General features: G+C 37.6%; 2 non-coding genes across 2 annotated transcripts; both read right to left on the bottom strand.

Annotated features, from left to right (window-relative positions):
* Positions 1 to 34674: 34674 nt before the first annotated feature.
* TRNAV-AAC (transfer RNA valine (anticodon AAC)) lies at positions 34675 to 34747 on the bottom strand. The gene has a single exon. It is a non-coding gene; the product is annotated as a tRNA-Val (tRNA).
* A 320-nt stretch (positions 34748 to 35067) lies between these two features.
* Positions 35068 to 35140, bottom strand: TRNAF-GAA (transfer RNA phenylalanine (anticodon GAA)). The gene has a single exon. It is a non-coding gene; the product is annotated as a tRNA-Phe (tRNA).
* Between the last annotated feature and the right edge of the window lie 36949 nt (positions 35141 to 72089).

Here is a 72089-nt window from a genome sequence, read left to right on the forward strand (position 1 = left end):
CACTTAAAACTTTCCAGTTTAGTACTGCCGGTGCAACTGTTGTTGAGACCAATGAAATGTCGATGATTGAAGTGGCGTTGCCTCTCATAAAAGTAGGAGTATTACCTTTATTGAGTATAGCTAGCCCAAGTGATGCTATCATCTCTCTGACTGCTAAACCTCTTTTGTCAGTTATCCGTGAGTACCATTCGGACGATTTGCTGTTAAAATCTCCAGCAATTAAGACGGTGTATGCTGTAATTTTATGTGCCTTTCCAGTTCACAGATTTTTTTAAAAACTCTTGTAGCTCCATGTTTGGCGAATAATAACAACTATATATGCTCAATTCCTTTGTGTGTATGACAACGAAATTTTCATTGTTCTCCTCAACGCTTTGTATAATTATTCCTGAATTTCTGACATATATCGACGCCTTTGTACTGACGTCTTGGTACCACAGTTTACCTTCACATTTCTTGTATTGCTCGCTGATTAGAATGATATCAGCTTCCATTTCAGAGGCATTTTTTATCATTAGATCTTGAGCTTGCCGTCCTCTTCCTAAGTTAATTTGTAGGATTTTAAATCGCATATCTACAATATGAGCCTGTTCCCATATAGTGATGTGTATTCTCTTGTTTAGCCTCAAGGCATATAACACATCTCATCTGGTTTGGACATGAGTTTGACTTGTGGCCATCAATCCCACATTTTCTACACATCTTGCTACGGTCTTTACCTTGGCAGTTTCGAGCAATATGACTTGTTCTAGACATCTATAACAATGTTTGGCAAAAATTTTTTGCCGTATACGGCATTGGACCAGTCCCACTCTAATCTTTGTACTTTTTAAGAGTGTAGCAGCAATATTGGCTGGTATTTCTACTAATGCTTGCTTAGTTCCTCCATAAAAGTTCCGGATATTGCGCACTTGGATATTACTCCTAGCCTCTGTATCATTGACAGCTTCCACTATACTGCTAATGATTTCTTCTTCGTCGGTCGTTTCTTCCATATCCCTTATATCGATGAAAAATTTTTCAACTCGGGTTTGTATTCTGACCTCTTCGCCAAGTGATGACTTAATGATATTTCTAGCTTTTTGACATTTCCGTCTCTGTTTCCTACCACTATCTGGACGTCTCCTTCCTTGGTTTTACGGATTTTTTGGATTCCAAATCCAATTTCTTCAGGTTTTATCGAAGTTTTCATTTTCTTAACAATATCTGCATAGGTGGAATTGCCGCTATGAATTGTAATGGAATCTCCTTTTCGTCTAATACTGTTCCTTTCACTCTTTTTTTTAACTTTTGCCTTTCTGCGTTCTACCATTGACCATTGAGAGTTACTTTCATATTTATTTTCACTTATTTCTGATTCCTTTTCTTTTGTTTCTTTTCTTTCTGTTTCTCCAGTACGCACTTTTTTATTTATTTTACTTTTCTCGGGAGAGATGGACGCAGTCCTTTTTTGTTTGGCTTTTGGTATTACCTCTATCTCGGTTTGGACCTCTTTGTTTTCCGTTTGTATATCACTATATTTCTGTGAGTCACCTATAACATTGCTCAATGCTATCGCTTCTCGATTTTCTCTGAGCTGTTGGTACAAAGCGACTGCTTGCATCAGGTTGTCGCGAATAGTTTTGTGAATATTTTTCGCTTCACTAACTATGCTGTTCATTGTGCTCAATTTGCTTCCAAGTTTCACAAACGCTTGTTCTTCTGCTATTTTCAGACGCCCGATGTAACCCGCATCGTCATCTGCATTAATTGTAGAGCTAGAAGGTTTTCGCGTTGCCACAGCCGCTGTTTTTGGCGGGGTTCTCTTGACAGTCGCGCTAGGTTTAAATGGGTTAAAAAGCGCTACGTTCACTTCTGCTTCATCATTTATAATTATGTTGTTATTGTTGCTCATGGTTTGGTTAGTGGGTCCAAACTTGAAGTCGTTATCTCAGTTCGATGTGTAGTTACGTTATCTGGTCCCATGGTTGTCTTTGCAAGCAGGGAGGCCATGCAAGGGTTGACGCAAAGTCCTTATGGGAAATTGCGTTCAGAGCCGGACCCGTATAAATCAGGACAAAGTCAACTGAACCTACACCAACAACCTAATGATGACGAAACTGAGAGCGTACTTCAAGACTTCCCAAGTTTTAATAGGACGGAGGCAGGGGTAGCATTAGCCTAGAAGCCATTTCGGTAAGATGTCACTCTACGTACTGAGGTTCCAGAATACAACCACTGTCAGGCCAGGGTATAATTAGTTCGAATAATGTGTTCCAGTATGCCATAATTAAGATCTTACTGGTCTCGATCTTAATGCCAACAATGACGGATAATTTAAGTTACTGCCGCTCCTCCTGGAGTCAGACGCAGACCAGCGAGCCGCCCACTATGGGTCAGACGCTGCTGGATTTTTTGTTGCAGAATCTGGCTGCAAGCCAAACTGGGGTCCGCGGGGTCGTTACGCCCGTTTTCTCTTTCGAGAATACCCTTGCGGGTAGCAGCTCCTCTATAGAGACTCCCTGGCCCAGCAGCTCGTCTATAGAGACTCCCTGGCCCAGCAGCTCGTCTATAGAGACTCCCTGGCCCAGCAGCTCGTCTATAGAGACTCCCTGGCCCAGCAGCTCGTCTATAGAGACTCCCTGGCCCAGCAGCTCGTCTATAGAGACTCCCTGGCCCAGCAGCTCGTCTATAGAGACTCCCTGGCCCAGCAGCTCGTCTATAGAGACTCCCTGGCCCAGCAGCTTGTCTATAGAGACTCCCTGGCCCAGCAGCTCGTCTATAGAGATTCCCTGGCCCATCAGCTCGTCTATAGAGACTCCCTGGCCCATCCGCTCGTCTATAGAGACTTCCTGGCCCATCAGCTCGTCAATAGCGACTCCTTGGCCCATCAGCTCGTCTATAGAGACTCCCTGACCGTCACGTCAGCTCGTCTATGGAGACTCACTGACCGTCATGTCAGCTCGTCTATGGAGACTCACTGACCGTCACGTCAGCTCGTATTAATACTCCCTAACCTTCAGCTCGCATATTGAGACTTCCTGCCTCTTCAGCTCGTCTATTGAGACTCCCTGCCTCTTTAGCTCGTCTATTGAGACTCCCTGCCGCTTCAGCTCGTCTATTCAGACTCCCTGCCGCTTCAGCTCGTCTATTGAGACTCCCTGCCGCTTCAGCTCGTCTATTGAGACTGCCTGACCTTCAGCTCATATATAAGGACTCCTTGACCTTCAGTTTGTCTATAAAGACTACCTGACCTTCAGCATTCAGATCGTCTATGAAGACTAGCTGTGCTTCTATGAAGACTCCTAGGGCTTCAGCTCGTCTATTGGTACTCCCTGACCTTCTGCTCTCTCAGCTCGCCTATGGAGACTCCCTGGCCATCAGGTCGTCTTTTGACACTTTCTGACCTTCAGTTCTCAGCAGGCATAATTTTGTAAAAATTAAAGAATGATTTCTCCTCTTCTTTTAAAAATTTCCTCACACTTATCCCATTTGAGAGGTACTTGGTTTTAGCTGTAAATACCAAAAAGTTTTCAAGTTTTGTTTTTTGTTCCCCCATTTGTAGCTTTCAAGTGTTTAAATGTACAGCGTTTTGTAACTTGGCCCATTTATATTTGCGAAACAATTTGAGATGATTGTTCTTTTGTTCGGCTCTACCAGGAAGATGTCAATGAAGGAAACAAGTTTTTAAAGCATTACAAATTGCGTAATTTTGTAGAAACAAAAGAATTTCTTGTTCTGCGAAATGTAAAATTTTGGGGTACTGCTGCTGTCTATCGTGGTGTGAGTCGTGGCAATGAGTTCCGTTTGTTATTATGGCAGCAAGGACGAATTTTATGGTACGACATACAAGTGATAATTACGATAAATGAAAAGTACAAATCCGTATTAATTATAAAAGTTTTAAACCATTTAAAGGTCGCGAGAATTGTTTTTGAAATATTGACTCAAACAAGGATGAGTCACACAAATAATATCTGTGATATTCTGCTCATTCATAAGAATATTACTAGTATTCATGTTGGGCGCCACTTTAATAATTATTTTAACTAACAAAAATATTTAAATCCTCTTTTTAATTTTTATACTGATTTCATTTTATAAATTGAAAATTTATCCTACTACGAAAAAAAAGAGCATGTCTCCAATATATTCAATGTATTTTCCTCCATAATCTTCAACTTATTAACTTCGATGATAATATTAATATTTCATTAATAATTAACAAGCGTTTTGCCGTCACATTCTATTAAAGCGAACTTAAACTTTTTAATTACATTTAAATATAAATTATTATATCTATACTTCTTAACGCTATTACGTTTCTACAGAGCTTAAGTTTCAAATTATGCGTACCACAACGCTGCATTGAAACCTCCGGCGAAAAGAGAATTTCAAAGAAAATTGCATGCTAAATGGATGCGCATAGGATGCATAGGATTACATTCACTTGGGCGAGGAACTACCCAAAATTGAGAGGAAGCTATAGCGAACAGCTATAGAGGAGCAGAGGCGATTTGAAATGTTGGATTTAATAACGAGCTTGAATGAAGTCTTTAGATGATCTTAAAAGAAGTTTTCAGAGCGACGTGAACATTCCAATCTTTGAGAAACAGGGAAGGGAAAAGCAACTGTAAAAATGTTTTTTTCTTGGTGTACGGAAATAGAAAAATATGTTCAAAAAATAGTTATAGACAAGAAGGTCCGGAAAAGGCTAAAAAAATATCTCCAGGCGTGCTGAAGCATATGGAGGAGATGAATACTAAGCAACATGGAGTTATTATAGAGAAGAGAAAGAAAGCCATTTTATACCAGCGGGAAACTGGGAAAACTGGTCAAGCTAAAGCCCAGGAAGTTTAAAAATCCGACTAAAAGCAAGGAAAACTATATGCACAAAATGAAGGTTTGGAAGCCCTTATGATGAAGTTCATCGACGATTTGAAGACCAGGAATTCTGTACAGATCTCTCTCTATAAGAGACCCAGAAACATTCTACAGATGAACTGAATAGCCAAGGAGTCTCTTCAGACAAGCTAGAGGTCAAGGATTGTCCATAGACGAGTTGAAGTTCTGGGAGTCCCTATTGAAGAGCTGATGGTCAGGGAGTCCCTATAGAAGAACTGAATTGCCAGTGAGAAGTCAGCGAACCTTTATAGACGAGTTGAATGCCAGGGAGCTCTTATAGATCAGTTGGAGGCCAGGGTCTCAATAGACGAGCTGAAGTTCAGGGATTCTTTAAAGACGAGCTGGAGTGCAGGGAGTCCTTAGAGTCCAGAGAATCTTCATTGACTAGCTGAAGTCTTTACAGACGTGATGGAGTCCAGAGAGTCTTTATAGATGAGTTGGAGATCAGCGAGTCTTTGTAAACTAGTTGAAGTGCAAAAAGACTTTATAGACGAGCTGGGGTTCAGAAAGTCTTTATAGGTCAGCTGGAGTCCAAGTAGTCTTTATAGACGAACTGGAGTCCAGAGAGTGTATGGAGGAGCTGGAGTCTAGAGAATCTTTATAGACAAGTTGTTGTATAGAGAATCCTTAAACATAATGTGTAGTCAAGGAAGTCCTTATAGACGAGAGGGAGTCAAGAGAGTCTTCAGAAAGAAGGTCTCAATAGACGAGCTGGTGGGTCAGGGAGTCTCAATAGACGAGCTTGAGAATATATAAAGACCAACGAAATGCCAAAAGCCTTTATAGATGACCTGAAATCCCGGTAATCTTCAAAGCCCAAGTGAATGCCAGGAAATCTTTATAGATAATTTGATGGCAATAGAGGGGTGGAATCCAGGGAGTTTTCATGGAAAAAGAGAGGGTCCCTTCTCTGGCAACGAGCCAAAGTGAAGTATCAATATATGACCGAATGGTTATCTCTAGAGAATGATAGTCATCAATTATTATTTTAAAACTTACTGTCTTAAAAATCCATGCTTATTGCCCCGAATGACCTTCCCAAAACGGTCCTACATATCCTCACCATTTCCTCTGGTATTCCTTCAGAATATTTCCCAAAAAATGTATGTCTATTGTTCTACTATTCCTTAGGAATCAGTTCAACAGGACATAACACCGGGTAATCTGACGGTCTTTAGAAACACTCATTTCTAAAAAATCCACGTTTTCTACTCTGATTGACCTGCCAAAACTATTCTTGAAGAATAGAAAAGAAGAAAACTCACGTTTATTGCTCTGAGAGGATTTCCGAAAATATTCTTTAAGACTCCTTGCTTTTGGCTCCTTTCTAAAATATTAATAAAAACCTACACATCGGATAGTCCTGCTAAAACTATTCTTAAAAAATCCAAAATACTCGTAAAATCCATGCCTTTTTCTTCGACAGTCCTTCCAAAATATTCTTTAAAAAATTCACGCTTATTACTCTCAGAGGACTTCCATAATTATTATTAAAAAATTCATCCTCGATTATTTTTTTGTGAGGGCTTCCAAAAATATTTTCAAAAAATACAAACTTATTACTCTAAGAGGATTTCCAAAAATATTCGTAGAGGATCAATGTTTAGTAGTCTGAGAGGACTTCCATGAATATTCTTAAAAAAATCCACGCTTTTTACTCTGAGAGAATTTCCAAAAATATTCTTAAGAAATAGACAATAATTACTCTGAGAGCACTTCCAAAAATTCTCTTAAAAAATCTACACCGATTTACTTTGTCAGGACTTTTAAAAATATTCTTAAAAATTCATGGTTTATATGTACTCTGAGAGGACTTCAGTACATATTTTTAGAAATTTCACGCTTCTTACTCAGAGGACTTCCGTAAATATTATTACTCTGATAGACCTTCCAAAAATATTCATAAAATATCCACGCTTATTACTCTGATAGATCTTCCAAAAATATTCATAAAATATCCACGCTTATTACTCTGATAGATCTTCCAAAAATATTCTTAAAATATCCACGCTTACTACTTGAGAGGACTTCCAAAAATATTAATAAAATTCCACGTTTTTTCTTTAAAAGGATTTAAAAAAAAATATTTTTAAAGCCTATGCTTATTACTTTCTATAATCTTCAAAAATTCACGCTTTTTACTGTGAGAGGTCTTCCATAAATATTATTAAAAATCCACGCTTATTTCTTTAAAAAGATTTAAAAAATATTTTTTTAAGCCTTTGCTTAGTACTTTCTATATTCTTAAAAAAAATCACGTTTTTTACTCTGAGAGGTCTTCCATAAATATTCTTAAAAAAATCCACGTTTTTTACTCTGAGAGGTCTTCCATAAATATTCTTAAAAAATCCACGCTTGCAGCTCTAATAGTCCTTTGAAAAATATTCTTAAACATCCATGGTTATTGCTCTGAAAGTACTTTAAAAATTATTCCAAAAAATCTTTTCTAAAATTGTCTTAAAATACATTTCTATTCCACAGATTGTCCTTTCAAAAATATTCTAAAAAATTAAGGTCCTTCCAAAAAATTCTCGAAAAATCCAAGTTTAGTGCTTTCTATGTTCTTCAAAAAATGTCTTTAAGAAGTCAACACTTATAACGCTCATGATTTCCAATAATATAAGTAAAACAAAACCATGAACTATAATACTAATAGTCCTTCTAATAATATTCGTAAAACCTACGCTTATTGCTCTGATAGTCCTTCCAAAAATCTTTTTAAAAATCCTTCCACATTGTTCTGATAATGCTTTCAAAAATAATCTAAAGATACAGGCTTATTGCTCTAAAATCCTTTTCAATATATTCTTGTTCAGATAGTCCTTCCAAGATGTTTTAGAAACTTTGTTTATTGCTCAGATATCCCTCTCAAAATTTGGTAGTCCTTCTAGAAATATTTAAAAAAGTGGGTCCTTCCAAAAACATTCATGACTAAAGAACATTTTGAATGTCCCCAGTCTTTAATTGTCCATTTTACAAGTATTCTTCTTAGTAACCCGCATCCAATTGTCACTTTCTTTGCAATCGGTTAATCTGTGTGTGTGTGTGCAAATGTGCGTACGAGTGTGAAAGTTTGTCTTGTTTAATTCGAATTTATTTTAATTCTTAATTAAATGCACACATACAATTGCACGCTTATTTGAAGCTGGTTTAATAGCTAGCTGGCTGGATTGTATGACCTGCAGTCTGATATCTTTATTGGTTGGCAGGGAGGGGAGAACATTGGATTAAAATGTTATTCATAATCATTATAATCAGTGGCAATTTTTGTTCCGTTCTGTACTTGTTCGTTTCGTGTTAATGCTCTCATATTGTCAGAGGCCTGTCGTGTTTAAGGAGGAGGAGCAGAGGTGCCGCTGCCAATCGCCCTGTCTTTAACAACATTAACATTTATAATTTATACATTTTTAATAGGTGACTTTAATAGTGCATTTACACACATATTTCTTAATCAAATAGTCATATTTATGTTTATTCACTCGCCGGACGTGAAAGCAAATACGAATGTCGATGCGGTCGGCTGGTTGGTTGGGGATATATTTTAAATATTTATCGTTCTTTGTAAAGCGTATGGCGTATTGTCACAAAATGCATTGTGACGACGCGTGCACAATGTATGCAAATTTTCAATTTATTTAGTTTTATTTTTTTTTAATTGAAAGAGGGAATGCTTAACTTATGCCAGTATTTAATTTCTATTATTTGCAGGATTAAAACAGCAAAAACAACAACATTTCATCAGATAAGCAAACGTGAGTGCCGACAACAAGTCTTGCGGTGAATGGTGAAAATTAAGTGGTAAGCTATTGTCTTTTAGTAGTTTACAAATATTAATTACAATACCCTACTCAATTTGGAGAGGTGGCTGGAGGCTTGGTCATATGAGTTGTAATTACAATTAGGGGAGTATTTATCAGGACCAAGGTATATGGTCTTGGTACTTCATCGTATACACAAATTCAAAACATTCACGGCAATAAGGATGAATTTTTAAAGAGTCTTTTTGGATTGACTATCAGTGCAATAGGAGTGGATTTTAAGAATATTTTCGGAAGGACTCTCCAGGTGATAGAAAGGACTATCAGAGTATTAAGAAAAAATTTTAAAGAATATTTTTAAAGGACTATTAGAGTAATAAACGTAGATTTTAAAGAATAGTTTTGGCAGGACTATACGACCAAAGGGAGAGGGGGTTTTTGAATTCGTGGATTTTTTTATAATATTTTTGGAAGTCCTGTCAGAACAATAAAGTTTGAGTTTTAAGAAGACTTTTGACATGACTATCTGTGAATAAGGTGAGGGTTTTTTATGAACATTTTTAAGGACTACTGGAGCAATATGTGAAGATTCTTTAGGAATATATTTTAAAGGACTATTAGAGCAATCACCTATAATTCATCAATACTATTTTTGAAAGGACTATCGTTGCCCTGATAAGAGAGGTAATTTATAAAATTTTTGAAATGACTATCAGAGCAATCATCGAGGATTTTGTGGGAATATTTTTTCGAAAGGACTCTCAAGGATATACTTTAAGGACTTTCAGAGAAATGAGCGTAGATTTTTAAAGAATAGTTTCGGCAGGACAATCCAAACAAAAGGAAAAAAGTTTTTTTTATGAATATTTTTGAAAGAATTATCAAATCAATAAGTGAGGATTCTTTAAGAATATAATTGGAAATCCTGTCAGGGTAATAAATAGGGATTTTTTTAGAATAGTTTTGGCAGGACTATGAGGTAATGACTATTAGAGCAAATATTGTGTTTTCTTAAAAGGTCTATCGGGGGAATTTGCGTGGGTTTTGCGAGAATATTTTTGGAAGGACTATCAGAGTAGAAATCGTGGATGTTTTAAGTATGTAGGGGTGATTTTTTAAGTATATACTTAGAGCAATAATCGTAGACTTTTAAATAATAGTTTCGGCAGAACTTTCCAAACAAAAGGAAGTGGTTTTTGAAAGGATTATCAGAGTAATAAACGGATTTTTGAAGAATATTTTTGGATATCCTGTCAGAATAATAAACTTGGATTTTTTAAGAAGAGTACTGGCAGGACTACTCTATTAAAAGATGTTGACTTTTTATTAATATTTTTTCGAAAGGCCTACTAGAGCAATAAGTGAGGATTCTTTATGAATATTTTTAGAAAGACTATTAGAGCAATTAGGAAAAATTCTTCAATAATATTTTTGGAAGGACTATTTGAAATTATCGTGGATTGGAAGGGCTATCAAAGTAGAAAGCGTGGAAAATTTAAGAATATTTTGGAACTACTCTCGGGGTAATAGGCGTGGATTATAGGAATATTTTGTAAGGACTACCATTGCAATAAGCGTTGACTTTTTTGTCAAGTCATAAACTTGGATTTTTTGAAGAGTTTTGGCAGGACTTTCCGAGTAAAAGGTGCTGACTTTTTAATAACATTGTTTGGAAGAACTACTGGAGCTATAAGTGAGGGCTCTTTATTGCTACTTTTGAAAGGGCTATCAGGGTAATACGAGTGATTTTTATGAATAAATATTTGAAATGACTATCAGAGCAGTCATCGTCGATTTTTAAAAGGTCTATCAGAGTAAAGAGCGTGGATTTTGTCAAAGTATTTTTGGAAGGACTATCAGAGTAATTAACCTGGCATTTTTGGGTTTGGACTATTTAAGAAAGGTGTATTTCAGATGACAATGGATGTATTTGGTAAAAGTAGCAGAGCAGTAGCTAGCAGAGGACTAGCAGAGCAATAGCTGGATTTTGGAAATATCTTAAAGGACCATTTTGGGAAGGTCTTTCGGGGCTGTAAGCATGGATTTTTAAGACTGTAAGTTTGAAAAGAATAATTGTGAAAATATTTATTTTCCCTGACCTCAGAGACCACCACCATCCGATCCTCTATTGCGAATACTTAACAGCCGGCTCAACTATAGCACGAACCACTAGTCTTCAGCTTGCCTATAAAGACCCCCTGGCCTTCAGGTCATCTATATTACGACCTGGCTTTCAGTTCGGCTTTAAAGATTGCATGGCCTTTACATCATCATGCATTCAATGTTTCTATCACGACTTCCTGACCCTAAGCTCATCTGTGATGAACTTCTGGTGTTCCTTTTCTTAAGCTCGTTTATAGAGGCTCGTCCGTAGAGACTCGCTAGCCCATCAGCTCGTCCGTAGAGTTTTTCTGCCCCATCAGCTCGTCCGTTGAGACTCACTAGCCCATCAGCTCGTCCGTTGAGACTCACTAACCCATCAGCTCGTCTATAGAGACTCTCTGCCCCTTCAGCTCGTCTATAGAGACTCTCTGCCCCTTCAGCTCGTCTATAGAGACTCTCTGCCCCATCAGCTCGTCTATAGAGACTCTCTGCCCCATCAGCTCGTCTATAGAGACTCTCTGCCCCATCAGCTCGTCTATAGAGACTCTCTGCCCCATCAGCTCGTCTATAGAGACTCTCTGCCCCATCAGCTCGTCTATAGAGACTCTCTGCCCCATCAGCTCGTCTATAGAGACTCTCTGCCCCATCGGCTCGTCTATAGAAACTCTCTGGCCCATCAGCTCGTCTATAGAGACTCTCTGGCCCATCAGCTCGTCTATAGAGACTCTCTGGCCCATCAGCTCGTCTATAGAGACTCTCTGGCCCATCAGCTCGTCTTTAGAGACTCTCTGGCCCATCAGCTCGTCTTTAGAGACTCCCTGGCCCATCCGCTCGCCTATAGAGACTCTCTGCCCCATCAGCTCGTCTATAGAGACTCTCTGCCCCATCAGCTCGTCTATAGAGACTCTCTGCCCCATCAGCTCGTCTATAGAGACTCTGTGCCCCATCAGCTTGTCTATAGAAACTCTCTGCCCCATCAGCTCGTCTATAGAGACTATCTGCCCCATCAGCTCGTCTATAGAGACTCTCTGCACCATCAGCTCGTCTATAGAGACTCTCTGCCCCATCAGCTCGTCTATAGAGACTCTCTGCCCCATCAGCTCGTCTTTAGAGACTCTCTGGCCCATCAGCTCGTCTTTAGAGACTCCCTGGCCCATCCGCTCGCCTATAGAGACTCTCTGCCCCATCAGCTCGTCTATAGAGACTCTCTGCCCCATCAGCTCGTCTATAGAGACTCTCTGCCCCATCAGCTCGTCTATAGAGACTCTCTGGCCCATCAGCTCGTCTATAGAGACTCCCTGTCGCACCCGCTCGTCTATAGAGACTCCCTGTCGCATCAGCTCGTCTATAGAGACTCCCTGTCGCATCAGCTCGTCTATAGAGACTCGCTGGCCCATCAGTTCGTCTATAAAGACTTCCTAGCTTCTATAAAGACTCCCTGGACTCCTGCCCGCTTATAACGGCTCCCTGACCTTCAGCCCGTTCCTTCCTTATGATTAGCTTTACGTAGGGTATTGTATTATCTCAACTACAGCCTTTGTTTCTTTTGTTAAAAATTGTTAATTATTTTTTCTTCCTATTTGAATATCATTTGACAATTTTCATTTGTTCAGGCTTTTTGTTTTAATCAGCTGCAAAGATTTTTCTAAGCGATAAGACAGATTGAAGCTGACATTTAATAGTCGCTGGCGTGTCAAATGCTAACGTCGTGGTCGTGGAGAGATAATACTTCAGTGGAATGCCGATTTGCCTACTACACCCAAGTGTTGAGAAAGGGCGTGCAATGTTGGGTGTTTACACCCATTATTAAGATCGATTGATTTTTCAGGTGTGTAGCTGGTTTAAGTTATCAAATTACGCCCATTGCTCGACGAGTGCTAGAGTTTTAAAAACAACCAATTACAAAAGGATTTTAGAAAAAGTTCATTTAGATAAAGCGTTAAGTTGCTTACATAAATTATTAATCTGATCAGAATTGTCTCTATTAGTTTCATCTAATTAATAATTTTTCTACCAACAATCTGAAGGAACAACGCCCATTGTGGGATATTGGAATATGAAATATTCTCAAATTACCAGAAATTGTTTTTTTTTTTCGTTTATCCAATAGAAAACGTCCATCTTAAGTGTCAACACGCTGGCCATTGTTTTTCCAAATTCTCAAACTACAGTTGTTTTTGTCTTGGCAAAATGTAAGGTATGTTACCTTGACCGCACGTACCATTGGAGCTGTGTGCCATCATTTCTTTGTCATTTGTTTGAATAAATTTTCTCTCATCACCCTGGCATTTTGGGGTAGAAAGAAATGCCTGATGATATTGGGAAATAAGTGAATGACACGACATGCCGCTGCAGTTCCATCATCTTCAGCCCGTCCCCTTCATCTGCATTGGCCGCAAAACTAGACATTTATTTCGAACTGGCTGAAATGTTACGTGTCGTCGTTGCCACCAGTATGACCAAAAACAAACAACAATAACAACAACTGTTTGACAGCCGCTTTCCGTACTGGTGGAAGGATTATTTCAAAATTTCATAAGACTCCGCTGCAGCGACATGGCCATAGAGAGTGTGTGTGATGTATAATAACATACATGGAGTTTCCGACATACGACATCATGAGTAGCTACATGGCAGGCTGGTTGCCTGATTTGCTGGCTATTGATGCATGTACCAAAATAGTTGTTGTTGCTGCTGTAGCTGTTATTTGCTATAATGTCGAGATAAATTGCCTAATGTTGGCTGACAGTATGTCGTATTTTTTGTTGTTTTTGTTTCTTTTTCGTTTCACTTATTCCATAGTTGGTCTTGTGTTGTCATGACGTTGCATTGGCATGGGATTTGGTGGACCAGAAATACCATCCAATCCAATGAAATCAACTTGAAAAATGCAACTAAGGCATGTTGCCTTAGCCAACCAGCCAGCTAGCAAGGCACATATACGGCTGGACCCTAAACTGAGTCTATTTGCTTTCGCAAAAGTTTTGAATTGACTTCAAATGTGAAATGTGGTAGTGCTGCCGTCGCTGTTGCCAAATGCCAAGATGTCGAGATGCAACACAGCCATTTATGCACAAATTATCCAAAATGCCAAAATGACAAATAATCGTAGTTTTGTCAGTTTGTCAGGAGGGCAAACAAATGGTGTATGTCGAACACATAAACGGTCGCTACTGCGATACTGTTGTGACTCAGCGAATGCGATTTGTGGTAGCGTCGTGTATTAGGCGGAGTCCATCCATGCGGTCTGAGGGATACAGGGAGTCCCCCTAGAAGGGACCAAGTGAGTTCATATAGAAGAGCGTAAGGCAGTTTCTATAGACGACTGCAAGGAAGTGCCGAGCTTAAGAAAAATTTGGCTCTCTAACTCAAAGAACATCTATTGATACGCCCTGACATTCAGCCCGTTTAGTCTAGACTCAGTGATCTTCAGCCCGACTATGTAGACTCGGTGATCTTCAGATCGTCCTATGGCGACTCGGTGAACTTCACCTCGTCTGGGGAGGCTATGGAGACTCCCTGCCGCATCAGCTCGTCTATGGAGATCCCCTGGCCTAGAGTCTATAGAGACTCCAAGGCCCATCAGCTCGGATATAGAGACTTCATGGCCCTCAGCTTGTCTATAGAGACTCCATAGCCCATCTCTTGTCCATAGAGATTCTCTGATCATCAGCTCGTCTATGGAGAAACCCTGACCTTTCAGCTCGTGGATAGAGACTCCCAGCCCACAAGCTCGTTAAAAAAGAGATCCCATGACCCACCAGCTCATCTATAGAGACTGCCTGGCCCTTCGGCTCGTCTATAGAGATTCCCTGGCCCATCGGCTCGACTGTAGAGATTCCCTGGCCCTTCAGCTCGTCTATATAGACTCACTGGGCCCCAGATCATCTATAGAGACTCACTGGGCCCACAGATATATATAGAGACTCACTGGGCCACCAGATCACTATAAAGACTCCTCTGCCCACCATCCAGTCTTTAAAGACTCTCTGGCCCCTAGCTCTTCTATAAGGACTCACTGGCCCACCAGCCATCCTTTAAAGACTCACTGGCCCACCGCCAGTCTTTAAAGACTCACTGCCACCACCAGTCTTTAAAGACTCACTGGCCCACCAGCCAGTACTTTAAAGACTCTCTGGCCCACCAGCCAGTCTTTAAAGACACTCTGGCCCACCAGCCAGTCTTTAAAGACTCTCTGGCCCACCAGCCAGTCTTTAAAGACTCTCTGGCCCACCAGCCAGTCTTTAAAAACTCTCTGGCCCACCAGCCAGTCTTTAAAGACTCTCTGGCCCACCAGCCAGTCTTTAAAGACTCTCTGGCCCACCAGCCAGTCTTTAAAGACTCTCTGGCCCACCAGCCAGTCTTTAAAGACTCTCTGGCCCACCAGCCAGTCTTTAAAGACTCTCTGGCCCATCAGCCAGTCTTTAAAGACTCTCTGGCCCACCAGCCAGTCTTTAAAGACTCTCTGGCCCACCAGCTCGTCTATAAAGACTCTCTGGCCCACCAGCTCGTCTATAAAGACCCTCTGGCCCACCAGCTCGTCTATAAAGACTCTCTGGCCCACCAGCTCGTCTATAAAGACTCTCTGGCCCACCAGCTCGTCTATAAAGACTCTCTGGCCCACCAGCTCGTCTATAAAGACTCTCTGGCCCACCAGCTCGTCTATAAAGACTCTCTGGCCCACCAGCTCGTCCATAAAGACTCTCTGGCCCACCAGCTCGTCTATAAAGACTCTCTGGCCCACCAGCTCGTCTATAAAGACTCTCTGGCCCACCAGCTCGTCTATAAAGACTCTCTGGCCCACCAGCTCGTCTATAAAGACTCTCTGGCCCACCAGCTCGTCTATAAAGACTCTCTGGCCCACCAGCTCGTCTATAAAGACTCTCTGGCCCACCAGCTCGTCTATAAAGACTCTCTGGCCCACCAGCTCGTCTATAAAGACTCTCTGGCCCACCAGCTCGTCTATAAAGACTCTCTGGCCCACCAGCTCGTCTATAAAGACTCTCTGGCCCACCAGCTCGTCTATAAAGACTCTCTGGCCCACCAGCTCGTCTATAAAGACTCTCTGGCCCACCAGCTCGTCTATAAAGACTCTCTGGCCCACCAGCTCGTCTATAAAGACTCTCTGGCCCACCAGCTCGTCTATAAAGACTCTCTGGCCCACCAGCTCGTCTATAAAGACTCTCTGGCCCACCAGCTCGTCTATAAAGACTCTCTGGCCCACCAGCTCGTCTATAAAGACTCTCTGGCCCACCAGCTCGTCTATAAAGACTCTCTGGCCCACCAGCTCGTCTATAAAGACTCTCTGGCCCACCAGCTCGTCTATAAAGACTCTCTGGCCCACCAGCTCGTCTATAAAGACTCTCTGGCCCACCAGCTCGTCTATAAAGACTCTCTGGCCCACCAGCTCGTCTATAAAGACTCTCTGGCCCACCAGCTCGTCTATAAAGACTCTCTGGCCCACCAGCTCGTCTATAAAGACTCTCTGGCCCACCAGCTCGTCTATAAAGACTCTCTGGCCCACCAGCTCGTCTATAAAGACTCTCTGGCCCACCAGCTCGTCTATAAAGACTCTCTGGCCCACCAGCTCGTCTATAAAGACTCTCTGGCCCACCAGCTCGTCTATAAAGACTCTCTGGCCCACCAGTCTCATGGCCCATCAGCTCGTCTATAAAGACTCTTGGCCACCAGCTCGTCTATAAAGACTTTCTGGCCCACCAGCTCGTCTATAAGACTCTTTGGCCCACCAGCTCGTCTATAAATACTTTCTGGCCCACCAGCTCGTCTATAAAGCTCTCTGGCCCACCAGCTCGTCTATAAAGACTCTCTGGCCCACCAGCTCGTCTATAAAGATTCTCTGGTCCACCAGCTCGCCTATAAAGGTTCTCTGGCCCACCAGCTTGTCTATAAAGACTCCCTGGCCCACCAGCTTGTCTATAAAGACTCCCTGGCCCACCAGCTTGTCTATAAAGACTCCCTGGCCCACCAGCTCGTCTATAAAGGCTCTCTGGCCCACCAGCTCGTCTATAAAGCTCTCTGGCCCACCAGCTTGTCTATAAAGACTCTCTGGCCCACCAGCTCGTCTATAAAGACTCTCTGGCCCACCAGCTCATCTATAAAGACTCTGCTGGCCCACCAGCTCATCTATAGAAGGACTCTCTCTGGCCACAGCTCGTCATAAGACTCTCTTGGCCCACCAGCTCGTCTATAAGACTCTCTGGCCCACCAGCTCGTCTATAAAGACGCTCTGGCCCACCAGCTCGTCTATAAGACTCTCTGGCCCACCAGCTCGTCTATAAGACTCTCTGGCCCACCACTCGTCTATAAAGACTCTCTGGCCCACCAGCTCGTCTATAAAGACTCTCTGGCCCACCAGCTCGTCTATAAAGACTCTCTGGGCCCACCAGCTCGTCTATAAAGACTCTCTGGCCCACCAGCTCGTCTATAAGACTCTCTGGCCCATAGCTCGCTATGAAGACTCTCTGGCCCACCAGCTCGGTCTACGAAGACTCTCTGGCCCACCAGCTCGTCTATAAAGACTCTCATGGCCCACCATGCCGTCTATAAAGACTCTCTGGCCCCCACTCCGTGCTATAAGACTCTCTGGCCCACCAGCTCGTCTATAAAGACTCTGGCCCACCCTTACTCTGCCCCTCGTCTATAAAGATCCTCTGGCCACCAGCTCGTCTATAAAGACTCTCTGGCCAACCAGCTCGTCTATGAAGACTCTCTGGCCAACCAGCTCTTCTCTAAAGACTCTCTGGCCCATCAGCTCGCCTATGAGACTGTGGAGACTCCCTAACCTTCAGCTTGCGTATAGAGACTTCCTAACCCTCAACATGTCACTGGTAACGCCCTGGTCTACAACTCGCCTATGGAGACTCTGCCTAGCTCTTCAGCTCACCTATGGAGACTTCCTAACCTAACCTTCAGCTCGTCTATGGATACTTCCTGGTCTTCCACCCTCATATAGAGGCACCCTGGCCATCAGCTCGCCCATGGAGACTCGCTGGCCCTTCTGCTTGTTATACAGACTCCCAGGACTACCTGTCACTTGAGCTCGTCTGTAGAGACTCTTTGGCCCTTCAGATCTCCTGTAGAGACTCCTTGATCTTTAGCTCATCTATTAAGACTCCCTGACCTTCAGTTCGTCTCTGGAGACTCCCTGGCTCTCAAGTCACATTTGAGACTCCCCGGCCTTCAGCAAGCCTGTGGAGGCTCCCTGACCTTCAGCTGATCTATGAAAACCCCTTGACATTTAGCTCGACTCCCAGATCTTCAACTCGTCCTCCCTGACTCTCAACTAGTTTAAAGAGACCCCCTGGCCCATCAGATCATCTATTGAGACTCCCTGATCCAATAGCCATATTATACCTCTACCGCAAATAAATTAAACTCGTCTTTCTTGGTGAACATTTTTTCTGCACAGCTATCAAGGCAGTCGAACAATGTTAAGTGATTTCGGACAGTCTATTAATACTCTTAGGAGGTCTATAAAGGCTCCCAATAAGCGGGTCGTAAATCTACTCTTAAAAGTATTCCTTTCTCTCTTCTATAGAGACACACATCAGCTCCCTCCCGAGCTCATCTAAAAGGCCCTTCTTTCTCTTACTTGTTATTTGGATCTCATTCTTCTCAGAAAAAAACTTTCTCTACACATCATCGGTGAGTGAAATCTGTTGAAAAACTTATTGTATGGGAGGTCTCTAAACTAATTTCATTTCTAGTAAAAAAAAAGGAGAAAATGATCATTATCCTTTTGCAGAATTACATTGAAATCCTTGAATTTAAAATTAGAATACCTCGAATACCTCTTAATCCATGTTGGCCATCACACACTTCAGATGACCCACCCCAACCGAGCCACCATAAACTGTGTCATGCGACACTTAACTGTTCGGCATTTTCTTTATGATTTAATTTGAGACGTCGAAATAACAGAAGAATATCATTAGGCAACACATGGTTTAATGACTTTCTAACACTTCAGTACACCACATGACAGAGCCCTTTTGGTGTTCACCCAAAAGCAAATGTCTCATCACAACATGAAATTTCTCCTAGTACTGTTTGGCCGCAACAATAACAACAACAAAATGGCAGCAGCAACATTACATGGTTAATGTGTTTCATGACTCTATGTTCGGAGTTCATTACTTCAAGAGGTTGTTGTACTTATCCGCAATTGAATGGTTGTTGTTTTTAATTTTTGTTGTTTTGTTTTTGGTGGCACAATCTCTTAAATGTTGAGACACCATCCACATGAATGCCATACAATGCGATCTCCGACCATTTTGCCTTTAACACATCTAATCCATTCAATTAATGGTTGGATGAAGTGTGTCTGTTGCCACATACATGCACTTTTTAATACATTTTCTGTTTGAATCGACTGCTGCACCACTTTGACACTTGTCCAAATAAATTTGTCTCTTTTGGGGGAATGAAAAGCACAACTGAAGTGGAGAGCTGTAAATACTTTAATATTCGATTTTGCAATTTGACAATGTCATGATGTTGCAATTACATTTGAATTGATATGAATATAAGAAAGGGGTTGGTAACTTATCCCAAAAAAATTGAGAAATATACAATGTGTCATAAGAAATCTGTTAATGCAATAATATTGTTAAAATAAGGAAACTAAAAGTCGAGAATTATATTACCACCAAGATTTCCAAAATCTTCAATAACATTTTGGACTTATTTTCAAAGTTAACATTTTGATTAAAATACCCGTAACAAATATACGTTTATATGGGAACTCATGATAAGTAATCATACGATTCTTGGTGGATGGCACGGATCCCCGGATATTGACTCGAAAGTCCGAGCCCAAGTCACGTTTTAGACCCGGATCTACAAAACCGATGCGGAAAATATAGATACCATTTGAAGTGAAGTTATGTGAAACGGTACGGGAGTTATAGCAATATTAAGGATTTTTTGAACCTGGATTTAAAAAAATCCAAATGTCGAAAAAATGCCAAGAAATATACAGGGTGAAATATAAAACACGCAACAAAGTCAAACAGCATAATTTTTATATATATTTTTAATTTTATTCAATTAAAGCAAAAAATGTCGGAATAGCATCAAATTTTGAATAAGTTTAGATTTGTTCGAATTGGTCACCTTAGGCACGAATTATGGCCTTCAAACGGCCAATGAAACCGTCACACTTTGTCATTCCGTTGTAGCTCATCTAAATATTCATAATAGACCCTACAAAGTATATATATTCTAGATCAGCCTAATTTCTAAGACGATCTAGCGATGTCCGCCTGTCTGTGTGTGCCTCTGTCTGTCTGTTGTAATCCCGCTATCTTTCGAACGAATTGAGATAGAAGGCCAAAATTTTGCATACATGCATAGTTTACCCGTAGGTAGTTTAAGTTCGTAAGTGGGCCATGTCGGTCCACGTTTTCGTATAGCTCCAATATAGCGGTACCATCCCGATATTCTCAATTTTCATGATTTTAGCGACATTATTTACCGGAATTATTTCGTAAATTTTGTATTTAAACTTCATTTTGGATACTACAGCCTATGACAGAGATTGTCTGTGCAGGTTCGCGTCATCGTATAGCCCCATGTCTCGAAATTCTGTCTTTTGATAATTTTAGCGACATTATCCACCGGAATTGTTTCAAAGTTGGTATTGATGTTCGTAATGGATACTGCAGCCTAAGACAGAAAATTGTCTGTGCGGGTCCACGTCTTCGTATTGCCCCCATATAATTGTACCTCCCGATATTTGGCATTTTAATGATTTTACATTACTACCGATTTTTTTTTAAGTTTTCGCATTGGAATATAGTAATGGCTTATGACAAATGTTACCTAGGAAGGTCCATGTTGTCGTATAAATAATAAAAGCTACATTCGGTATATTTAAGATTTTAACAAAAATTTTAATGGATTTTATTGTTTTTGAGAATTGCCAAATTCGTTCCAAATGGTGGACGGCATTCAAAGTTCGTCCGGCCGAACTTACAGCTTTTTTACTTGTTTTAAATTTTATTGAATAAAAGCAAAAAAAATTTCGGAAAAAGCATCAAATATTAGAATAAGTTTAGATTTGTTCGAATTGGTCACCTTTGGCACGAATTATGGCCTTCAAACGGCCAATGAAACCGTCACAACGATGCCCAAATGTTGCTCTGCGGTATTTGGCCCCTTTCCCGGCGAAGCGCTTGCTTGAGGTGATCGACACTTTGGTATTTTTTAGTGCCAACCTTGCGTTCCAAAATATTCCAGACACAATAGTCCAGCGGATTGGTATCCTGAGATTTTGGTGGCATTGTGCGCTGGAAATGAAGCGAGGAACCTCATTTTGTTGCCATTCTTGTGTGGCACGTGCTGAGTGCGATGGCGCTGAGTCCTGTTGGACTGTCCACGGTCTGCAGCTACTCTCCAGATTATTTTCGCGATAATAATTGGCATTTATTCTGATGCCACGGCCGACTAATACGAGCGGAGAGCGACCATCGGCTGTTAAGACGGCCCACACCATTCCAATGGCCGGCGCTGGTGGCCAACCGAAGGTGCACATTTTCAGCTGACCTCTTTGGCAAGTAAATAAGATCATTTTGTTTGTTTACAAACTGCTGGACAACGAATGTTCCTCACCACTTTCGGCCAAGTGAAGCAACTCTTTAGCTCTATTTAGTCTATTTTCTTTCTATTGCGGTGTAAGTCCTTGCACTTTTTGAAATTTCAATGGCTTTACCCCGTGCTCATTTTTCAATATTGCCGAATGGAATATTGCGATATGTTCAGCTCACGAGTCATTTTTCGAACCATTTCTGCTGATGTTGCTGTTTTCTTCCCTCCACTTCCTTAACATCGGGCTACGCTACCAGTATCACGATATCGAGCTATGGTACGAGAGACAAAAGATTTATTTACATTTAAATGCTGGAGTGCTCTAACGATAGCCACTTGTGGTTTTCCAGCCAAATATAAAGAAATCACGCTTGAATTCCATCACGAATAACTTTTTTTCTGGAAAAGTCTCACCAAAATGCTTTTGTACGCTTGTAAACAATATTATGAGCTGTCACTTAAATAATTTTAACAGCTATCGGATGATTGGCCTAGAAATGACAGCAGTCTGAATTAGGTTGCAGTTTTTTCTTCTCACCCTGTAAATATTTGAAAGTAGAACGATGTATGATGTTTTGATTTAAAACATTTGTTAAACTGAACAAATTGTGCTAATTTAATAATTAAAAGGCCTAACATGAACTGTTGGAACGAATCTAAAATTTTAAGGTGGACTTGTCGCTGTCGATGTAGCGGACACATGTCAGTCACCTTGTCAATATTCAATGAATATCCAATCTGATTTTAAATCAATTTTTCAATTTGGTGGTTATACCGGGGACCTACAAAGTCAAACTACATTAAATGTTGTGTTCTCACTTCCTCCCCCTCCATTTCCTTACACTCAATTCAGAACAAGACGAACCTTTAAACAACGCCAACGGCAACAACATAAATTACAGCATAATTATGTTGGCTTTAATTAAATGCTCGTAAACGGAATGCATTTACACTTGAAACGAAAATTATGCGTTTTTTCGCCAGCTAGGTCGCTTTTGTTTTGGACAGAATTTTGTAGACAGGCATTAAAAAACAAAAAAAAAACGAAAAAAAACGCCGGCCCCATAAACGATCCATAAAAGATGTTGCGATGGAGGTGGGGATGGGGGTGGTATTAACACATTGCACTCATTATATGCTCAACTAATGGCCATCAACTACTACTGCTAACAGCCAGATCACAGACAAAGAGCGGAACGTTTGCTTCTATTTTTGGGGCCACGAATGAACGAACGTCTGACTGGATGATGGGATGCACAAATGGATTCTGGAGTTCAACTCTTTTCACTGGGATTGTCATAAATATTCCGAAAATTCAAATTTATGATTTCTTTTCATTTTATGATACTTCTACTTCTTGAAGCCAACAGCGAGTACATGAATGAATGAAATCCTAAATTATGCATCAACAGCTGGTTTTTAATGCAAAATAATGGACGATTTTGTGGAGAATAATAATGAGGGGTGGCTATTTTCAGTTATAGCTAAAATAATAATTAAAACATTTTTAATTTGTTCTTAAGTTTGACATTTAATTCATGGAGGACATTTAAGATGTGTGTGGTAAGGATGTTTAGGCAACATAAATTGCGTGAATTGGCTGAATGCTCTTAGCTTAGCACACAGTTGAAGTTTTTTATGAAAATTGGCTTGGAAGACCTTTTTCTGATTGATAGAAGACCTTTAAGGTGCTCTATAGATAGTTCAGATTTTCTATAAATTAAATACCATCAATTTTATTTAAAAAAGGCAGTTTGGGATCTTCTTTAGATCGTTACCCCTTAGAAGCTTCATGTTCACAGAAGATACTTTAATGCCTTCTTTAAATTGAAGTCCCAAAAATATATATTTTTCAACAAAAAAAAAAAAAAGAGGCACCTTTGAGGTCTTCTGAAAAAAGAAGGCCCCATTAGAAGACTTTTACATATAATAAAAGTCACATTTTTCCATAGAAGACCAAGAGTTTTATTATACTCTCCAACATAGTATGGAGGGTATATTAAATTTACGCTTCATACCAAACGAGACCTCAATATCAAATTTCTGGATTCCAATCCTATTCCTTCACCCAATATCATATTTAGTAGTTTTTGTATAATTATAGTACATATTTCCCAAAACTCCTCCATATGTCCTGGGTACACATGAACAGCGACTTAATACCATATTTCAGATTTGCAAGCACTATATCTTCACCGAATACAAAATTGTTCCAAAAATAGTACTATTTAGTACTTTTCGTTTTCAAAGCCACCTCTTAATACAATACAAAATTTCAAAATTTCATCTTCGTTCAATTGACCCGAATCTATGTCTTGCCAATTCATCTGCTGATCTATTGCCAGATAGGTTACAGGCTGGAACCAAAAAAAAAAAACCATTGAAAAATACTGCTGAACCAGAAAATACGGGATATAGACAGTTCCGTCATATTGGAGCCTATACGAAGGCGCGGTCCTGCATATGCAGTTTTTGATACCCGAATCCATGTCTTGCCAATTCATCTGCTGATCTATTGCCAGAAAAAAAAAACATTGAAAAACTGCTGAATCAGAAAATACCGAATTTAAGGAGTTCCATCAAGTTGGAGCCTTTAAGGAGTCGTGGTCCTGCTTATGCAGTTTTTGATACTCAGTACGAAACACAAAATACTGAATATAAGGAGGTGGAGTTATATTTTGGGCTATACAGACACGTGGACCGGTTTGAGCAATTGGATGTAGTACCCATTTGGATCTTCAAATTCCTAATTAGAAATATTTCCCGTGAAAAGTGTGACAAATCATCCAAATGCCGAATATATGGAGGTACAGTTATATGGGGACTATACCAAAACCTATATATTGACAGTTCTATGCAAGGATGTTTCTAACATAATGGGAATATATGATGCCAATTTATAGCAAATTCGGGTTAAAATTGTGACTAAAACATCCCATAAAAAACCTTAAATATGTCGGTACAATTATATGGCGGCTAACAAAATATGACCCTATATGGAATTTTAATACAAAAAATCCTACATACCACATCGGAGTGGAATTTCATCAACCTTACTTTATTTATTTCGTGCGGAAGCTATAGCGATTTCCACAGACGGACTGACATCGCTAAATCGACATAGAATTTTATGCTAATCATATGTGGTCTCATATTTATATTTCGAGGTGTTATAAACGGAATGTCAAACTTAATATATCCTCCATACCGTGGAGGGCATAAAAATATTCAAAATGAGATTTACCCGTGTATGGATGCCATAATAAAAAGTAAGCCATTTCCAAATTTTATGCTCTACCTTTTTGAAGGATTTCTTCCAATTAAATTATGTAATTGAGATATAAACATTATTTGTTTTAATTTAATTTCAGATTTTTATCCGTTGCACTGAAAAGGTAAGTTTTAGAATATATTTCCTAAGAGTGTTATAGAAAAATTAAAAACAAAAAACATGCTACAAATATCAGTCGATTTTGCCGACAGATGTGTACCCTCAGGCAGCGTTCGATTATTTTAATATATTTTGACTTTTGTTATGATAATTCAAACCTCTTCCGAAAGGTTCCGAAGGAATAAGCCAATATTGCCTATTTCATATTGGGCCTAAATAAATATGATATAAATCTTCCGTCTTGCCAGGTTATGACTATATAGACTACTTCCTTCACTTTATATGACATCTGTGATCATTTTTGAAAAATATTAAAATGTGAGTGGGGTACTAGAAAAACCCACCTAATTTTTTTCATACTTCCTCTAATGCAGATAAAAATATTGGTATTGACAAAATTGGAAGAAAATCGTACATTTATATCAAATTTTATGCGAAATCATAAGTTCTATTTTCAAATCAGGTTTCTGGTTGAGATAAATATTTAGATATAGCAAATTGTAAAGAATCACTCTCTTATTTCGCAAGTTATGACCGATAAAAGTATTGAAAATTGTGACTCTTCGCAGATATATATCTTTTTACAAAAGATTTTGGGTTAACAAAAACGTTTGTATGTGTGAAATTCGAAGGGAGTTGGATGCTTATTTTGCTTTCTTTGAGCGTTTCAAAATCTTGAACCCTATGTGGGGGAGGCAGCAGAAGAATCTTTATAACAAATTTTGTGCTGATGGGAATATCGAGATGTACCATGTCTGAATGAAATCGGGTATTAATTTCGCGTTTTATGAGCTTCATGGATATTCAAAATGTTGACCCTGTGTGTGGGAAGTACTTGACGGAGTCAATCGATATTGACCTGACTTAGCACTAATACAAATATTAGGATTTGCAAAGTAAGAGCGAAATCGGATTATTCTTTCTCTTTCTGTGCAGAGAAATATATATTTATAATTTCGACCTATGTGGGGGAGGTACTAGAAGGAGTGGGTCGATATATCTTCACAGCAGATCTTGTATAAGCAGAAATAACGGGATGTGTGTAATATAAAGAAAAATGAATGCTTATTTCGGATTTTATAATCATTTTGGTTATTAAAACCACCCCCTCTGTAGGGGAGGTACAAGAAGAAATGGTTCGATCTTTACCATCTTTATAAAATATTTTGCACTGATAGAAATATTGAGATGTGCCAAGTCTGAATGGAATTGGGTGTTAATTCCGCGTTTTATAAGCTTAATGGATATTGAAAATTTTGACCCTGTTTTGGGGGAGGTACCAGAAAGAGTGGACCGATATATTCCATCTGAATACTAGATCTATTAGGATTTGCAAAATTGGTTCAAAAATATTTTTTTTTTTTTTTTGAAAAATTTACACTTTTTTGGGGGAGGTACCAGGAGGAGTGGATCGATATTGCCCATCTCCGAACTCGATCTAAGATTGACAATAATTTTACAGAGTACCAAGCTTGAGCCAAATGGGATACTCCCTTCCAGAGTTATCGTATTAACCACAAATATCCTGAAACGGATTTGGTCCAAAGAGACTTAGGGTCTAAGTCAGTCTGGCTGGGAAACCGTTATTTCGATGAGACATGTTTTGGTAGTATCAAATATGTAGCCATGTGGCTGAGGGTATAAAAACCGAAAAATCTTCAGTGCATTGTAGTTGCTTTCAAAGGCAGCTGTGCGAAACTTTTATGTAATCTAAAACTAAATTAACAATATTACGCCCATTGAAAATCGATTCTATTTGAGGCGATATTCCATTTATAAGCACAATGAACATGAAATCGGAAGAAGACATATATAGGAGTTATATCCAAATCTGACCCAATGTCGATAAAATTTGGCAAAAACATTACTGAGCTGTATTGATATATTTCACCGAATATCATTGTTGTGGAGTGCATATTATAGCTATGGACGACAAAAATAATAAATCGGATGTATAATGGAGCTACAGCTATATCTGAACCAATTTCCACCAAATTCGTCATACTTATTTCTAGATCCAATTTGGTCGTATATGGCCAAATTTCATCCAATTTCGACTAATATTTCACATTTGGTGCACAATAAAAGGCAAATCGGACGAAGATATATATGGGAGCTATATCTAAATGTTGACCGATAATCTCCAATTTCAATAGGGTTCGTCCTTATGCCAAACAAATGATTTGTGCAAATTTTCCCATACTATACTTATATACTTTTTTGCAAAAATACATGGACAGACGAACGGACGTACAGACGGACGGATCATCAAAAGGAACTATGGGTCTAACTCGTATCCTTCTCTACGTTACAAACAAATGCAGAAAGACATAATACCCTGACCACAGTGTGGTGTAGCGTATAAACATTTCACGATGTCTAAAAAATGAATTTAATTTTAAATGTCAGTAAAAAAAGGCTATGAATTTGTTACCAATATTTCAATTTTAAAAAAAAAAAATTTCTAACACCATGTTCCATTTTTTATAACACCCCTCTTACACACTGCTCTCCCGGTTATAAAAATCATTATTCAACAAAAATCCTAACACATTTTCTTTTTATTTCAAACGATGGCTATCTTCTTCCTTTGATCATCGTCGACATAATTTCGGTTTAGGTCTTCAGTTTACATATGTTCTGGTCCGTTGTGTTCTGTTCTGTTTTTTGAGATTTATTTTATTGTTTTTGATTTTTTTTATTTTCTCTCAAGTTTTTTTCTTCATAAATTTTCCCGAGTTTTTCTGATTCCAACAGTGTAGTTGTTTTTGTTTTATGTGGTGTGAATGAAGCGTTTCATCGTTTTATGTTTGCCTTTGTGGCGTTGGATGAGTTTATGAATTTCCCTCAATTTTTTTTTTGGTTTTCTTCTACTCGGCTGACATGTAAGGTATCAGATTGTTGTTGTTGTTTATTTTTAAAACAAACAAGTTTTTATTTCAGTTTTTTATTATTGGATTATGTGAATTTTTCTTTTACTTCTCGTTTTGTTGTAAAATGCATTTCTGTTTGAAAATCTCGGATGTCAAATCGATTTGTTATTTATTTAAAATTTTAATCACGTTATCACCGTGATTGTTTGTCATGTTGTTCTTTATGAAGGTACGTGTTGTAAAGTTCAGAGGTTGATAGCTGCCGTTAATTTTTGTTTTTGTTGTAAAGCAGAAGTGGAGGGGATTTTAAATGAGAGGGAGAATAGATTTCATTGTGTGGTCCACTCAATGGCCGTGAGATTTGAATGAACAAAATTGTCTTGTCAAAATCTGGAGCTGTTATTTGATTGGAAATGTTGTTTTCGATTTCATTTACATTTTTAATCTACATATTTTTAAGCTGAAAGAAATGTACAATGGCCATAAATGCTAAGGGAAGCTAAAAAAATATTTACGAAACCTAATGCTAGGAACTCTGACTGCAGAGGTAGTTTTTTTATACCCTGAATTATAGTATGGAGGGTATATTATCATTCCGTATCATTCCGTTTGTAATGCCTTGAAAAATATTCTTTAAAAAATTCACGTTTAATTGGTCCTTGAAAAAATATTTTTAAAAATTCACGTTTGATTGGTCCTTGAAAAAATATTTTTAAAAAAATCCCCGTTTAGTTGGTCCTTGAAAAAATCTTTTTAAAAAAATCCCCGCTTAGTTGGTCCTTGAAAAAATCTTTTTAAAAAAATCCCCGTTTAGTTGGTTCTTGAAAAAAATCTTTTTAAAAAAATCCCCGTTTAGTTGGTCCTTGAAAAATTATTCTTTAAAAAATCCACGTTTGATTGGCCCTTAAAAAATTATTTTTTAAAAATCCTTCTTTAATTAGTCTTTGAAAAATTATTCTTTAAAAAATCCTCGTTTAATAAGTCTTTGAAAAATTATTCTTAAAAAATCCACGTTTAATTACTCTTTGAAAAATTATTCTTAAAAAATCCACGTTTAATTAGTCTTTGAAAAATTATTCTTTAAAAAATTCACGTTTGATTGGCCCTTAAAAATTATTCCTTAAAAAATCCTCGTTTAATTAGTCTTTGAAAAATTATTCTTTAAAAAATCCACGATTGATTGGTCCTTAAAAAATTATTCTTTAAAAAATCCACGTTTGATTGGTCCTTAAAATTATTCTTTAAAAATCCTCATTTAATTAGTCTTTGAAAAATTATTCTTTAAAAAATCCTCGTTTAATTAGTCTTTGAAAATTATTCTTTAAAAAATCCTCGTTTAATTAGTCTTTGAAAAATTATACTTAAAAAATCCACGTTAATTAGTGTTTGAAAAATTATTCTTTAAAAAATCCACGTTTAATTAGTCTTTAAAAAATCCATGTTTAGCTAGTTTTTAAAAAATATATATATTCTTTCAAAAATCCACGTTTTGTTAGTTCTTGAAAAATATTCTTTAAAAATCCACTTTTGATTGTTCAAGTAGGTCCACGTTTTAGTATTACCGTATTAACTGTACCGCCAGATTTAAGGTGTTTTGATTGTTATAGTCACAGCTTTAGTCTGAATTCGCAGTAAATTGGCAATATGTGTTCCCATTCTATAAGAAACATCCTTCCATGGAACTGTCAATATGGGTCTGAATTTTGTTGTATTCCCATATAGCTGTAGCTCAAGATATTCTATATTTTAATGATTTTTGTTACAATTTTAACCGTAAATACTTCAAATTTGGAATTTGAACTTCCAAATGGGTACTGCATCCTATGGCAGAAAATTGCTCACGCAGGTCGAAGTCTTCGTATAGGTTCCTGTACCTTCTTATATTCGGTATTTTGACAATTTTATCGCCATTATTAACCGGACTTGTTTCAAATTTGGAATTTAACATTTGTAATGGGTACTACATTCTATTAGCTGTATATTTTTACGCTCAGCCTCAGGCTACCGAGGGAATACAGGGTAAGATAAAAAAACTGCAACTAAGTCAAGCGCCACAATTTTTACATTTTTTTTAATTTCATCGACTGAAAGCAAAAAATGTGGTAAATAGCATCAAATTTTAGTATAAGTTTAGATTTGTTCGAATTGGCCACCTTTGGCACGAATTATGGCCTTCAAACGGCCAATGAAACCGTCACATGCTGCCCGAATTTTGCTCTGCGGTATTTTTGCCCATTCCAGGCGACACAATAGTCCAACGGATTGGTATCCGGAGATTTTGGTGGCCATTATGGGCTGGAAATGAAGCGAGGAACCTCATTTTGTAACAATTCTTGGGTGGCGCGTGCTAAGAGCGATGGATGTCCAAGGTCTGCGGCCAACATGTTTGCGTGCCCAAGGCTATAATACACCCTACAGAATATTTTCGCCATAATATTCGACATTTATTCCGATGCCACGTTCGATTAATACGAGAGGATAGCGACCATGGGCTGTTATGGCGGTGCACACCATCAACATGGCCGGTGCTTGAGTTCTGGTGTCCAACCGAAGGTGCACATTTTCAGCTAGCCTCCTTGGCATGTAAACACGATCATTTTGTTTGTTTACAAACTGCTGGACAACGAATTTTTCTCACCCGAGAAAACCGACCGATGGACCGATATAGCCCATCTTCGAACTTGACATGCCTGTGCAAAATTTTAGCTTCCCATCTTAATTCATTTTGACTCTAGTGTTATTACAGCAGACGGACGGGCGAACGGGGACTCTGATCAAGAGTACATATACTTTGTTGGGTCTAAAATTATGTTTTCGATGAGTTACAAACGGATTGATGAACTTAATATAACCTCCATACGCTATATGTTGGAGGGTATAAAAAGTGACTTAGGCTGGGGGCATCTGTCGGCAAAACCGAGTGGTACTTTGAAACCTGTTTTTATTTAATTTTTTAATCATTTATTTATTAGTTATTTATTTATTATTATTATTATTTTTTTTATTTATTTTTTTTTTTTTTTTTTGTGAGGCGTATGTGTCTCTGAAACAAAATTTATTTGAGTTCACAGGTATTCCATGGATATAATAAATTTTGAAGGCGTTCTATAGTTAGACTATACTCGCAGTTCTTATATACATATGTTTAGAAGACAAGTACACAACTATCGATTATCTCTGATAGCAATTAATTGGGATTTTTTTCGGGGGCTGAGCATTCTTAAATTCAAAAATTATATCGAACCTCCTTCATTAGTATGAAAACAAATCTAGAAGTCGACTCCGACTAAGATTTATACTCTTCTAACATTTTTACTGCCTATACCATATTTATTTATTGACAACTTCTTCGATTATTTTTATTTCATAATTTCCTCACACCAAACATCATAAAATCCCAAGCATATCTTCAATAACCTATAACTAATTCATTAAATATAGCGACTCCCTGGCGAGTGTTTTTGACATGTGATGTTTTTCACTCATGCCACCGCGTGCCACCGTGAGCGAGAATGTGTGTGTGTATCGTTAGCATATGTAATTCAATTTCCATTATGCCAGCGTGTTAATTAAGTTTATCTTAATTTTCTTCTGATCTACACATTCCGCTGTCATTTACTACACCAAACTTGTTAATTTATGGCCAGTTTTCCGGGTGCTTTTGTTTCATGTCGAGAGAGAGAGAAAGAGAGCGAGAAAAAGTCTCATTAATTAATGCTGCTGGATTTTGTTTTCGAAAAAAAGACACTTCAACAAAAGCAATCGAATGCATATTAAATCCATTATAAACTGTCATAAACTGGTGCGTTTGTGTCATGGTCTTTCCTACAAATGGTGGCCAATCGGCCTTTAATGTAAATGTTGACCAAATGTTGGTCATAATGTATATATATGTCCAGATAACGGTGCATTTTGTAAATGATCTGTGATTGAGATTTTTGAATTTCCACTGTTTGTTCATTAAAGTATTTATGAATATTTATATAAATTATAATTTTTCTTAATTTATTACAGAAGGAGTATGTATAATTAACGATAATAATTAACTTATCTGAAGTAGGTTATTTATTAGGTCTTGTTGGTGAAAGTGAATTAACCAATAAAATCGACCACCAGAAAGTCTTTTAATTATAACAGGTAAAATGGGCATGAAATTTGAAGCTTTTGATATCCTCAACCATAAGGAATTAAAAACATTGGAAAATATGTCAGAATGAACCATAAGAAGAGTTATAGGAGGGCTATACCAAAACATGAACAGATAGTGATCTATTTTACGCATGATAACCCCTCATATCACAGGGAAAAAAGGGTCAATCTTTTCGAAATGCCTAATATCGGCAAATATTGATGTTCTTAATGAGAACCCCAAATATAATATTATTCCAGGGGAAAATGTGCTCAAATCCTTTAAAACAACAGATCCAATTATATCTTCGTAGAATTATAGCAAACTTTGTCGAAAAATATTCAAAATGAATGAAGTCGTGCCGATCAATTATATGGGGTAATACAAAAACTTTAAACTATTTCGACATTTTCTTTAAAGAGTTGTCGTACCCAGCAGATTTGCCGAAAGTGAGTTGGGCGGATTTTGCTAATTTGTTTACTGTTTGCGGCATACTGACTTTTGTTTGCGGAGCCACATATATTCGTGCGAACATTTCTGACCTTTTGGGGAGAGTTTCGAGGAATGGAGGGCCATATTTTCCATGTTTTTTTTTGCTCAAAGGTTTAACGCTTTGTGAGAGAGGTATTAGAAAGAGTGTTCCGATAAGTCCCATATTCACACTAGGCCTTTAGTCGGAATATATTGAGATGAACCATGTTTGAACAAATCTTTGTAATATTTTGAATTTTGTTAGAGTTAATATTAATCAATATTTTGTGGGGAAATTGGTAGAATTAGTGGTTTCCAATATCACATCAGATTTTGTGTTGGTAGAAATAGTCGCCTCATGTTTATTCAAAACTTTTACCAGGTCAAGAGTTGTCAGAAATATTGAGATATGCTAATTTTGAAGAAAATTATACTCTTATTTAACTTTTATAAGAGGTATTACAATTTGAAATGTTCTCCATATATGTGAGAGGTACACGAATTTTCCAATTTCCCATCTAGCCTAAGGATTATGAAAATGAAACGATATGTCAAGTTTGAGCAAAATCGGATACTCTCTTCGCTCTCTGTGAGATATCCAATTCTGAACATTTATAGGGCTACCAGAGGGGAAGTTCCTCACTTTTAATAACATATGTATTTTTTTAAATTTTTTTGAGCATTTATTTAGTACTTTTCGTACAATTTAGAACTTTTCGTACAATTATGGTACACTTTTTCAAAACAATCCCCATATCTCGATTTTAGATACCAACAGACAGCTTAATATCAAATTTGAGGATTCCAGCCCTATACTTTCACACTATACAAAATTTAGTACCATTTAGTACTTTTCATACAATTATAGCACACATTTCCAAAATCAACTCCAGATACCAACAGAGACCTCAATATCAAATTCAAGGATTCCAGCCCTATCCCATCATCTAATATCAAATTTAGTACTTTTCGTACAATTATAGTACACATTTCCGAAACCACCTCCATATGTCCAGGAACAGCGACCCTAATACCAATTTTTAGATTGCAAGCAATACCAATTTGTAGGAAATATAATACTATTTAGTACTTTTCGTACACTTACAGGACACACTTCCAAAACCACCTCTTTATCACAAACCACCAACAGGGACCCCACATCAAAATTTCAAAATTCCAGCTTCATGTGTTCACCCTTAACCAAATTTAGTACTATTTAGTACAGTTCTTAGCACACATTTCCAAAACTACCTTCACATATCAAACTTACTTTTCAACTTTGATTCTCATACCAAATTTCAAGTTTTAGCTCCATCCGTTCACAAAATACCAAATAGTACCATTTTAAAAGTTTCGTATAATTTCGGAACTTTTCGAAAACTTAAAGTTCGACTTTCCAAAACCTCTTTGGTGTATCTATCCTGCATTCCCTTAGTGACTCTCATTCCAAATTTCAGAATTCTAGCTCATTCCGTTTATTACTCAATTTTTATTACATTTTTGTACCTTTTTTGTGCGAATTTAAAAAGTTCACTCTGTAGAGGCCCCTCACTGCTTTGATAAAAGAAATACTCAAGGAACTTTTAAAATTAGCTTTAAAAGTTACCATTTTGATTATTAGAAGATGGTGGTGTTTGATCAGCTAATACGGATTAATATTGAAGTAAGAGTTAGGATCTGGGACCATATGCCAGAGTTGTGATCTACGATCACATGCCATCAAGAGACAATAGTTTTATAGAGAAAGGGATCTAACGAAAAGAAATTTCACCTTTTAAAAAAAAGTTTTGACAAAAACTTCATCTAGATATATCGGCAGATTTGCGGTCAAAATTGAGATATTTTAAATTATGGGTGATTTGAAGGTCAATTGGAAAATTTTACAGCTTTTGCCATATGAGTGCGACATTTAAATTAAATTCTTCAACACGACGATGGTCAAGACTATCGTAAAATAATTGCATTGTTTTCGGCAGACATAACCGTACCTACTTGGGAATTTTGAATAACCTCGACTTTTTGTTTTGCAAAATCCAAATCTAAATACCAAAATCGCCTTTTCTACCTGATTTTCAATTTTGAGATCTTAAGTCTTTTTTATTTAGTTTTTTTTACTTTTGCTTACGAACGAAATAATATAAAGCAATTCTTATTTTATCAATAATATTAGAAGAATAATAATAAAAATTATGTACAATAATTAACTTTGCAGATAATAATTTTTTAGAGAATAAAACTCAAAAACGAATCAGCTAAAAAAATCAAAATCCTTAAAAAAAACATTTTAAAATAAAATTAAGTTAAAATTAAACAAATAATAATATAAACTACAATAAAATATAAACAAATAATCTTAGTTAAAAAAAATAAACTAAAAATGTATCTCCAATTTAAAAATAAATTAAAAATTAAATATCAAAATAAAAAGATAATATAAAATATAAAAAAAAAATTAATTGTTTCCGCCCGGGATCGAACCGGGGGCCTTCCGCGTGTTAGGCGGATGTGATAACCACTACACCACGGAAACATATAGTCATAGCAACCAAAGCAACTAACAGTAAGCACAAAAGCTTCCCTACACACTATACAAAAGCTTTGCCATTACTTTTCACATGAACCTAAATATAGCACAGCCACTGCAGACACACAGTCGACAACAGGGCAACCACACATCCAAACACACAAGTTATACGCCATGAACATGCGCCAGACAAGTGAAAGTTCGAAATGAAAAACAAAACAACAACAAATCAAAAAAGGAGCAATGCCATGCCATGCCTTTTTAAAAGTGAAAACAAAAGCAAACAAACAAACGCCGGTTACAAAAAGTTTCGATTAGGATGGTTATGCCGAAACCCGGGATTGAACCGGGGACCTTTAGATCTTCAGTCTAACGCTCTCCCAACTGAGCTATTTCGGCTTATGGGGGTTCCTTTTGAAATTTGTTAAATCAATAAGCGTTTTTTAAAGGCTTTAGATTATTAAATTAAGGTTTATATCTAAAAGTTTGCGTAAACGAATGACGTCTTGGTTGTACTAAGTATTCTTCTCTTTTAACAAATATGAGAAAGTTTAGCAATTTCATCATAATTATCAACAATTTTTAATTAAACCAGTAATTAAAAGTCAAAAGTCGGGTGGCACCGATTATATGATACCCTACACCACTATTCCTACTTAGTAGATCTCCCGTAACAAAAGCATTTATTTGAAGTAGATCATACCACCTATCAACATTTGGGTTTAGAGCAGTTATAATTTGGTCTCAGGGGAACTTATATATGGGAGGCATAACCAATTCTTAATCGATTTTCACTAAATTTGACGGAGACATTTTAATCTTTTATGCCAAATAACAATGCTATAGAGTGCCTGATATCACTTCGAGAAGGATTATATTAAAAAAATATATATCGGGGCGGAGTTCTACCAACTAGAAACCTACGTCCCGAAATTCGCTCCATTTGGGCTGATATTAGCCGTTATTTGCATAATAAATCTGAAATCGGATTAGGGATATATGGGAGCTACATCCAAATCTGAGCCGATCTCGATAAAATCTGACAAAGGTATTCTCGAGCTCTATAAGATAGCTGGTAACAAATATCATTGTTGTCGAATGCATATTATGAATATGAGGGACTTAAAGACCAAATCGGATGAAACATATACAGGGTGAGATGAAAAAACTGCAACCAACTTTAGACTGCTGTCATATGTAAGCCACTCGTCCGACAGCTGTTAAAATTACTCCAGTGACATGTTTACAAGCGTACAAAAGGATTTTGGTGAGAATTTTTCAGAAAAAAATTATTCGTGATTGTGATTCAAGCGTGATAATGTGATTTCTTTATATTTGACTAAAAAACCACAAGTGGCTATCGTTAGAGCTCTCCAGCATTTAAATGTGAATAAATCTTTTGTGTCTCGTACCATCGCTCGTTATCGTCATACTGGTAGCGTAGCCCGACGTTAAGGAAGTGGACGGAAGAAAAGAGCCACATCAGCAGAAATGGTTGGAACAGTAAAGAAGCGACTTAATCGAAACCCACGTACCAGTGACCGAAAAATGGCTCGTAAGCAGAACATGTCGCCATATTCCATTCGCAAATATTGAAAAATGAGCTCGGGGTAAAAAATGGAAGAACTTACACCGCTACAGAAAGAAAATAGACTCAAAAGAGCTAAAGTGTTGCTTCGCTTGGCCGAAAGTTGTGAACTGCCGCATTTGGTTTTCTCCGATGAGAAAACATTCTTTGTTCAGCAGTTTGTAAACAACCAAAATTATCGTGTTGACTTGCCAAAGAGGTCAGCTGAAAATGAGCACCTTCGGTTGGCCACCAGAACTCAAGCGCCAGCCATGGTGATGGTGTGGGCCGCCATTACAGCCGATGGTCGCTTTACGCTCATGTTAATCGACCGTGGCATCAGAATAAATGCCGAATTTATCGCGAAAATATGCTGGAGGGTGTATTAAGGCCTTGGGCACACAAACAGCCCTTAGACATTTCAACAGGACTCAGCACCATCGCACTCAGCACGCGACACCCAAGAGTGGTTACAAAATCAGGTTCCTAGCTTCATTTCCAGCGTACAATGGCCACCAAAATCTCCGGATACCAATCCGTTGGACTATTGTGTCTGGAATATTTTGGAAAGCAAGGTTGGCACTAAAAAATAAAAAAAGTGTCGATCACCTCAAGTAAGTGCTTCGCCGGGAATGGGCCAAAATACCGCAAAGCAACATTCGGGCAGAGTGTGACGGTTTCATTGGCCGTTTAAAGACCATAATTCGTGCCAATGGTGACCAATTCGAACAAATCTAAACTTATTCTAAAATTTGATGCTATTTCCGACATTTTTTGCTTGCATTCTATAAAATTTAAAAAACAAAATGTAAAACTTATGGCGTTTGACTTTGTTGCAGTTTTTTATATCACCCTTTAATTCTTATCGAAGTTATATAATACACTATGCAGCAATGTTTTTTGACACAAGAGGTACAAAGGTCTCCGTCAAATTACTTGAAAATCGATTCAGAGTTGGATATAGTTCCCAAATTGTGACCACTCTAAAGCCATGATACGCATTCATTCAAAGTAGATCATATCAACTATGAACCTTTGTTGGTATGATTTACTTCACATTAATTCCTAATATAAACTTTTCTGTTACGGGAACTCTTCTTAATACGCATAGGGTATCATATAGTCGGCTTTTGATCTTTCCTTACTGTGTTTTTTTTTTTTTTTTTTTTGTTTTTTGAAATACCATATATAACCCAGTGTTAAATAACACAATCTGGGCGTCTAAAACATGAATCGTAAAACAAAAGCATATTTCGACTCCTGTAATATTCCCTACTCGACTCTGGCTTTGGTATAAGAATACTGCGAAACTCGTATATTATTTCGTTAGTAACACCTCAAAATATTTATCAGTGTATGTATGTATTGACCGACGTCTAGAGTCTATAGCAAGAAGTAGAAACAAGTAACCTCTTAAACATTATTCGACATTATTGGTGAAAAAATTTTACAATATTGTGGTAAAACACTCTTGTCATCCCATCGAGAGTTCAATTCAAATTGATTTTTCAAGTCCGGCCTCCAAAGGATTAACACCTGCCCTGTTGAAAATTTTCAATATTGATAAACTGAATTGTTATACATTTGGTATTTTGATTAATTTTAATTCAATTTTTTCCAACGAACATTTTTCGACATGTTTTTAAATTTTAAAGTTTTAATGGGAGAACACATCCCACTTAAAATTAACAAATTTTGTGTGGCGCGAATTTCCATTTACTATCTCTTATGTTCTGTTAATCTGAATTTTAGCATTTTCCTTTTAAATACATTCCACAAATATTTCCGTTTATCGTTACATTTGTATATCATGACCTTTAACACTTACAGCACTCTATGATTTGTTCAACAATTCCTAAACATTTAATTCAATTTTAATTTTTTAATTTTTAGGTTTTTAACATATTGTCAAACGTGTTTTGTGTGGAGATTTGTCATCTATGTACCACGCACATATATACGAACATGTATACGTATATAAGGGAAAGGCAGTAGTTTTTTGCCCTTGTAAAGTTTTCATGAAAATTATTTTAATTTAATTTTCATTGCATTCCACATAAGGACGATGTGTCTCTCTCTTGCATTGTTTAACAAACAATACGGATGTCACACACAACCGCCCACCCATTCGTACACTGACAGTACTTCAAGTAAATATTTGTATTTAACAAAAAAAAATATAAAAATAAATAAAAAAGGAATGAGAAACTGTGAACATATACCTTGCAAATAATGTTGAATCCTTTGAAAAAAAAAAAAAACAACACAAACATGAAAAGGATGCAATGCAAAGTATGTGGGTGTGTGTGTTTTACGTGTGCTGTATATTTTGTTCACAACAAAACCTTGAGGTCATGTAGATTTTACTTTTTTTATTTGATAAAAAAAAGTGTTGATTTGTTAGAGGTTTTATTGTGGATACCATAACATGACGGGTTAAGAAAGAAAGACATATACAAAGGTATTTAACGATTTATATGGAAATTTATTGCATTTGCAATTTATTGCAGTGACCCGAGTCGGTGGATGTAAATTGAGAATTTGGGGTACTACCCACCAATAACCCAAATTCCAAAATAATACATTATTAATTAAAGGGCATGCCAATCGAAAAAGGATATAATTATATTAGAAGTAGTTCATTTTAAGGCCACTAAAAGGGAAAATTCAGGGTACAAAGCAAAAAAAAAAAAATCATTACAAATACGATTATTGACTCTTGCTCTTTGTAAAGCTATTTCGATCTTGGGCTGTTCGTTCGTCCGTCGGTCTGTCTGACTGACTGGTGAGCAGAGTTATAGAAGGAAGTATCCAATTTAATCGAAACTAGCCCCATACTAATATCAAACTTAAATCGAGTTCGGAGATGGGAACATCGATCCTTTCTTTCTGGTACCTCCCTTACAAAAGATCAAAATTTTCGTATTAAATAATTTGCAATATAGAACAAGAAAGGATTATCTAATTTTACAAATCCCAATATCTGTATTAGTGCTATGAGTGGTGCGAAAATTGACATCATTTACCTCCCCCACAAAGGGTCAAAATTTTTAATAATTATAAATCTCATAAAATGCGAAATAAGCATCCGATTCTCAACAAATTTCACACATTCCAATATTTCTACTAATACAAGATCTGTTATGAAGGTGGTAGACATCGGCCTACCCGTTCTGGTAACTCCACCATAAGGTTCACTATTTTCAATATTTATATCTAATAACCTGCGAAACAAGTCAGCGATTCTATCCAAAGTTGGTATATCTACATATACTCTCAATCAGAGATCTGGTTTTACTTTTATGGATTTTATCGGCTCACTCCTTCTCGTAGCACCCTCATAAAGGGGTCAAAACTTTGAATAACTCTGAAGCTCAAATACGGGACAAGATCAACTCGGCACATCCCAAAAATTCTGTCAACACAAGACCTTTTGGCCCATTCCCGGCGAAGCGCTGGCTTGAGGTGATCGAAACTTTGATATTTTTTAGTGCTAACCATGCTTTCCAAAATACTCCAGACACAATAGTCCAATGGATTGGTATCCGGAGATTTTAGTGGCCATTGTGAGCTAGAAATGAAGCGAGGAACCTCATTTTATAACCATTCTTGGGTGGCGCGTGCTGAGTGCGATGGTGCTGAGTCCTGTTGGAATGTCCAAGGTCTGCGGCAAAATGCTTGCGTGCCCAAGGCATTCATACACCCTCCAGAATATTTTCGTGACAATATTCGACATTTATTTGGATGCCACGGTCGATTAATACGAGCAGAGAGCGACCATCGGCTATTATGGCTGTCCACACCATCACCATGGCCGGCGCTTGCGTTCTGGTGGCCAACCGAAGGTGCACATTTTCAGCTGACCTCTTTCGCAATTAAACACGATCATTTTGTTTGTTTACAAACTGCTGGACAACGAATGTTTTCTCATCGGAGAAAACCAAATTCGGCAGTTCACCACTTTCCGCCAAGCAAAGCAATTTTTTACCTTTTTTGAGTCTATTTTCCTTCAGTTGCGGTGTAAATTCTTGCACTTTTTTGAAATTTCAATGGTTTTACGCCGAGCTCATTTTTCAATATTTGCCGAATGGAATATTGCGATATGTTCAGCTCACGAGCCATTTTTCGGTCACTGCGGCGCGGGTTTCGATTAAGTCGCTTCTTTACTTTCTGAACCATTTCTGCTGATGTTGCTGTTTTCTTTCGTCCACTTCCTTGAGGTCGGGCTACGCTACCAGTATCACGATAACGAGCGGTGGTACGAGACACAAATGATTTATACATATTTAAATGCTGGAGTGCTCTATCGATAGCCAGTTGTGTTTTTCCAGTCAAATATAAATAAATCACACTATGACGCTTGAATTCCATCACGAATAACTTTTTTTCTGGAAAGTTCTCACCAAAATGCTTTTGAACGCTCGTAAACAATGAGCTGCCATTAGAATAATTTTAACAGCTGTCGGACAAGTTTTTTCATCTCGCCCTGTACAGGGTTGTCCATATTCGACGGACCCATCTGGCAACGCCATAACTTTTGACAGAGATTTCACATCGCTTAATGACATACCGCGTGTGAAGCGTCAGTCCAAGCAGATTTTTACCATGAGCCAATACACGCCACGCGAGCGCTCTGAAATAGTTGAAATTTACATTCAACAGAAGAACTCAATTGTGAAAAAAATATGAGAAGTGCGCCTTCTATGAACACCATTAAGCGTTTATACGAAAAATTTTCGACTGGCAAGGCTTTTAATCCGAAGAGGCCATATAAAAGTCGACCAAGACGATCGGCCGAGAATATCGCTGCCGTACGAGCCAGTGTTGAGAGGTCCCCAAGAACATCACAAAAACGCCGTTCTCAGCAATTGGGCATGGCTCGGTCCACTTTACAACGGATTATTCGCATTGATTTGCATTTGTTCCCGTACAAAATTCAATTGACGCAAAGAATGTTGCCTGCGGACAAGCCTCGTCGATTGGAATGGGCCCAAAGAGTCATGGGTTCATCGAATATGGGCAACCCTGTATGTAAAAAATTTCACGTTGAGCCCCATTTTTATAAAAATTTAATTTACGTCCACTTTTTCGCCTAGCAATGTTATTTCTCCATCAAACTTTAATTGAATTACATATTCCCTACATCTCCTATTCTAAACACCACGACACCTTTAATTCCCCCCACCCACGTCTTGGCAGTCTCATTAAACCACTAACCAACCCGAGAGTAGCCAGTAATTAGTAAATGACATTGATTCCTCCTGCATCGTTTTAATTAAGCTCGCGACATCCTTAGCTAGAGTTATTTTTTTTAACTTTTCTTTTCTGTTACTTGATTTTGTTTTGTGTGATATTTTCTCCGAAATCCATTTTACAAATTGAACCTTTTTCCACCTCAATAGTTGAGAGATTTCAGTTTGCTTCATTTCAGGGGGGGTTCTTTTTCTTGTTACAATTCTTACTTGACAAATGAGCACGTCCTTACCTTCGAATAAAATCAGTCGATGTCCAATGATATTTTTCTTTTATTTTATCTTTTTTCTCTCAGTCGATCTCCAAAGAACTTTTTTTTATTTCCCTTTGAATGTCCTTGCACATCTCAACAACAACGACGGACAGAGACGAATAATTGCAATGACCAAAAAGACAATTTATAACCATTTGCGATATTGCAGGTAAATTAAGAAGAGCAAGTGCAGCAATTTATTGTCCAACGATGCCGAGCTCTACTCTGCTGGTATGGATGGTTGGTTGGGAGGATGTCCAACTGTGTGTCATCGATTGGTAAGGACATTTTACAATGGATTTTCTCTCTATAACGTTGTCATTGTTTTAAGTTGTGTTGTAAAACACAGTGGTAATTGATGTTCTGCTTTGAATGTGGGTCATTTTATTCGTGTTCTATGAGGGAATTTTTCAGTGAATACTTGCTTTGAGACCACCGTGTTTCGAATCAATGTCGAATAAATAACTAACAATTTACGTTTTTTGCAACAATTCTCTACTTCATTTAGTTTGACTATTATTGTCCGTGACAGGATGAGATGTATGGTAGAGCACAAGGGTGCAATTGTATTTTCATAATAATTGCTAATACTTTGGGGTGGGTCGAAATGAACTAAAAAATCGCCAATGTAAATGCTATGGACCGCAGTTCGATTAAATAATAAATATCGTCAAAAATCCAATTCTGAAATCAATAATATTTGAATGGCAGAATCATCATAAATTAATATATATCCATACTGTTACTCAAAATGTTAACCTTTGGTGGGATAGGAACAATAAGTAGTGGCCGATATATTCCATATTCATATCATATCTCTGATTAAAAGAAATATTTTGATATACCAAGTTCTAAAAAAAAACCTATGAGTTATTTCTCAAACTAAGACAGATCTAAATATTAAAATTTTGACCTTTGCGGGGGAGGTACCAGAAGGGGTGGGTCGATATCTATCAAGTTCACAGCAGATCTTGTAGTGTTGGAAGAAATATTCGAGTGTGTGAAATATTGAAAAAATCCAATACTTATTTCGCATTTCATGAGGAAACATAACAAGTAGACCTATATATCCCACCTTCATAACAGATGGGCCAGAAGGAGTGGTGCGATATATTTTATCTTCACCCCTCATCTTATCTTGATAGGAATATTGGGACGTGTCGAGTTTGAAACGAATCAAATGTTCATTTCGCGTTTTGCGAGCTTCAAGATTTTTCAAAATTTGGACCAGTTGTGGGGAAGATACCCGAAGTAGTGGTTCGTTCTTCATACAAGATCTGGTCTTGGAAGAAATATTGAGATGCACGAAATTTGAAAACATTCGAACTCTAATTTCGCATTTTGTAAGAGTTATGATTATTCAAAATGTTGACTCCTGGAGGTACTGAAAGGGGTGAGCCGATATATTGCATTTTCATACCTTATCTAGGACTGATAAAAATATTGAGTTTTTTTTTTTTCAAAATTTGAACAACATTGGATGAATCGTTTCATGTCCTATAAGGTAGAGTGTTTTACATCTTCCACCAGAAGGAGTGGATATTGCCCATATCCGAACCAAATCTAAGTTTGGTAAAAATATTAAGATGTACCAAGCTTGAACCGACTTTGATACTTACTTCGAAAGTTATCGGACGATTTACGGAGATTGACTTCAAATATCCAGAAACGGATATGGTCAAAAGAGACCTACGGCCTAAAACAGTTATTTCGAGGAGGCACGTGTAGGCCATATCAAATGATATACAGGGTGAGCAGCTTCTAAGCAACTATGATTTTTCTTCTCTAAAGTTTTATTTGCGTGTGAAAACTCTTTTTTTCGGGCTCTATAAAAACTTTATCTTTTTTTTTAAGTTATCCAGATTCTTAGTTGGAAATATATATCCTTAACAATCCAAATTCTTCTTTGGGCCGTTTTTGTGGCTTTGTGGCAGAGAATGCTACTCACATCTGCCACGATCTTTTCCAACTTGCTATGTTTCGAATAATCTGAGACAATTATTCTGATTTAACTTTCGTTTCCGAATTTATAATCCTTAAACGTCTTCCCTTCAAATTACCAACTGTTTGTGTGCGATGTTCGCATTGCTCCGAATTTTTGGGTTCGAAAGGTGCCAGAGACATTATCTCAGGAAAGAGTACTATTTGATGATCTGTATCGTGTGGTGTAGTAGCCTACGGTGCCAGTGCTAACCAATTATCGTGGAATAAGACCGTCGAGACCATTTTTAAATCAGTAGAAATGGTTCGAAAAGTAAAGAAGCGACTTGATCGAAACCCGCGTCGCAGTGGCCGAAAAATGGCTCGTGAGCTGAACATATCGCAATATTCCATTCGGCAAATATTAAAAAATGAGGTCGGGGTAAAGCCATTGAAATTCCACAAAGTGCAAGAACTTACACCGCAAAATGAAAGACTCAAAAGAGGTAAAGAGTTGCTTCGCTTGGTCGAAAGTGGTGAACTGCCGAACTTGGTTTTCTCCGATGAGAAAACATTTGTTGTCCAGCAGTTTGTAAACAAACAAAATGGTGGTGTTTACTTGCCAAAGAGGTCAGCTGAAAATGTGGACCTTCGGTTGGCCACCAGAACTCAAGCGCCGGCCATGGTGATGGTGTGGGCCGCCATAACAGCCGGTGATCGTTCTCCGCTTGTATTAATCGACCGTGCCATTAGAATAAATTCCGAATATTATCGCGAAAATATTCTGGAGGGTGTATTATAGCCTTGGGCATGCACAAATTTTGTTCGCAGACCTTGGAGATTCCAACAGGACTCAGCACCATCGCACTCAACTCGCGCCACCCAAGAATGGTTACAAAATGAGGTTCCTCGCTTCATTTCCAGCACACAATGGCCACCAAAATCTACGGATACCAATCCGTTGGACTATTGTGTCTGGAATATTTTAGAAAGCGAGGTTGGCACTAAAAAATACCAAAGTGTCTATCACCTCAAGCAAGCACTTCGCCGGGAATGAGCCAAAATACCGCAGCGTAATATTCGGGCAGCGTGTAATAGTTTCATTAGCCGACATAATTCGCGCCAAAGGTGACCAATTCGAACAAATCTAAACTTATCCTAAAATTTGATGCTGTTTCCGACATTTTTTGCTTTCATTCAATAAAAATTAAAAAACAAAACAAGTGTAAAAGCTGTAAGTTCCGGGCCGAACGTTGAATATCCTTCACCATTTGGAACGAATTTGGCAAATCTCAAAAACAATTTAAAATTAAACATATTGTTAAAATCTTAAAAATACCGAATGTAGCTGTTACATTAGGGTCTATACGACGACATGGACCTGCATAGGTAACTCTTGTCATATGCCATTAATATTCATATGCGAAACTTAAAAATAAAATCGGTGAAGCTAAAATCATCTAAATACCGAATATTGGGAGGTACCGTTATATAGGGGCTATACGAATACGTGGACCAGCAAAGACAATTTTCTGTCTTAGGTTGTAGTATCCATTACGAACTTCAAATATCAAATTTGAAACAATTGCGGTGAATAATGTCGCTAAAATCATCAAAATACCGAATATCGGGGGTACGGTTATATGGGGGCTATACGAAGACGTGGACCTGCCCAGACACTTTTTTGTCATAGGTTGTAGCATCCATTTCGAACTTCATATAACAAATTTGAAACAATTCCGATGAATATTGTGGCAAAAATTCGGTATATTGGGGGTACGGTCGTATGGGGGCTATACGAAGACGTGGACTTGCACAGACACTTTTATACCCTCCACCTTGGAAAGGAGGGTATATTAACTTTGTCATTCCGTTTGTAACATCCTTAAATATTTGTCGTAGACCCCAATAAGTATATATATTCATAATCAGCATAAAATTCCAAGTCGATTGAATTATGTCCGTCTGTCTCTCTGTCTGTCAGTCTGTTGAAATCACGATACAGCCCACATTATTTGACGTAGAGCGCCGAAAATTAGCAGAGCAATTTGTATTGTGTCTAGGATGGTTGGTATTGAAAATGAGGTATATCGGTCCACGTTCTGGCATAGCCCCATATAACGGTACCTTCCGATATTCGGTATTTTGATGATTTATGCAACATTTTTTCACGGATTTGTGTGTAAATTGGTATTTGTAGGTCATAACGGGTCCCTGTGCGTGTGGCAAAACATTGCATGTATAGGTCCACGATATTCGGCATTTTAATGGTTTTTGCCACATTTCTTCTAATGTTTCCTCCACCTTAGGGTAGGAGGGTATTGAAAGTTTGGCTGGCCGAACTTAATGTTTTTTTACTTGTTTGTCATAGGCTCTAGCATCCATTTCGAACTTCAAATAACAAATTTGAAACAATTCCGATGAATATTGTCACAATCATCAAGATACCGAATATCGGGAAGTACCGTTCAATGAGGGCTATAGCAAAACGTGGACCTACATGGTCCATTTTCAATACCAAAAGTCTTGCAGACATAATATAAATTTGACTAAAATTTTATCAGTCTACTTCAATTCGTTCGCAAGCTACAGTGATTTCCACAGACGGATAGCCGGATAGGAGATGGACATAGAATTTTATGCCGATGCTGATACTTTGTCGGGTTTAAAATGTATATTTCGAGGTGTTACAAACAGAATGACAAACTTAATATACCCTCCATATTATAGTGGAGGGTATAAAAATGTAAAACTTACGGCATTTGACTTTGTTATAGTTTTTTTATCTCATCCTGTATATGTAAAAAAACAGACATCGACTGAAGGTAGACATCTGTCGGCAAAATCGACTGATACTTTTTAACATTTTTCTTGTCCCTTTTGTAAGTGGGTCGAATTTTGAAAAATACCCCTTATAAAAGTTTCCCCCCATACACGTGTGGTATTATAAACCACACATATTTTAACCATCTTTGTATTACAGGATAATGGACTTGAAACCCACGTAGATACCACCACATTAGCGTACGTTGGATTTTTGTGACATGTGGTCATAGATTTTCAAAAACCGCAACAGTTTTGAACTCTCGAATCTCATTAAGTCAGGATAATTTACAACTTCATTATGATTGTGTGCGGTTTGATGATGACGAGGACGACGACGACGATTATGACGATGATACTAAACGATTATAATTCTTCTTTCCATGTCTTTGTGTGTGTAATGACGAGAAGGACATTATGCCAGCAAGTCAGGCAGGCGGGTAGACTGGCTGGCTGACAAAACAAAAGCAATTCAATTTTGTGAATGACATCCGCAAATCCTTTTACAAAAACACAGATAGCATATGATGTGTATGTGTGTATTTCGGTGTCTCTGTATGTGTGTCTGTTTTGACGAAATGACTTAACATTCTGCATTGCAATGCGGTTAAGAATTGTCCTCCTGTTCGGCCAGCCAGCCGTCGTTTTTAGTTATGTTGCAATAGCATTTCGTTGCAATTCTATTACCTTCTTTCCTAACAACATATCACGTACGAAGAATATTCAAATTTCGGTTTGTGTGTATGTGTGTGGGAATATGCATGATTGTGTTAGCTTCGTTGTTGGCTCGATGGTGGCCTGTGCGATGACACGGTACACAGGGTATTTATGTGCGCCTGCAAAGGACATTGTCAAATTAAGTATTCACAAGTACGACCAACAGCAATTACTAAATACCACTACAATTGGGGTTGATGTGCAGAATATGAGCCGTTTCATGTTAGGTAAAGGGCATTTGCCTAGACACACGGGGAGAATATCTCTTCCTACAAATATCGTTAAAATTTACTTCATATTTCTTATTACCACCTATTCCTATATTACTGTAGGTTATTGGCCTTATACCGATTCGAATGTCCGTGGTAATGTTAATTTAAACTTCTCGGCCTGAATAAATTTTTTTTGTTAAGGGTTCCAGTTCGGACCTTTCCACTAGTCAAGAACCATTAGTACAGCAACAGTTTTATACGGTGTTGGAGTCATTCTGTCCGACACAAAGGATTCAATATTAGCAAGTGAATGCCTTGAGCTGGCTAGACTTGCCTTCTTGATATTGACGGGAGTACTATTTGTATTCATCATCTAATTTTGGTACCTTTGACGAGATGGCAACTTCTTGCCCTCTGCAGGCCATATTTTTCCATATTGCCAAGGGCTTTTGTTAGGATAGGCTTAATACTATTCTTCTTCCGCCATCAATGCCCTTCCGATGTTAAATAATACATGTATATCGTCCAAAAATTAGCTGAACGAACCTCAGACTTCACTAGATTCTTGAGCTAAAAACTCAATGAAATCTTTTGGATGTCTCAGGATTATTGACCTAACAATATGGAAGGTATATTAATTTGTCATTCCGTTTGTAGTACCTCAAAATATAAATTTTAGACCCCGCAAAGTATATATTCTTGATCAGCTTAAAATTGTATGCCGATCTAGTGATGTCCGCCCGTCTGTAAAAATCACTCGCTTCCGAACATTAGGCCTGCAGGACATTTGGGATTAAAAAGGGGCTATATAGAAAACACAATAATTTTTACATTTTTTTTTTAAATTTAATTAAATAAAAGCAAAAAATGACGGAAATAGTATCACACGCTGCCCGAATGTTGCTCTGCGGTATTTTGGCCCATTCTCGGCGAAGCGCTTGCTTGAGGTGATCGACATTTTGGTAGTTTTTAGTGCCAACCTTGATTTCCAAAATACTCCAGACATAATAGTCTAACGGATTGGTATCCGGAGATTTTTGTGCCATTGTACTCTGGAAAGCGAGGAACCTCATTTTGTAACCATTCTTGGGTGGCGCGTGCTGAGTGCGATGGTGCTGAGTCCTGTTGGAATGTTCAAGATCTGCAGCCAATATTCGGCGTATTCGCGATAATATTCGGCATTTATTCTGATGCCACGGTCGATTAATATGATCGGAGAGTGACCATTGGCTGTTATGGCGGCTCACACCATCACCATGGCCGGCGCTTAAGATCTGGTGGCCAAACGAAGGTGCACATTTTTAGCTGACCTCTTCGGCAAGTAAACACGATCATTTTGTTTGTTTAGAAACTGCTGGAAAACGAATGTTTCCTCATCGGAGAAAACCAAATTCGGCTGTTTGCCATTTTCGGCTAAGCGAAGCATCTCTTTAGCTCTTTTGAGTCAAATTTCTTTCCGTTGCGGTGCAAGTTCTTGCACTTTTTGGAATTTCAATGGCTTTACCCCGAGCTCATTTTTCAAAATTTTGCCGAATGGAATATTGCGATATGTTCAGTTCACGAGCCTTTTTTTCGGCCACTGCGACGCGGGTCGTTTCTTTACTTTTCGAACCATTTCTGCTGATGTTGCTATTTTCTTAAGTCCACTTCCGTGACGTCGGGCTACGCTACCAGTATCGCGGTAACGAGTGATTTCTCGTACCATCGCTCGCATCGCACAAAAGATTTATTCACATTTAAATGCTGGAGTGCTCTAACGATAGCCACTTGGGGTTTTCCAGCCAACTATAAAGAAATCACACTATCACGCTCGAATTCCATCACGAACAACTTTCTCTCTGGTAAATTCTCACCAAAATGCTTTTGTATGCTGTCTAATTTTAACAGCTGTCGGACGAGTGGTTCAGAAATGACTGCAGTATGAAGTTGGTTGCAGTTTTTTCATCTCACCCTGTTTATGCCAATTTTTGGACAAATCCGTGGAAAAATGCGTTTTGATGCAAACATCATAAAAAGGCCAAATATCGGAAGGCACCGTTATATGGGGGCCATACCAAAAAGTGGACCTATATTACTATGTTCCTCCACAGGGAACAAATCCGTGAAAAAATGTCACAAAAATCATCAAAACACCGAATATCGGGAGATACCGTTATATGGGGGCGTGGACGTGTACACACAATGTTTAACCATTTAATTTGTTCCAAGTAGATTTGTTTACATCAATTTTTGAATATGATATCTCTCAAATGGCGGCCTCTGGCGTTGATGACGTATTGTGTCATTTTTGCTGCATTTTCAATCGTTTTTGCCAACATTTCGGCCGTAATAGCGGCTATTTCTTCACGAATGTTGTCCTTGAGCTCTTCTACGGTCCTTGGCTTGTTAACGTAAACTTTTGACTTCAAATATCCCCACAAGAAGAAGTCAGGCGGCGTCAAGTCGGGCGAACGCGGTGGCCAGTCCAAATCACCACTTTTCGACATCAAACGGCCCGGAAACAAATTCTTCAGAAAATCGATTGTTTTGCGACTTGTGTGCGGTGGAGCGCCATCTTATTGAAAGCAGAACTGTCTCATACGCTTTCGACGAATAATTGGCATCACAAAATTGGTCACCATGTCACGGTAACGCTCCTGATTGATGGTAACAGCATGGCCATTTTCATTTTGGAAGAAAAACGGCTCAATGACCGTTTTTGCACTAACGCCGCACCAAACTGTGACTTTTTCGTCATGAAGAGGCACTTCTTGAATCTCCTGAGGATTTTCAGTGGCGTAAAAACGGCAATTTTGCTTATTTACGGTCCCATTCAATGTGAAATGGGCTTCATTGGACATGATAATTTTGCTCCAAAATTGCTCGTCATCTTCGGTAAGCTGCTCGTCCGACAGCTGTTAAAATTATTCCAATGACAGCTTATTAGAAAAAAATTATTCGTGATGGAATTCAAGCGTGATAGTGTGATTTCCTTATTTTTGGCTGGAGAACCACAAATGGCCATCGTTAGAGCACTCCAGCATTTAAATGTGAACAAATCTTTTGTGTCTCGTACCATCGCTCGTTACCGTGATACTGGTAGCGTAGCCCGACGTCAAGGAAGTGGACGGAAGATAATAGCAACATCAGCGGGAATGGTTCGAAAAGTAAAGAAGCAACTTGATCGAACTTGATCGTCGCAGTGGCCCAAAAATGGCTAGTGAGTTGAACATATCGCGATATTCCATTCGGCAAATATTGAAAACTGAGCTCGGAGTAAAACCGTTGAAATTCCAAAAATTGCAAGAACTTACACCTCAACAGAAGAAAAATAGACTCAATAGAGCTAAAGAGTTGCTTCGCTTGCCCGAAAGTGGTGAACTGTCGAATTTGGTTCTCTCCGATGAGAAAACATTCATTGTCCAGTAGTTTGTAAACAAAAAAAAATGATCGTGCTTACTTGCCAAAGAGGTCAGCTGAAAATGTGCACATTCGGTTGGCCAACAGAACTCAAGCGCCGGCAATGGTGATGGTGTGGGCCGCCGTAACAGCCGATGGTCGCTCGTATTAATCGATCGTGGCATCAGAATAAATGCCGAATATTATCGCGAAAATATTCTGGAGGGTGTATTAAAGGCTTGGGCACGCAAACATTTTGGCCTCAGACCTTGGACTTTCCAAGAGGACTCAGCACGCGCCACCCAAGAATGGTTACAAAATGAGGTTCCTCGCTTCCTTTCCAGCGCGCAATGGCCACCAAAATCTCCGGATACCAATTCGCTGGACTATTGTGTCTGGTGTATTTTGGAAAGCAAGGTTGGCACTAAATAATACCAAATTGTCGATCACCACAAGCAAGCGCTTCGCCGGGAATGAGCCAAAATACCGCAGAGCAACATTCGGGCAGCGTGTGACGGTTTTATTGGCCGTTTGAAGGCCACAATTCGTGACCAATTCGAAAAAATCGAAACTTTTTCTAAAATTTGATGCTATATCGAAATTTTTTGCTTTCATTCAATAAAATTTAAAAAAATGTAAAAGTTATGTCGTTTGACTTTGTTGCAGATTTTTCATCTCACCCTGTAGAAAAAAATAAATAAGTCTACAAAATAAGAAAATATAAAGGTCGGTTGTGCCACTTTTATGTACTAGAGATTTTGTCGGAAAGAGACTTTCAGTAATTTTCATACAAAAATTATTCTTCCTCTCACCCGCTTAATTTTGTCAAAGGACCACTCAAAATGGTAAGCTTCTGTTATGCCCTTAACTCTCTAACCCATTAAGCGACTGAAAAATCAGAAATAAATCATCTTTTGGTCAATTTTATGCCTTTAATATTGGGCGATCATCTGCCCAACAATAGGCTTCTATTCTCACTCTAATCCTAATTCCATGCAAATTTTCGTGACTATCGGACCAAACTTGTTAGTTTAGATAAACCATAGTATGGTGGAGGGTAAAATAATTGTAAATTGATCCATACAAAATGTTGAAACATGTTGTTGCATGTAATTCATGGACGTTGAAAATGGTAATGTCTTGCTCCCAATGTTGCACAACATATCATATGCTGATGACAATTTTTTTTTTACCAGAGACCTACAAGTTGGAAGGGTTTTCGGTTAATTCGCTTTGTGATAGGAGGGTGGTTTTGGGTAACGTGAGAAAGTTTCACAGGGATTAACAAAAATTTGCATAATAAGTTGCAGTTCGCCCAATAAAAATGACAACTTCATAGAAAACCATATTTATCCAAATAATCCTGGGATTGTTACATGCGGAAAACTTGGGAAGACCTTAACCGAAACTTCAGGCTCCAACCCTTAGTTGAAAAATTTTCTTGTCTAACATGACATGCATGTTTGCGGCGGAATGTGAACTGTGACCGTTCTAATTACATCTCTTCAAAAAAACGAAAACTATTCACACAGACACATACATATCTGTCAACTAACATTTAGTTGGGTTTGAATATCATGTACGTGTGTGTGTGTTTGGATCCGTATGATTACTGGCAAGACGACATTGTAAATCAACGAGTGAGAGAGACAGTAGCCAAGGACTTTGCATTTTGTATTGTTTCGGTGGTAGTTTGAAGTGCTGAAGAACTGATTGTTTGGCTGAATACAGGATCCTACAACCAACCACAATAACTCGGTGTGAGTGTGAGTGTGTGTGCGAGTGCCTGCCGGTGTGTGTGTTGTAGCAAAGTCGAACTGCGACAACAATTAGATTTACTTTTAGCACATTAACCCACAAAACAATAAACTTAGAAGTGGCAACAACAACAACGTCGAGTTGGTTGTAGCAGCGGCGCTGTTAACAGCAGTAAACTCCCATGAATCCGACTGAGATTATGTTTTGTACCTGAAAGAACGACAGTCATAATAAGTACCAAGGTGTGTGTGTGTGTTAGTGTGTATTAAGTTCGTTTCTGCTAGCTGGCTGATATTGTTACGAATTTGGTGCAACAACACTTGTTGTTGCTGTTGTTGCATACAACGAGTGCATCAAGAGATTCCAACATTTATTGTTACGTCGCAACTACAACTGGTGTGGGTGGGCGTTGTAAGGGTGTTTAACTTGTTATTGTTGTTTTTTGTTTTGGTTGGTTGCAATTAAATCACGCTGTTGTTGTGTTGTTGTTGTCATGATGTTCTGGGATTGTTCACCGGTTGTGTTTTGTTTTATATTTCGGTGGTTGTAATTGAAACAAACTAACTTTTTAACTGTTCGCCGCTGCTGTTGGCTGGCTTGTGGCGTTGATAATTGTTTCGTCATTGTTGTTAGTGGACGTTGGTGGTTTTGTTGTTGTTGTTGCTGCCGCTTTTGTTCTGCCTTACTTTTTTTATAATTCATTTAGATGAACTCACTCACACCTCATTATTCGTTCTGTTAAATTGTTCGTTCGCCTTTGTTCATTCTTCTGAAATTTTGTACATCGCCCTATGAAACATGACAGCAACGTCAACTGAGCCAAAAAGCAGCAACAACAATGACATGGGTATTGAGCGCCTTGAAATGGTGTTGCCAGATGGACGTGTCTTCCATACGATTTGGGATTTTCTGACATTATTTTACAAAATCTCATGAACAAAATTTCAGGAGAATCCGTCAAATTTATATGTACGAAGTGTGATCAAGAAAAAATGGGGCGAACAATTTTCCTGCTAAACTTATCTCAAGTCTGAATTCCTAATCGAAATTTCTGTATTATATTTCGGGGAAATGGGGACTGTACTTAAGTCCCGAGGTAATGTGTTGGATCATCTAAAGTTCTAAGAGCAATATTTATATCGTACGCCTCTCCATATATTTATTTCCCGACTTCGACAAAAACCCTTGCAGAGCTCATTTGTTTGGCTCGAGGACGAAACTCATTGAATTTGGGCGTAGTCGGTTTAGATTTCAATGAACCTCCAATATATATCTTCTCCCGATTTCAATTTAATTTTGTCAAACTTAGGTAAAGTTCGATAGGCAATTTTCAGTCATAGGCTGTAGTACACATTACGAACTTCAAATACGACATTTGCAACAATTTCAATGAATAATGTCGCTAATATCATCAAAATGCCGAATATCGGGAGGTACCGTTATATGGGGGCTATATGAAGACGTGCATACACAATTTTTTTATGATAGCCTGTACTACCAATTACATACTTGAAAAATTTGAAACAATTCTGGTCTATAATGTCTCTAATACCATAAAAACACCGAATGTTGGCAGGTACCATTCGTATACCATGGGGGCTATACGAAAACGTGGACCTGCAAACGTGATTTGTAGTACCCATTACTAACTTCAAATACGAAAATTGAAACAATTCCAGTGAATAATGTCGGTAAAATCACAAAATATCGAATACCGGAAGGTATCGTTATATGGGGACTATACGTGAACCTGCATAGACAATTTTTTGTCGTAGGTTGTAGTACCTATTAAGGTATTCCAATACGAAATGTAAAACAATTCCGCTGAATGTTGCTGCTAATATCATCAAAATGCGGAATATCGGGAGGTACCGTTATATGGGGGATATATGATATAGTTGACCTATTCAGAGAATTTTCTTCCAGGAGGTAAGGTACTCAGAAAAAATTCCTTGCTTGAATTTTGAGACAATTCCATTGAAAAATGTGGCTACAATCCTAAAAATACCGAATATCGGGGGGGTACAGTTATATGGGAGATATACGATATCGTGGACCTATGTAGACCATTATCTCCCAGGTGATAAGGTACTCAGAAGAAACTCCTGGTGTGGATTTTGAGACAATTCCATTGAACAATGTGGCTAAAATCATCAAAAAATACTGAATATCAGGAGCTACCGTTATATGGGAATATACGATATAGTGGGCTGATATAGGCCGTCTTCGAACTTGATCTGCCTGCAGACAAAAAACTGATCTATGCAAAATTATAGCTCCCTATCTTAATTCGTTTTGGCAACCGACGGACAGACAGGGCTAAATCGTCTTAAAATTTTACTCTGATCAAGAATATATATACTTTGTTGAGTCAGACATAAGTATTTCGAGGAGTTACAAACGGAACGACAAAGTTAATATACCCTCCATAGTATGGTGGAGTTTAAAATAATTGTGAGGATGGTATTTCCGGAAGTGGCTGTATTTTAATATTTTAAAATACTTAGAGGTCGATTACGCCAATATTCAATGCAGGTCCATTTATTGGAATATCTACACATACAAAAGAGTAGTGAAAGAACTGACTTATCGAGAATCAACTCCCAGACGAAATGTCTGAAGTTAGTATCTTGCAATTTTGCATGAGGCTCTGTCTTGATGCGTGGGCCGGGTTCTTTTAAATTTGTACTAAAAGAGTACACAAAGTACTAAAATGTACTAATAATCGAATACTTTAAATTGGACAAACGGAATGAGCTAGAATTCTGAAATTTAGAATTAGAGTCACTGGTGGAGTGTAGAATAGTTATACCAAAGGGTTTTTTAGAAATTCGAACTTTAAGGTTCTAAATTCTAAAATGTTACAATTTGGTATTGTTTGGACGGATAGATCTAAAAAAAATTGTCATGAGAATCGATGTTTGAAAATAAGTTTGATATATGAATGTGAAATAGCACTATATTTGGTACAATTTGATATTTGGTGAACAGATAGTACTTGAAATCTAAAATTTGGTACTAAGGTCGCTCTTAATGTGTAACCTGGACATATAGAGCTGGTTTCGGGAATGTGTACTATAAATGTACGAAAAGTACTAAATTCTACCAAAGTTAGTATTGGGTGAAGGGATAGAACAGTAATCCTGAAATTTGACATGGATGTCACTGTTGGAGCCGGTGGTTTTGAACATTGGCACTATAATTATTCGACAAGATGTAAGTAATGTTATTGTACATAAAGTACTAAATGTTATATGTATATTTGGTATTGGGTGGAAGAGTATAGCTGAAATCCCGAAATTTGATATTGAGGTCATTGTAGGTTTCTTGGGTTTACATGTGGAGACATTGCAATGGTTTTAGACAGAAAAAATAGATGCGGAAATTATAAAAAGTAAAAAAAACAACAATTTTTTTTATATCTTTAGGGGCAAAAAATAACTACTTATTTTGTGTGATATATCCTTGTCGAAATAATGGATTGGCACATTCATATAGGCTGAAGATATTTATAAATCTGCATGTTGCCTTATTCCTAGTACATTAGTAATATAATTTTTTTTTCATCAAGATCTAAATAAGCCATGATAAAAACGGAAGAAAAACATATACTGTTGTAAACACCTTAGCCTGTTTTTAAATAAAGTTTTATATCTTTATACCTTGATTTTATACTTCACAAAATATAAATTTAAATTTTACAGTTGTCAAAATATATGAAAAAGTATTTCAAACTAATTTGCACAACAAATATCTTCATTACCTTTAAATGAACTAAAAAAACATAATTAGTACCACGCGATTCAATAACGGTCATGGAAGCTTAAATATAATATTCTAAGATAGAGTATTTTCTCGTTCTTATGTGGAACATGAACAACAATGCGTCAAAAAACGGGATCAGGAAGGAAGGTAAATTATATCGAAAATCGTCATAAATTTCCATGTTGCATATTGAGGTTTGTTATATCATATGATCTTAAAATCATTTGTTTTGAGTTTGGTGTTATTCTCATTCGTGCCGTTACTACTCAATCGTCTTTCATGCAATACACACCAACGGTTTTAAGGTAATGTAATGTTCCACACCTCAACATGCAACATGAGATTGAAATCTAGGATTCTAAAGTCAACGTGTCATTTCTTCTTATTGACAAATATTGACAATAATAATAAAGGAATTAATGCATTTGGAGATTACAATAATGAAGTGGTGGCAATAGTGTGGTCCGAACTGCGAAACAATACAGGAACGTAAATTGGATATAGACATTTATTTTTAATTAACTGGTGAGTCCATAACAAACATTCTATTATACTGTCACACCTTTGCAGGTGAAAGCCATCGATGTCAAGAAGATCTTGGCAATTTAGTTTTCTTTAATGAGTAGATCTTACCGGATACAGGACTCTTACAAAGCAAACTATTCCTTGCTAGTATATCGTAAATTCATTGCTGTAATTTTAAGACTAGGTTCGATGTTTTACGTACCAAACATCTTATATGCAATATCAAAACTATTGTTTTCCAGATCACGTTTTTAATATAGGTGAGACCCTATCACGATGGTCAAAAATTTATTTCGAAGAAGTGCAAACGCAATATAAATTTGGACCCTCATATGGTGGAGGTTTATACCCCAAACAATAATTAAAAAATACACCAATGTCACATCCTTACGGAATCGCTGATCTAATCCATATAGATTGTAAGTCAGTTTTAACATGTAAAAAGTGTCAAGTTAGCATGGACTAAAATCTCAATACCCTCCGGAGAAAGAGACTTGAAAATAAAAATATCGGGACCCAAGATTCAAACGGTATCCATTTTACACCACAAACACTAACCAATTTTGTTGGAGAGTGAAGTTAAAGTCTTCAAAATATCATAAATTGTAAAGGGCGGTACCGCTATTTAGCTACCTACATGTCCTACATAGAACATTTTCTACTAAAGGGGTTATACCTATTGCGAGTTTCAAATGCGACATTTCGTTGAAAAAATGCAAAAGACGAATATCAGGAGGTGACATTATATAGAGCCATAAGCAAACCTGAACTAATATATGCAACGTTCTGTCACAGGAGATAGATCCCACTTCAAACTATAAATACAGATTTTAAAGAAATTCGTCACGAAATGTTTTTGAAATCGTCATAATATCGAATATCGGAAACATGTAAATCGACATGAGCATTTATATATCTACTTTATTGTGTTAAACGTTCTGTCACAGGAGGTAGATCCCACTTTATTTTGTTTAAAAAAATATATGTGTTTTGTTCGGCTTACAGGTTAGGTTGAAAAAAGTGGCAATCGCCACATGTCCCGATGGACCAATAGGGTCCTGTTGTGCGCTCTAGACTAACATGTTGTTGAAAGAAGACCGGCAGTTTACAGTCTATTATATTTGAAATTCTTTTGCCTTAACAAAATTCCTTAGCTGTTTCGTTTAATTTGCCGTCATCTGATTAACATCTGGTATGAAGGCGTTCCCTAAAAATTGCGATCTGATATTTGTAAACGCTGGGCATTGGCAGAGAAAATGCGTCAATGTTTCGCCATCTTCCCCGTATGCATATGCATATCCTGTTATCTGCACATCCGATATTATACAGATGAGCTTGTAGGCCCAGATGCCCCGTAAAAATGTCTGTTACCCCAGTAATCTCTTTCTTATCTAGTAACAAATAATTCTTCGTTTTTATCTCATTGCCGTGCCCCATAGGATTTTTGTAGTTGAGCAGCACTGGATTGTCTAAGTTTACTGTTCCCTGCCTGTAACGAGACGAGAGAGTTCGCTATTTCGTTACCTCTAAATCACGCATGACCTGGTACCCATATAATGCGTACTGAGCCGTGTTGAAAATAGTTGTTGATTGATTTTATACATTTCAATACAGTTTTTGAGTTAACTGTTTTGGACGTTATAGCTTTTATAGCGACCTTACTGTCCTTTAGGACGTTTAACCGGTAACCGGTCTCGTGTTAGCCTTAAGTCAGTTCAGAGACCCTGCAATCGCCCGGACCTCCGCTTGAATTATCGTATTATGATCGGGATTACGATGTTTGGTTCTTCAATAAAAACTCAAAGTCCCGCTCTCCCCCTAGCACTGAGCCGCCTGTATAACAACAGTTTCCAGAGTCGACATTTGCGATAGGAATCCGTCGATCCACAAGTCTCTGTTAGGAATTAATGCTTCACATGAGGTAGCTACAATTATTTCAAGTATCCGATCCAATACAAATTTTCCACTGATTCTCCCATTGTCGCCTGTAAATTTTTTTGATGGTAGTAATGTTTCTTTGAATTTTCTACTCATCTGTCGCTCCGGGGTATAAATCAGGAATAATGCAGTTATGTTTTCAACAATTTCACAACAAAAATTTCAATTTATCTAATCATTTCGAAATTGAATGAATCAAAAATCGGAATTCAATGGCGCCCAACATAAATTGTTGTGAATTTTATATATGGGATATATATAAAATTAGTAATTACCTAGCCGGTCTGAAAAGAAATTGAAAACCTATAAAAATAAAATGGCGCCCAATTAAAAAATATTTTAATTTATTTACCATTATTTCAACATTGGGGATTTTATGAAAATACTTTCAGTTTATCTCCATTCAAATCCCTGTGGCAACGCCACCACAACACTATCATGAACGGCAGGCAAACAGGCAAGACAACATCACAGTTGTAGTCGTCTTCTGCACTGAGTACCGGTCGTTTGGTGCAGTCAGTCGCTTTTGCTGTTCGGAGCAAAACAAAATAAAAAATAAAAACAAACAAAAAAATTGCGCCTTCATCACAGAAACAGAAAATCCCATACAGCGTCTCCGGCATTGCTTCGTGTTCTTTTCGGCGGATGGCCGGCAATGCGTTGATGTTTTTATTTTCGTGTGTGTTTGTGTTTCAAAAATTTCAAATTCACTCGACTCGTGTAAAAATCACAATAAATTAATGTAAATTGTATTTGTAAATATTACAACAACAAAAAAAGAAAAAAATAAGTGAAATATATTGCATTTCGTGGTTGGGTTTGGCCCGTTGGCCAACAGCCAAGTGTCCATAAATATTTCCATTTTGGTTGCAATAAGGAACTGCTGCCGCTACTACCACGGCTATTGTGCCACAAATTAATTGTGATTTGCATGCTGCCTGCCCTGCCACAGAGCAAAACAGTGCAGTGCAATAATTATGCCGCATGTAGCATGAATATGAGCTGATATCTGTGATAGATTTATGAGTGCTAAGCCAAAAGAGTGTTTCTTCTCTGTGTTCTGTGCCATCAAGAGAAGTAGAAAAACAAATAGCAACAACACCAAAAGCAACCAATAAATAAAATTACAGAACAAAATCCAGGTGTAAGTGGCGAATGTAAACGGATTTACTTAATTACGGTGCAGTGAAATTTATGAGCCATAAAAGTTAATATTTCTTTCAAGTGCTCTGCCTGCCTGTCTTGGCAAAAAAAATATGAAGTTTCAATAGAAAAGAAACGGTCATTTGAGATTTTATCGTTTACATTTCTTTTTTTAATTGAAAAATAAGAAAATATTAAAATAGAAATATTTTTAATGGTGATTGCAGATGATATATTTAAATGCTAAAATATATAAAAAAAATTGTGTAACATTTAATAATAAAAAATTCTTGTGAAAATCAACATCAGGCCGCTTAATCAACGAATCGTTCTGATCGAGGTGTGTACGAATGAACATAAACGAAAAGTACGAAGATTGGCCGGACCAAAGTCCCAGTTTTCTTCAATCCTATATAACTATACTATGTTTCTTGTCCATATCCACCCCCTTTGTGATCATCAGCAAGAACAAAAGATATTCTAGACAGCACCCACCCATATTGCAAATGTCGTGAGAATTGGTTTATAATTGCGGTATTGATGGGAATATAGATGATAATTGATAAACGGATAGAAAACGAACCAAAGTGTTCGTTCGTTCTTTTTATCTCATCGAGATACGACTATTCATATTCCAAAAGTGGTCTTGACCAATGTATCGAGGAGTTAACTAAATTGTGGTCCAAACTCAATTACACATCCTTTTCATATTGAGATATTGGGAAAATTGCCACAAATGAAAATTTTAGCTCCTATTATCAACCAAATTTTATATTTTATTGAAATTTGGGCTTTCAATTGTTTGACATAAGAATAGATTTTAATTGTTTTGATGGGCCTGGTCATAATAACAAAACTGTGATACAAATCTTAAAAAAAAAAAAAAACAAGTCAAAAAACAGCTAAGTTCTGCCGTTCCGAACTTTTAATACCCTCCACCAAACCCTTATATGCGACTATACGAGAAGACGTGGACCTACTTACGAAATGTCATAGTCATAGAAACAGTTCTATTGAAATCGAATATCGGGAGGCACCGTTATATGGGATATTTACGAAAATACAGCATTTGGAAAGAAGGCCATTAATATGGGCCGAACTTATAAAATCCTCCACCATTTGGAAGAAACTTTACCAATTTCAAAAAAATTCCGAAAACTACCACTTAAATGAAAACCGTTATATGGGTACTATACGAAGACGTAGACCCGCATACGATTTTTTTTGTCATATGCAGTAGTTCCTATTACGAACTTCAAATACGTAATTTGAAACAATTCCAGTGAATAATGTCGCTAAAATCATGAAAATACCAAATATCGGGAGGTATCGTTATATAGGGGATATACGAAAACGTGAAGATGCATACGAAATTTTTTGTCATAGGCTGTAGTACCCTTTACGAACTTTAAATACGAAATTTGTTACAATTCCGGTGAATAATGTCACAAAAATTATGAAAATACCGACTATCGGGATGTACCGTCATATGGGGGCTATACAAAGTCGTGGACCTGCATACGAAATTTATTGCCATATGTTGTAGTACCCATTAATATTTTCCGAATACGAAATTTGAAACGATTCCGGCGAATAATGTTACTAAAATCATCAAAATACCGAATATCGGGAGTTACCTATATAGGGGGGCTATACGAAGACGTGGACCTTCGTACAGAATTTTTTGTTTTAGACTGTAGGACTCATTACAAACTTCAAATTCGAAATTTGAAATAATTCCTGTAAATAATGTCGCTAAATGTCATGAAAATACCGAATATCGGGAGGTACCTTTATATGGAGACTATAAGAAAACGTGGACCGACACGGCCCATTTATTCACATCAGATCACGAGTTTAGTAAAACATGAGATATACTTTGTTTACAGAGAAACACTGACCTGTTTCGCATCTTATAAGGGTTATGAGTAGCCAAATTGTTTACCCTCTGTGGGAAAGATACCAGTGGGAGTGCTCCGATACATTCCATATTCACACCAAATATAAAGATATGTAATAAGAATATATTGAAGACTATCAAACTTTTATTTCACATTTTATAAGAGTTATAATTATTCAAACTTTTACCCCTTTGAGGGAAAGGTACTTGATTGAGTAAACCGAAATTATCCATTTTTGACCTATCACTCATCCAAATATTATAATTTGCCAAGTTTGCAGAAATTAGATGATCCTTTCTTGTTCTATGAGGTAAATTATTTCTATAAAAATGTTTAACTTTTATGAAGATTTTTTATAAGACTTCTTTTGGATGAAGATCTTATAATAATCTTTTAATAAAAGAATATATTCTTGGGTTCATTTGCATTTAACTTACTTCCCATGAGCCTTATTTAACAAAAACCTTCCATTATTGAATAACTAAATTAATCATACCCTTTACTACTCTGTGAAAAGGTTTGATTATAAGTTTGAATTGGCCTAGGAGTTTGTTTGTAATTCCCCGAAATATTGATTATCATAATCATAATAAAAGCAGTAAAGAAAGTCATAAAGTCGGACGGGGCCGACTTTATGGTACCCTAACCACTTTGCTAATTAAGTAGAGCTTCGCATAACATTCGCACTATGAATGTAAATATAATTTAAAGTTCAAAGGACTAAATATGCCGAAGCATTTGTATCTTTTAAATTAATTTGAAATCAGATAAAGATATATATGGGAGCTATAACTATATCTGAACCGATCTTCACCAAATTTGGCATATTAGCTTCTAGACTCAATTCGGTCGCATGTGCCAAATTCCAAATATTAGACGTTTGGTGTACAATAAAAAGTAAATCGGACGAAGTTATATATGTGGGAGCTATATCCAAATCTGAACCGATCTTGATAAGAATTAGCAAAGATATCTCCGTGCTGTATTTCATATATTTCCCTGAATATCGTTGTTACGAAGTGCATATTACGGCTGTGGGTAACAAATATAACAAATCGGATGAACAATATATATGGGAGCTATAGCTATATCTGAACCGATCTTCTCCAAATTTGACATACTAGCTTCTAGACTCAATTCGGTGGTAAGTGCCGAATTCCATCCCATTTGGACAAATATTAGACGTTTGGTGCACAATAAAAGGTAAATCGGACGAAGTTATGTATGGGAGCTATATCCAAATCTGAACCGATCTCGATGAAATTTAGCAAATGTATTTCTGAGCTGTATTTGATATATCTTCTCAAATATTGTTGTTACAGAGTGCATATTGCGGCTGCGGAGGACAAAAATAACAAATCGGATGAACAATATATATGGGAGCTATAGCTATATCTGAACCGATTTCGATCAAATGTGGCATACTTATTTTCAGGCCTAATTTGGTTGTATGTGCAAAATACCATACTATTCGAGCTGATATTATACGTTTGGTGCTCAATAAAAGGCAAATCGGACGAAGATATATATGGGAGCTATATCTAAATTTTGACCGATTATCTCCAATTTCAATAGGGTTCGTCCTTGGGCCAAACAAATGATTTGTGCAAAATTTCATCTGGATAGGGCAATAAATGCGAACTGTACTTTGTTTACAAAAATACATGGACAGACGGACGGACGGACAGACGGACATGCATAAATCGACTTAGAATGTGATTCTATGCAGATCATCAAAAGGAACTATGGGTCTATCTCGTTTCCTTTTGCCTGTTACAAACAAATGTAGGGTATAAAAATGAGTTGAGTCGATCTAGTTCTGCAAGTCGTAATTATTTCCCGAAACTCACAAAATTTTTGCATATATTCGGGGTTGGCGTCAGAATAGGGTACAATATTTTTTAGAGATTTTCCGATAATATTTAGTGATGAGGTGGATAAAAATCTTTAGACTTTGCAGAAGCTTTGAGTATGAAGCCCAGTATTTTGGATGATTGTCGAATAATATTTTGCATGCTATTTTTTCGAAATTATTATACACTTATACTACATCAATATATAATTATACTTATGTACTTATACTACATCAATATATATCTTATGGTCCGCCCGTCCGACTATAGCTTTTGCTTACCTCTTTAATGATTTAATTTAACTTAATTTTACTACCTTACAAGAAAGAAATAGGGCTGTTTTTCTTTTTTTTAATTTTATTGTGGCGTTTATATATTTGAAAATGTTGTGCTCGACTACACTTAGTATAATGAATACTTTTAGGCTTTATCCTCATACGTTGACATATATACAAATATATGCGAATACGTCACATAGGAAACCCTTTTGAATTGTAAAACGTATTTTATTTTGGCCACAAATGTGAAATGTAATTCATCATTTTGACTGATGAAGGAAACACTGGTAAAAATTAAGACAAAGTCAATATTAAATAGATTTTTGAAATATTGAATTTAACTATAAACAAGTAAAAATGCAGGAAGTTCGGCCATGTCACACTTTGAATACCCTCAGCCATCTGGGAGAAGTTTACAAATTTTCAAAAAAAAAATCGTTAAAAAAAATACTTCTGGAATCATAAAACTACAGAATGTATGGAATTACCGTTACATGGGGGGCTATACGAAGACATGGACCTGCATAGGCAATTTTCTGTCACAGAAGGGTACTACCATTAAAAACTTTAAATGTGAAATTTCAAATAATTCCGGTGAATAATGTCGCTAAAATCATCTAAATATAAAAAATACCGAATATGGGGAAGTACGAAGACGTAGACCTGAATGAGCAACTTTCTGTCATAAGATAAGGAACCTATAAGGAACTCCAAATTTAAAACAATTGTGATGAAAAGTGTGACATAAATTATCAAAATACCAAATATCTAGAGGAGGACTATACCACAACTTAGACCTATATTGACAGTTCTATGCAAGGATGTTCCTTACATAATGAGAAGAATGTTTTCCATTATGTACAGCAAATCAATTCGGTCAGTTTGTGACTGAAACACCCGAAAAACTTTAAGTCTTGCGGTACAGTTATATTCAACAATTCAATACCAAAAGTCTTCACAGACCTAACACACATTAGAGTAAAATTTTATCAACCTACTTAATTTCGTTCGGAAGCTAGAGAGATTTCCACAGACGAACGGACATCGTTAAATACTTAGTGGAATACTGACAAAAATATTGGTACGGGCAAAATAACAAGAAAATCGAACATTTATATCCGATTTTATGCGAAATCATGAATTCCATATTCAGAAGGGGTTCGCAGATATATATAATCTTCACAACAGCCCTTGTACAAGCAAAAATGTGTGTTTGTGTAAAGTTTGAAATTCTAAGCTTTTTCTTTGCTTTCATTCTTTTTCAAAATTTTAAACCCTATGTAGGGGAGGTATCCAAAGAAATGGTTCGATCTCAACAGACAGATCTTATATAACGGATCTTGTGTTGATAGAAATATTGAGATGTGCCAAGTCTGAATGGATGTTAATTTCGCATTTTATTAGCTTCATGGATATTCAAACTTTTGAACCTTTGTGGGGGAGGTACTAGAAGGAGTGGACAGCAGATCTTGTGTTAATAGTAGTATGAAGAGAACCGGATGCTTATTTCAGATTTTATAATCGTTTTGTTTATTCAAAACTTTGACCATCCAATCCCTACCATCTTTATAACAAATCTTATGAATTGAATCGGATGTTAATTTCGCGTTTTAAGATCTTCATGGACAGTTAAAATATTGACCCTTTGTCGGAGAGGGTACCAAAAGGAGTTGACCGATAAATTCCATCTTCGCGGACCAGACCTTGGGTTACTAAAAATAATGGGATGTGTGTAATTTGATGACAATCGGACTCTCACATGACATTTTATAAGAGTTATAATTATTCGAAAAATTTACCTTTAGGGGGGGGAGGTACCAAAAGGAGTGAACCGATATTGTCTATTTTCGCACCTGACCTAGTGCTGATGTAAATATGAGGATTTGCGAAGTGGGGGAAAAATCGGATTATCCTTACACTTTCTTTGCAGTAAAATAATTTTTTTTTTTGAAAATTTAGGTCTTTTGAAGGTGGGGGGAGGGGAGTACCTGAAGGAGTGGACCGATATTGCCATCCCTGAATTCGGTCTAAGTTTGATAATAATATTAAAATGTACCAAGATTGGACCGATTCGGATACTCCCTTCGAGATTTATCGTGCGCACTAGCTAGACAGGCAGTCAGACGGATCGACTCCAAATGTCCAAAGGGTTTAAAACCATTATTTTGATGAGGTACGTTGTTGCCGTATCAAATTATATATACCTCTCTATCCATATGGCTGAGGGTATAAAAAGCAATGAATTGGAGCAAGGAAAGGCTTTCTTCGAATTTATCTCTGTTTTTTGGGGGATCCAACACCATTTGGGAGCTACAGACTCCTATGTTAAAGGGTGGATCTATATTGGAAAATTTTGTAGTTGTTATCCACTGAGAAGGCAAAAACCAAATTATACGTCGGTAAAAAAAACTCTGTCTAAAACACTCAAAATACCTTAAATTAGGAAGTACCCTTATACTGGTCCTATATATAATAGTGCACACAATTTTGTAGGGAGACATTCTTAAAATATCTAAAATTTTAAAATAATATAACGGTTCTTATACAGGGTTGCCCATATTCGACGGACCCATCTGGGAACGCCATAACTTTTGACAGAGATGTCACATAGTTTAATGACATACCGCGTTTGAAGCGGAACCAATATACGCCACGCGAGCGCTCTGAAATAGTTGAAATTTACATTCAACAGAAGAAGTCAATTGTGAAAAAAAATGTGAGAAGTGAGCCTTCTAAGAACACCATTAAGCGTTTATACGAAAAATTTTCGACCGGTTAGGCTCTTTCTAATCCGAAGAGGCATATAAAAGTCGACCAAGGCGATCGGCCGAGAATATCGCTGCCGAACGAGCCAGTGTTGAGAGGTCCCCAGAGATCATCCCAAAAACCCCGTTCTCAGCAGTTGGGCATGGCTCGGTCCACTTTACAACGGATTATTCGCATTGATTTGCATTTGTTCCCATACAAAATTCAATTGACGCAAAGAATGTTGCCTGCGGATAAGCCTCGTCGATTGGAATGGGCCCAAAGGGCCCAAAGGTCCGTCGAATATGGGCAACCCTGTATATGGTCAATATTCAATAGTAGACCAACCATTATAAAATTTAGTAGGGAGAGATTGGATTGGATTTAGAATTGTGGCCGAAATCAAAAATTAGGAGGTACAGTAATAAAGGGCCTATACAAAATACTAGAACAATCTTGACAATTTTAATATGAAGAGATTATATTTACTCAGAACTCAAAATGTCAAGTTACAAAACGATTTGGTTTAAAATTGTTGTCGAAACATTAAAAATGCCGAAAATCAGAGAGTAACGCTATATGGGGGCTATGCCAAAACGTAGACCGATATGTCGCATTTTTAACATCAAACATACTAGGGTAATATAAATGTGCTTGCCTGAATTAATCTGCGTTTTTGAGGATCTCACCCCACTGTGCGTCGCAGCGATTGTCTTAATTTGGTATAATTTCCTTCTATCCCCTTAGGATGTGATTCCAAGTTTCACAAATGTTATCTCTGACCTCCACCACATTGTTTTACTTTGTTTTAAACTTACACATATTTTCTCCCACTGTAACCTAAGCTCTTCATCTCTCTCTCTTTCTCTAGAACATCTTCGAAAAAAAGTTGCTTACCTTGGACTAAATTTGAGACTTTTTTCTGCTTGCCATTGCAGCAGCTGGTGTTGGTTGTTTGGTGATGCTGTCTTCATCCTTTAGTCAGATTCTTTATGGATGGATGCGAACACTTAACGATTTCCAGCTTGGATTTTTTTCATTTTTTTTTTTTTTTTTGGGAGCTTGCTTTTGTTGTTTTGGTTAATGTTGTTATTGTTGCTATTGTATGTCTCTCCAGACTTGCAACGTTTTTTGCTGTTATTGTGCATGATAATTATGGGTTTTAGGTATTATTTTTTTTCTGTTGAGTATCTCCGCTTTCTCACATATGGGACACTCCAGGATTGGTGCGTTAAGTGTGGTCTCTATGTAGGTCGACGTTTCTGTTTGTATGTCAGCATAATTTCGGATGAGGTCTGAGAAGTTGCCAACATGTTGTAGTGCATATCTTCTGAGATGAGAGCTGTGGAATCTGGTGTTCTCTTTTCAATTTTATCTCTTTTGGATTACAATATTTTTCTAAGAATTTTATCCCTTTTAAATCATAAGCAATAATGGATTCACCCATATTGTAGCATTTAATACCTTTTTAATGTCGCTCTTAAGTATCTTCTTTTGTTTCAAACGTAACAATCGTAAGAATTTCTCGAAATAATTCATAAAATTTTCTGCCAACATCATCAACACATTCCATTGAAAAAAAATCAAACGGCTTGAAACTGAGATGACTAGACTTTCTCATAAATGGTGGTGCGACTTTGAGTAGAGATGTGCGTATTTATGGCGCCCAACATAAAAAATTCTCAAAAATTGTTTTGTTGCTAGGTTGGTTTTGTGAACGCTAACCCAAATTTTCTCAATTTCAACTTTGGCAAAGACACTTTCGTTAATCCGAAGTTTTATTCTGTGTCTAAGATGCCAGGTTGGAAAGTGAGATTAGATATCTCCTATAAACAACTACTGATTCGTAATCCATTCACAAATACCTTGAATATAGTGTCATTTTATTGGTTTCTGCTCGTTTATTGGTTAGATGTTACACATCTCTCGGTCTACGCCTAATCCGGCTATAATCTCTTAAAATAATTCGCCTACCTATTCATAATAAATATTAATCTATACTATTGTCCATAACAGGTGTTTACAGGTTTTTTTTTTTAATAGTTTCGCAAACAGGTGTCCCTTTCTCTTTGTTTGGTAGTCGAATATGATGTGATTAGCAGGTAATGGAAACTATGATTTCAATACATTCGAGGCTTCAGCTAGGCAACAACTCCACGAATGGATTTCAGGACGTAGTTTTCAACTAGCCCGATTTCTTCATCGGTTCCATTTTTCTCCCAGACACCACCTCGGTGGGCCTTCAGCTCACCTATAGAAACTCGGTGAGTCTGCAGCTCACCTATAGAAACTCGGTGAGTCTGCAGCTCACCTATAGAGACTCGGTGGGCCTTTAGTTCACCTATAGAGAACCGGTTGGCCTTCAGCTCACATATCGAGACTCGGTGGGCCTTCAGCTCACCTATAGAGACTCGGTGGGCCTTCAGCTCACCTATAGAGACTCGGTGGGCCTTCAGCTCACCTATAGAGACTAGGTGGGCCTTCAGCTCACCTATTGAGACTCATCTATGGAGACTCATATATAGAGACTCATATATAGAGACTCGCTGACCGGTCAGCTCATATGTAGATATTCGCTGGCCCTTCAGCTGTTCTATAAGGACTCGCTGGCCCTTCAGCTCGTCTATAGGGTCTCACTGGCCCTTCGGCTCGTCTATAGGGTCTCACTGGCCCTTCAGCTCGTCTATAGAGACTCTCTGGCTCTTCAGCTCGCCTTTGAAAACTCCCTGGCCACCAGCTCGTCTTTGAAGACTCTCTGGCCTCCAGCTTGCCTATCGCGACTCTCTCGCCTTTATCTTGTTTATGGAGTCTCCTTGGCATCAGCTAGTCTATAGAGACTCTCTGGCCTCCTATAGAGACTGCCTGGCCTCCTATAGAGACTCCGTGGCCTACATCTCGTCTATAGAGACTCCCTAGCCTTGAGCTCTCCTTTGAAGACTCCCTCCAGCTCGTCTCTTGAAGACTATCTGGCCTCCAGCTTGTCTATCGCGACTATTTGACCTTTATCTTGTTTATAGAGTCACCTTGGCGCTCCAGCTCGTCTATAGATACTTGCTGACCCTTCAGCTCGTCTGTGGGGGCTTCCTAGCACTTCAGATAGTCTATTGAGACTTCCTGGTCACCAACTTGTCTATAGAGTCTCCATGGCGCTTCAGCTTATCTCTAGAGACTCCCTGGCCTCCTATAGAGACTCCCTGGCCTACATCTCGTCTATAGAGACTCCCTGGCCTTCAGATCGCCTAAGAACACACATTGGACTCCATCTCGGCTATAGAGACTCCCTGCTGCTTCAGCTCGTCTATAGAGACTCCCTGGCCTCCATCTCGTCTATAGAGACTTCCTGAACTTCAGCTAGTCTACAGGGGCTCCCTGACCTCCAGCTAGTCTATAGAGACTCCCATACATCCAGCTCGTCTATAGAGACTCCCTGACCTGCAGCTCGTCTATAGAGACTCCCTGACCTGCAGCTCGTCTATAGAGACTCCCTGACGTCCAACTCGACTATAATTACTCCCTGGCCTCCATATCATCTATAACGACTCACTGGCCTTCCCTTGACCTCATTTATAAAATCTCCTTAGCCTCCAGCTTGTTTATATGGACTTCCTTCCTAAAGATTAATTTTCTCTCATTTTTAAGGACTATCTCGCTATTTATAAATATTTATTTTCCTGCCATATTTGTGACCTGTATATTAATAATTCAAATTCCTCTATGAACCACACATCTAAATTATTATTCATAACTATAATATAGTATTTTAAAAAATGACTCCTTTCATGCCAAGGCAATTTTTTCTAACTGATTGAGGAGACACAGAACAATATCAGTAAATAAAACATGAATGAAACTTTAGAAAAACGACGAAGAAGAAAAAGAATGAAATCAATTTGGCAAATTGATATTAGCAGCAATACAACACCAGCCAGAAACACCACTCACACAAACTCAAATAAATATTTTGAGGTTATAATACCGTAATGATGATATTGTCCCTGGCCCTAGTGCAGTTTCAAGTTTTCTTGGTTTTTTTTTTTTTTGCAGCATCGGCAGCTGCCAGCATACGACGATGAAGACACTGCTGATGACTGGCAATGATAAAGTTTATTTATGATAAATGTGATGATTTTCAATGGAAAAAATCGCCATGATTCTCGTGGTGGAAGAAAGGATGGATGGACGAACGGACGGTCTGTGTTACGTGTGTGTCTGGCATTTTGGTTTTTGGCCCTAGTTATTTTTCATCTTTTTTTGGTTTTGTTGTTATCTTGACTTTCATGCGTAGACCGGTAGCCAGATTGGTAACATCATAAAAACACACACTCATATCCTTGACCATATATCATGTTTGAGAGGTAGTTTACAAAAAAATGCCATAACCGGTAATTTTTTGTTGGGAAACGAATATATGAATGAAATTTTAAGAAAAGAATCATCATCAAAGGGCTATCTTTCAAGATAAATCTTGGAATTATCATTCATATTTAGAGATTTCCCTAGATAATGCCTTTTGATAAGAAAAATATGAGTGCTTACACATCTCCCACAATTTCACTGCTCTTTTGAAAAACCCTCGTGATTTTTATAACTTTGCATTAACATTTATAGATATATTTCAGAATGCAACACAACTTTTTAATCTATATTATTTTTTATTACTTTCAGGTACGTTCGGCCAACTTTTGTTGCTACAAAATATAACTTGATTCGTAAGTAAAATAAACACCAATTTTTTAGGGTCAGAATAGAACCCTATTTCTTTTGGAGATGATCGCATAATATTTAGGGGTTGAAATGGACCAAAAACTGAAAAAATTCCTGATTTTGCACTTGCTCTACAGGTCGCAATTAAAGACCAATCGACGCGGAATTTCGCATGTAGCTAGAGCTTAGGGCTGGCAAGAAGCCTACCCATTTGGGTGGTCATCGGATAATATTTAGCGGGTAAAATAGACCATAACTTTTTGTTGAAAAAATTCAAAATTTTTCATTAAACCGCGAATATTTTAAATCCCGGCGAAATCACAAAGCCATGACAAGGTTACTTCTGATCTTTACATTGATGTTAACATCCAACAAAACGGATGCTTGAAAAATCTCTTATATGTCGAGAACGGCTGAACTGATTTCGACAGTTCTCATTAATTCAGAATGACCTCTTGGCAGGAAAAAAACAAAGTCTAAAAAATCGCATAAAAATATCTCTCTAAAGATGAAAATATTGATTTTGTAAAATTTTCTCATATTTTTTTCAATTTTGTCATATTTTTGGCATATTTTCATTTTGAATTAAACATTTGGTAATATTTCTACAGCTAA

This window comes from Musca domestica, unplaced genomic scaffold (assembly GCF_030504385.1).
Source record: "Musca domestica strain aabys unplaced genomic scaffold, Musca_domestica.polishedcontigs.V.1.1 39, whole genome shotgun sequence".
Classification (NCBI taxonomy): Eukaryota; Metazoa; Arthropoda; class Insecta; order Diptera; family Muscidae; genus Musca; species Musca domestica.